This window comes from Grammomys surdaster, unplaced genomic scaffold, assembly GCF_004785775.1.
Source record: "Grammomys surdaster isolate TR1022 unplaced genomic scaffold, NIH_TR_1.0 126531, whole genome shotgun sequence".
Classification (NCBI taxonomy): domain Eukaryota; kingdom Metazoa; phylum Chordata; class Mammalia; order Rodentia; family Muridae; genus Grammomys; species Grammomys surdaster.
In genome coordinates, this window is record NW_021621323.1 from 7101925 (window position 1) to 7174013 (window position 72089).

Here is a 72089-nt window from a genome sequence, read left to right on the forward strand (position 1 = left end):
CTCTGGAGGCCACATGGCTAGGAACATAACTTGCATTTTCCTTGGTCCAGGCCTCTGTTCCCTCTTTCCCACATTTCTAGTGTCCTTGAATTTAAGGCTCAGTAAAGCACTAATAGATAAGCTTTGCTACATGCTCAGATTCCTAAGCTCAGGCTAAGATTCATCCAGCTAATATTTCTCAAACGAAAGTTATTGTTAGATAATTCTATTTTTAGATGGCTTAACTGTGCAGTGTTTAGAGCACTTGGGATGCATTGCTTAAAGAAGAGAAATACAAACCCCTGCCTTTGTACAACTTTGCAAGGAGAGAGATAAAGTGAATAATAAACACGATAAACAAATAGTACATTTTAGTGTATGAGATGAGCTATGGGCAAGAACTTAATCAGCTTCTCCTGGTTTCTATCCATCTTCCTTTTCTCCTGTTTCCTACACTACTGTCAATAACCTCCCCAAAGTAGAAACTTGATGTCTCATTATTTTTTGCTCCCTCCTTGTTTATACTCCAAGAGTATTAAGCTACTTAATTTTCTGTCCCTCAAGTCCACTCAGAATTACTTTTTCATGTCCATATCTTTGTTGAGTTTGCCACCTCATGACAACGCTGAGACAAAGGTCGAGTTGGAGCTTCTACATTGTCCTTCAGAAATCTAGTTGCAGTGAAGCTCTCAAATTCAAAATCAATCTTTGTATCATGTAGCTAGCAGAGAGAAAGGCTGTGTGAAGAAAGCTGTAGTTTTGAGTGCTGAAGACTGAACTCAGTTATAAAGAGAAATAATTAAAAGCCCCATTTTGTTTGATGCAAGGAGACATCATCATCGAGGCATGATCTTGCTATGTAGCCTGAACTGGCCTTACATTACTGCTACTACTGCCTTGGCCTTCAGAATGTTGGATAACAGATAGGTGTGTGCCACCAGTGCCAAGTTTAAGGAGACTTCAAACACATTTGTGTAGTAAGAAGAAAAATAAAATTGTTTGATGAACACAAGTGCTATTTCCATCAAGACTTTATCTTCAAACACTAATTACACATTAACACTGATTGCACATTTTTAAGCAACAATAAATTCTTCTAATATTGGCAATCCAATGTCCTAAAAAAAAATCAGTACCCTTACTCTGTTTTTTGAACAAAGTTATGTCTGAAAGGGCTTTGGTCTCTCAACTCTATTGTACTCTGGTTTCTGGAAGTGCTTGGGTTTTGTAGTTCTTAAAGGCCCCATAATTCTTGATGAATTATAGAATTCTCTCCTAAGTTTCTGGTTTCTTGTAATAAATAGTTGGTTCTTGTTGAATGGCAGCCATTACACTGATCCTTTTGTTCTCTGGAATCTCCATTATGTGCATGGCTCCTGGTATTCAGTCTCTGCCATGTGTCTGTTTACCAATGGTGTGGTTTAGCTGGACAAATAAAGACTTGTATTTTAGGATTCATTAAGGTAAAACCTCATCTCAATCAAGCATTGGGTGTGTAATTTCCCACCAAATTTCAGTTTGGCTAGATATTAGCTGAATGACGTACCTTGTTGAAACTCAAAGGTCTACTGTCCTGTTTCTTGTGGTCCCGCCATCTTCAAACTATGGTGTGTGTAGAATGATAGCCTGAGAGTACAAAATATACATTCACCATTTGTATATACAATACAATACAATACAGTACAGTACAGTACAGTACAATGCTTAACATGATCAATATTTTATTTCTTTCCCAAATATAGCTAAATGAGCTTTGAAAGTTCTTATTTTATTGTAACTAATATGTTATAATTGTAAATACTTATACGATACCAAGTGTTATAAATATGATTAAAGTTGAATGATTAAATAGACCTAATTAACATGTCACAATAATTATTTGTGGTGAGAACCTTTATGATTGATTCTTTTGGAAAATTTGAAATATATATTACTATTAACTATAGGTATGTTTTGTAAAATATTTAGAAAGGAATTGACTACCCTTTGTGAGTAGTTTTAGCTTTCTATTTACAAACATTTTGATGTTTTTAATTGAAATATACTTATATCACCTACCTACTCCTTCCCTTTTCTCCCTCTAGCATCTCCCAGATAGCCTACCTTGAATCCCTCTCATTCACTTATCCTCAAGTGAATAGCCTCTTTATATTACACTTATATTATATTTGTCATGTACATATATATGCATGTCTAAAAGATTTGTTTTTAATCTATGTGTGTGATTATTTTGCCTAGATGTGTGTAAATGTATCACATGTGTGTACTGCCCATGAAGACCAGAAGTGGGTATTAAGTTCCTTGGAACTGGAGTTTCATACAGAAGGTTGTGAGCCATCACACTGGTGCTGGGAACTGGATCTAGGTCCTTTTTAAAAGCACAGAGTACTCTTAAGTAACTGCTAAGTTATTGCTCCAGCCCAGTTTTTGATATCTTTTTACTCCTTCCCTATACTAATATTCATAGAAGTAACATCATATCAGTTTTGTATTTTTTTAAAAAACTGTTGCTTTGAACTTATGAGTATATTATAATGAAACACTGCTTTGAACTTACTATCAACATCCTTCTGCAACTCCCACTCTATGTGACATTTTATCTCTGAAGTTATTTTCTTTTTCTTAATCATTCCATTTGTTTACATCTCAGATATCCCACTTCCAAGTCACCCCTCCACAAACCCCCCTCCCACATCTGCCCTCTCTCTCCTTCCCTTTGCTTCTATGAGGGTGCTCTCCCCTCCCACCCACCGTCTCCCACCCCACTGCTCCAGCATCCCCATAACTTTTGCATTTTAAAAAAAAATATGATTTGAGTAACTTGTTTCAGAAAGGGAAGGATGAAGCTTACCATATGAATTAACCATTAAAACCTGAATTGGCTAGAATGATTCATGTGAAAAAAAAATCTTTTGACTACTCAGGTATTTGAAGAAAACAATATATAAATACACACACACACACACACACACACACACACACACACGAGATGCTTGCCTCAGACTGATCTCAGGCTTCACTGAATTGTTTTGAAGGAGAAAATTAGAAAACAGGAAGAGCATTAACACCTTCTATTACTGTGACTTTGAGCCCTGTGGATCAGGTGTTTGTAGTTTGCTGGATGTACGCTTAAGTCCTTTGTGTCTGTGTTTCCAAAAAAGAAATCTTCCACTCCATTCAATAAAGTGCTCACTTCAATAAATACTATTTAATGTTCACTGTGTGCTTGTCACAGGAGGGGTTAAAGTAAGAGCTTAATGCATGTATCTTAAAAGGTCTCACACAAAACAAATCCTATCATCTGTGAGTGGTTAAGGAAGGAAACCAAGTATGAAATTTCATAGCGGACAAATTAGCATTTAAATGAAAAGTCACAGGTGCAGGCAAATTCTTTTGTTTTATTTAGGATTTTAAGAAAGATGTTGTTAATTTCTTTTCTTCACTCTTTTTTTTTTCTTTCAAAAAATGGTTTTACCACCAATGTACAAACCTCACTTGATGACGCCAGGAGTCAGTTCACACTCTGGCAAGTACTGAACAAATGTTGTTGTTAGTATTGATCATCCTCTGTGGGGGATTATTCTTCTTTATAGGCAGGGTAGTTGAAGCAGGAATGGATCTGGCACATTTATTATATTTTTGTAGGACTATAGAAGATTCAAGAGTCCTTGAGTGTGTAGTTACGCTTCCAATTTTTGTTGTTGTTGTTGTTGTTGTTGTTGTACTTCTATGGAAACTGTGCTAGCCTTGTCAGCTGTGGGATGCACGTGGAGTTTTGAATCTTAAATCTTAACTGCTTAATAATGAGTCTATTTATCTATAAAAAGTCAGAGGAATCTCACAAATGAGAACCATCTATAGGATGTTAGGGTTATACTACTTAATAAATAATTTTGGTTCAAAATAAAGTATGACTGCTAACCCACATGTAGAATACTAAATTTAAGTGTCTCTTACTCTGTACAAAAATTAATTCAAAATGTGTTAAGTGCTTTGATATAAGATCTAAGACTTTGAAACTGTTAGAAGAAGATGCTGGAAAATAGTTTCACATATAGGCAACAACTTCTGAGCAGGACTTTAATAGCACCAGAAATAATGACAAGGATTGACAAATGGCATTACAAAAAATTAAAGGCTTTTACACAGCAAGGGCAACAATTTCCATAGTGAGGAGGAAGCCTACAGGATGGGGGAAATAGTTTTTAGTTATTATCCAATAGGGCATTCAAATCTAGAACATATAAAGAGCTAAAATTTAAACAGAAGAATGACAATCTAATCTGTGAATGAAAGAGTTAATGGGCACTCTTTAAAAAAAAGGATGGACAGATGTCTAACAAATACATGATAAATGTTCAACATCCTTAGACCTCAGGGAAATGAAGTTCAAATTACATGGTGATTTCATTTTACACTAGTTTGAATGGAAACCATCAAAAGTTGGTAAGAATTAAGCAGGACAGAATCCTAAAACACTGGTGGTTAGAATGGAAACTGGTCAAGCACCATTGCTGAGGTTTGTCAGAAACTAAAGATGGAGGAAACAAGTGACCCAGAAGTTCTCCTCCTATGTATATTTCGCCAAAGAATAAAAGACAGCATACAATAGGGACACCTGCAAAGCCATGTTTACTGTGCTACTATTCTCATGACAAATTGTATAACATCCTATGTACCTATTGAGAGGTGAATGGGTAAAGAAAATGTATATATACAGAACAGAATTGCATTCAACCAGGAAGAGTAATGAAGCCATTTTGTCTGCAGGAAAATGGCAGAACTGAAGATCATCATGTAAAGAGAAATGGACCAAACTCAGGAAAAAAGGATTCTGTCATATGTAGACTCTAAAAAGAAAACAAAGCAGACCCAAAAGTAGGGACACTTAAGGAACAGGAAGGGGACCAGCAGTGGGAGAAAAGGTTCTACCAGGAGGGATGAGAGGGCAGAAGGTGTTGAGTATGATCAAATACGCTCTATGTGAATATTGGGAGGAACAAGTGCCTTTGCCCAAATTCAAACAAATGTGCATGAAGACACAGGAATGCAGAGGGGGTCAGGCTTAAACACATTTTAAAATAAATTCTTGGAGAATTTTATACAATGTATTTTGATCATATTCAACCCCTAACTCCACCCATAGCTTCTCTTCCTACACAAATTTGAGTTTTCTTTTTTTCCCTTTTGGATCCAGTTGTGCTTCTCATTTAGTTTTAGGAGAGGAGTCTTCTCTGGCATGGGATTGACCTACCAGGAAAACTTGACTTTTCTTCCTCTGGCAACTATCAAATGCCAACAGTTGCTCAGGTAGGGATGGAATTTTGTGCCTGCCTTCTGTACTTTATGCTGGAATTTCTTTCTGTCTTGATCTTTTCCCAGCTCTGTGAATGCTGTCTCAATCACTGTGTGTTCATATGTGCAGCTGCCCTATTGTGTCTGATGTTATCTACCATTTCTCTCTGACAACCACCACATACTTTCTTCTGAGAAGATCTTTCCACTGGAAGAAGGGTGTGACCACTTAGGGTTGAACATTCCATAGTTTCTTGTTCTCTGCACATTGACCAGTTGAAGGTCTCTGTATACTGCTATCTACTACAATGAGATGCTATAACTCGGGATAAGTCATTAGGAGTCATTTTAATACTGTGTTTATTTAATGAGGTGATAGTATTGGGTCCTCCCTTAAGGCCTATTACCTCTCTGGCCACATGTTATTGGCCCTTTTAAAAGTGCCAGATATGGTTCCATCTCATGGAGTCAACCTTAGATCCAATCAGAAAATGGTTGGTCACTTCTAGGACATTCACACCACAATTTCATCAGTAGGTATATCTTACTAGAGCAGTTATTGCAGAGTTCACAGCTAGGTGAGAGTTATGGTTACCTTTCTTCTTTGGTGGCATGCATAGCACCTTCCAAGCATTATGAAAGCTAGTTAGTATAGATGAAACTTCCAGGTGAGTACCTGCCTAGTTTCTCTATGTTCTATGACTCAAGTATGTGGTGTGTTCAGCAAGAGTTACACTATCAGGAAGGTAGCTAAGAGTACAGGCAAGAGCATTTAATACTTAGGTTTTATGTGACTCCTTTGGCCAGAAAATTTAAAAGGAGATAACTTTATCAAGATATTGGTGTTTTAACTTGTTGCATGTTGTATCTAGCTGGAGAATTGTCCCCTCATTGTAAGGTAACTCCGTTAAACTTCTTTTTATTTATGTTTATATTTTAGGAAGCTTCTATAGTAGTATGCTTCCATGTTTTTTTTCAAAATGCTTTTAGTGTTAGTCAGCTTCTCCTATATTTTCTCTTTTGTGGGTTTCATTAAGAATGACCCCCATAGGCTCACATACATGAATACTTTGTAAACTGTTTAAAAGGACTAGAATAATTAGGAGATATAACCTTGTTGGTGTAAGTGTGGTCTTGTTGGAGGAATTGTGTCACTGGGCGTGCACTTTGATGTTTTAAAATCCCACGCCAGGCCCAGTCTCTCTCTCTTGTCCTGCAGGTCAGGATGTGGCTCTCAGTTGCTGCTCCAGCACCATGCATGCTACCATGCTCCTTGCCATGATGATAATGGACTAAATTTGAAACTATAAGCAAGCCTCCAGTTAAATGCTTTCATTTAGGATTTGTCTTGGTCAGGGTGTCTTTTCACAGCACTAGAACAGACAAAGATATTCCTCTAACTTTCCTTCTCTTCTTCCACCCCAATTTGACCCTCCCTGTTCCATTATTAATCCTTAACCCTCTGCACCACAGTGTTCTATCTTCTCTCCCTGGAAAGGCCCTCCCCGCTAACCCTTCATTAAGTCCTCAGCTTGTATGGGTATTCCAAACAGAACATACATATCTGAGGATTCAAAGCTAACATCCAGAAATGAGTGAAAACATGTGACATTTGTCTTTCTTGGGTCTGGGTTATCCTACTCAGAATGATTGTCTATATCTTCACAGATTGAGCTGTGAATTCCCTAATAGCTCAATAATATTCCCATGGTGTAAATGCACCGTATTTCCACTACCAATTCATAAATTGATGGGCATCAAGGTTGCTCCCATTTCTTGGCTCTCATGACTAGAGCAACAATGAACATGGATGAGCAGTTACCTCTGTAGTAAGATATAGAGTACTTCAGCTATATGTCTGAGAATGGTATAGTGATCATGTGGTAAATCTATTTCTAGCTTTTTGAGCAACTCCACACTAATTTCCATAGTGGGCACACCAATTCGCATGTCCATTAACATGGAATATGTGTTACCCCTTTCCCCACATACATGCCAGCATCTGTTGTCATCTGTTTCTTTGATCTTGGCCATTCTGACTGGGGTGAGATGAAATCTCAAATTAGTTTTCAGCCTAGTGGCTGAAAATGTTGAATATTTTAGTTTTGAGACAGGCTCTTATTGTGTGGCACTGATTGGCCTGAAACTCACTATGTAGATCACAGTGGCCTTGAACTCAAAGAGATTTATTAGCCTTTGCTTCTCAAGTGCTGGGAGTAAGGGTGTGCACCATCACACTTGGCTCTGGTGTTGAATGAACACACACACAAACACACACACACACACACACACACACACACACACACACACACACACACTAACCTAAACTGTTTCTCAGCCATTTCTTTCTCAAAAGATGAAAGAAGATAGCCCTAATAGGAACCTTTTTACAACACCAACTACCTAGATAAAAAAGAAATCTGGAGAAATTTCATAGTAAAAACTTACTGCTGTACCCAAAGTCTTTGGAAACAAAAGAACACAAACAACAGTAAAAAAGAAGTAGACAGGAAGATACAACAAAAGTGAACGCTAAAATTAGTCAAATAGAAAAGAAAAAAATATGCAAAGTCTATAAGCTAGGGGTGGTAGTGGCGGTGGTGCACACCTTTAATCCCAGCACTTGGAAAACAGGTAGGCAGATCTCTGAGTTCAAGGCCAACCTGGGTTGAACTCCATAGTGAGTTCCCAGGCAGTCAGGATTACACAGAGAAACTCTGTCTCAGAAGTCTATGAAATTAAGACTTGGTTGTTTGAAAGGATTAACAAGTTGATCCAAATTGACTAAAAGAAGAGAGAGGATACAAAATAGTAAAAGTAAAGATGAAAAGAAAAACATTACAGTGGATACTGAGGAAATTCAGAGGATCATAAAGTCATACTTTAAAAACCTATACTTTATTAAACTAGAGAAATCTAAAGGGAACAGATGAATCTATAGATACATATGACTTCCCATAATTAAATCAAGATTAAGTAAATAATTTAAATAGACCCATAACAACCAATGGCAAAGAAGCAACGATTCAAAAAAATCTAATAAAACAAAACAAAGTCAAATGTTCAGGTCCAGATGGACACATTACAATTCTATTAGACTTTCAAATTCTTCTTGTGGATCCTTGTTTGCTCTTATGCTAACTTGTCAGGTTGAGGACCAGCTGTGTTGATATGTGAATGGGATGTCAGAAATGGTCTGATCTTGGCTAAGGAGAGATATAGCTTATGAATCGAGGAGCCAACCTTCTATAGGCTGTAACATAACTTTAGCTATGATGACCAAATCAAACTTCTATCTATATTTATACAAAGCCTGCATTTATCATCATGAGACTGGAAACACCTGTCAACTCTGATCCTGACATCAGTTTCACAACAGGAGATCATCTATCCACGAGGCAAATTTAGGGTATCGATAGAATGCTAAGAATATTTCATCAAGTTATGCAGTACTTGCCTTTATTACAGTAATGAAAGTGTCTTCAATATATGTACTATGCATGCCGGGCGGTGGTGGCGCACGCCTTTAATCCCAGCACTTGGGAGGCAGAGGCAGGCAGATTTCTGAGTTCCAGGCCAGCTTGGTCTACAGAGTGAGTTCCAGGACAGCCAGGGCTACACAGAGAAACCCTGTCTCAAAAAAACATATATATGTATATATATATAATGCATTTGCATTTCAGAGATTAATACTGAGACTGTTTTTAGAAAAAAAAATCCTTTCGAGATCTGATGGAATCCTGGAAGTTTTTCCTCAAGAGTATACACAATTTCTTTTAGAGTCTTATCACTGAAATCCTTTTATAAACATCAGTTTAGGGAACTCTATTATCAGTCATTGTAATGAGATTATTATACATTCAAAGAAATTAAGTGCTGGGAAATGTTACTTGCCACCATGTCAATTTTTAGATGGTTTGGAGAAAGAGTCTTAAATGTTGTCCAGCTCTATTCATGATGTTATTGTCAGTGCAGTCCACAGCAGACAGGGTACTGTGGGAAGGAAGTGCCCAACTACTGAATTTGAAGCTGCAGTTACCCCTCTACTAATAGTAAAATTTTAATGACCATTTATTAAGTAACTATCATGTAGAAAACACATTTTTAAGCATTGGAGGAAATAAAAAGAACCAAATCCATTTTACTCAGATCATTAATTTCTTTCAAAACCAGATAGTCCAAAAACTGAAACATTAAAACTATGTCGGCAACACTGTACTGTTCTTGCAACACTGTTTCTAGTCTTCTTTGTTATCAGTAAGGAAGCCGTGGGATGTTAGTGCAGGAAAGAGAGCTGACAAACCCACAGAATCCTAACCAAACCAGATATGAAGCAGAAAAAGAAATTGTTTATAAATTATTGACTAAAAGATGTAATAAGCATTTTCTGCCCTAGAGTGTACATTGACATTTAGAGGACATTTTGTTCAAAATAAAGCTAGAGAGAACCAGATAGAACAAACAGTTGAAAAGCTGTAGCCTAACAGCATAAAATCACACTCTCACAGGGAAAGGATTTAGTAAAAAAACAAAAAAACAAAATAAAAAAAAACCATAATCATTGAGGGGAAAAAAGTCAAAGCTCTCAGAAACGTTCACACCCACAAATATGTCTGACGTTAGGTTTCCTAAGAATAGTATTAAAACCTAACCTCACAAGGAGACCAACAAAAGCACGTTCAGATTCATTACAGGAAGTACATGTTTTTTGTATGTAGCACTTCTCTAAGGTTGTCATAGCAAATCACTATACAGTTGATGGCTTAAAGTGACAGGAATGGGTTCTATTGCTCTAGAGAAGTGGTTCTTTAGCTGTGGGTTGAGACCTCATTGGAGGTTGAAGAATCCTTTCACAGGAGTCACATATCAGATATTCTGTATATCATTTACAGCGTGATTCATAATAGTAGCCCAATTACAGTTAGGAAGTAGAAGTGAAATAATTTTATGGTTGAGGTCACTACAACATGAGGAACGGTACAAAGAGTCACAGTCTTAGGAAGGTTGAGAACCACTGCTCTAGAGTTTTCTAGTCTGCAGCCAAAATGTGCATAAGGTTAAGGACCCTCAGAAGCCTCAAAGGAAGATTCTCAACGCCTCTTCCTTGGCCCTATGCTTCTCAGCAACTGCTGGTGGTCAGCAATCCTTGACTTACAGGCACATCACCCCGGTATCTGTCTATGGCTTCATGAGCTCTTATTCTTTGTGTGCTCCTGTTAATAAGGACACTCATCCTTGGACTTGGAACCATCCTAATCTAGGATGATTTTATCTCATATCGTGTTTCTGGAAAGATCTTTATGTTGAAGAAAGCAAAAGCTATATTCTGAAGTCTCTGTGTGAATACACCATTTTTGTTAGGGGAGGCAGTTGGAATTTACTACTCTATACTATTTCACTAATTTAAAATAATTTTGTATTATGTTTTAGATTATATCAACATAAGAGAGGACTGATAGTTTATTTATTTCCAAAGTTAAAAGAAAAGGGATTAAAAAACAATTCAGGATACTGCTCAGTTGGCAGAGTGCTTGCCTAGCATACATAAGGTCCTGTTCCTAGGCATCACATGAACTGGGCATGATAGTGCATGCCTGTATTCTCATTCCTGGAGAGATAGAGGCAGGAAGGTCAGAAATGTAACATCTTTCTTGAGTTTGTGAAACTGGACTTTTGGTTACTTTATTGGGTTCTTGTTCCTACCTCCCTACACCATTCCTGTCCCTTCTAACACCCTAACACTAGGTAGGAAAGAAAAAAGGTTAGAGGACAAAGCACGTGTTGATCTTGTTATACTACTTCCTGACTATTAAGGGTGTCAAGTTCTTTGGGGCAAGTTTGATCTTCATCTCTAGTCAGCAACCAACAAACATAGATCAAACAAACCAAAGCAGAAGCAGCAGCCTCTCTGGGCGCTGGCATTTTTATACTCTCTCAAGAGTTTCCAGAATTCCAAACATAAACTACCTTTAGCTAGCAAAATTACGCCCTTGACACAGCATGAGACAAATCAAAGTCAGCGGCTGTGAGCAATCTGAAGCAGCTCCATATCCCACACCTGGGATTAAAACAAAAACATATTCACATAACATTTCTTGTTTAAAACAAAACAACACAAAATTCTCACCACAAGCTTGAAGCTGCCATGTGCAATATGAGACTCTTTCTCAAACAACAACAACAGTGCTCCGAAATAAAGCATTGGAACTGTGTGTAGTGGTTTGAATGAGAATGATCCCTACAGACTTATATTTGAATACTTGTACCCCAGTTAATAGAACTGTTTGGGAAAGATTAGGAGATGTGGCCCTATTGATGGAGGTGTGTCAGTGATGGAGGTCTTTGAGGTTTCAAAAGACTTGTACCGTTCCCAGTATGCCTCTTTGTCATGACTTACCGATCAAGATGTGAAGTCTTAGCTGATCCTTCCATGATGCCTTTAATCTACCATGATAGACTCTAACCCTCTGAAACCGTAAGCCAGATTAAACACTTTCTAAGTTGCCTTGGTCATGCTGTTTATCACACCAACAGGAAAGTAACTCGGTGGAGGTACATGAAAGTGAAATCCTACATGTTCCTCTGATGTAATGTTTTATATTTGCTTTACAGTAACTTGTCTAAAAAGGCAAGAGATGCTTGGATAGATCATGGTAGTGAAAAAATATGTGCTTATTACAGGATTACATTACAATTTCCCAGTTAAATCTTATTGTTTAGATCTGTCTAGATCCTATGTTTGCTGCCAAGAGTGTCATATATCAATAGAGACTGAACCTTTAAAACAGTCTTGTGTAGTCCATATACATAGTAGAATTTCAGTCACAAAGAATAATTTTTTTTTTTGCAAAAATGGATGGAATAGGAAAATATACTTAGTGTGATAACACAGGCCTAGAAAGACAAATGATAAATATTCTCTTATGTGGATCCTAGATATGAATTTCTAGATTCATATACTTAACAGAGTGTGTCTATAGAGATCATAAAGGCAGAAAGGGCCCATCAGAAGTAGGAGGAGATTCCTTAATAGGGTCAGGGGATATGTAGAAAATGATGAGAGAAGAGAGGTAGACCACTGGGGGTTAAAAGCTTAAGTGAAAGACCTGGCCTTCAGTGAAGACACAGATGAGCCAGTCCCAATGGTGTGAGAGCCGGGGAGCTGGCCCACCTTCTTGCAGCCCAGCCCCACAGCATAGTGAAGTTGATTCTGGAGGGATAGATAGATAGATAGATAGATAGATAGATAGATAGATAGATATGGGTGAGCTGGCCCCGAAGGCATGAGGGCAGGAGATCTGACCCTGCCTCCTGCTGATAGCAGTATTGTGTGATGTAGCTGGGGCAGTGCTAGAAAGTTTACTCTAGTGGTGTGAATAAATGAGAGTGCAGGCTGACGAGTTCAGCTACCACCCAGACCCAGATCCAGGGCCCTGAGTTGGCCCATCCCAAAATCTCTATTATCTGGGAAGTGATTATGGCCAAAGCATCTCATCTGTACAGGACATTGTTTCTTAAAGAGCTTTGGTGTTCATGGCATTGAAAGGCACATTTTTTTTTGGCCTGTCTTCTTTTAGCAAACACGTTTTAGCACCAAGGTGATTCCCTTCTTAAAAAGCAATTATCATTAAGAAATGTCACAGTAAAAACTGTTGGGAGTAGGAAGACAGATCTGATTAATGGCTGACTTAGGGGAGAATGTTCTTTCCAAGTTTAGAAGATTGTCAGCAAGTAGTCATTAAACACACACCTATTGAGCAATGGAGTGGCTACTGGGATTCTCTAAAATTCTAGACACCCAGTTTAAAGAAAAACACTAAAATATCTTTGTTGAAAATAGTTAATACTTAGTATATTTTGTTTTCATATATATATATATATATATATATATATACTGAATCAATTAGTTAAAATATTTATTGAGTACTCACATGTTTTGATCATATCATGTCTCCCAACTTTTCCCAGATCTACCTCTCTTTCTCTCCCCACCTAACTTTGTATCCTCTTTTATTTTTTAATCCTGCAAAACCAATTTTTGCTGCCTCTGATATTCTTGCATGTGTGGTCTTCTACTGGAGCAGTCAACTGGCGCATGGGGTACACTCTTAGAAAGCCTGCAGCTTCCTCTCCCAGTAGCTAACAACTGCCCATAGCTCCATGACCACAGAAGTAACTGTGTGCCCAGCTCTCCTCTCCGTGCTGAGAGTGGGTCTGGCTTGGGTTTGCACATATCTTTTGTGTGCTATCAAAACCATGCCAGTGTGAGTGTCTGTGAATGTGGAGCTGTCCAGCTGTGCCCAGAAGACACTGTTTCTAGGTAGTCATCGATTGCCTCTGGCTCTTACTTGTCTTGAGTTTTTCTATGTAAGGCATTTAATGTTTCTATCATACCTTGACAGGCATCTCCCATACAAAAAAATAATGAGGCTTATTGATAAGAATCAAGTATAGAGATTATTACAAGAATAGAAATGCTTGTTGGAGAAAATGAGATCAGATCCACGGATGAAAAAGAGATGGAGATGAGTGTATGAAAGGCCTGTGACTGTGGCAGAAATTGAGCTAGTCACAAAAGTGGGAAAGGAAGTCATTGGATGCAGGGGTTGAGATAATCATTAGGTATCACCCGTGATCTTAACTTTCCAGAACCACAAGGCAGCGTCTTTGCTTTAGAAGCAAACATTTTCCCAGCATTGTGTTAGACTTCTGCACAATTCAGAGAATAGCTCCCTGCCCCAATCTCTAATTCTATATTCCGTTAAGAATAGCTCCTGCCAATGAGATGTTGGGGACAGATATTTAAAGACATACTCACTGAAAAATATTTCTAGTGATACCCTTAGATCATGATAGAGTTTGATACATACCCACCTGTGAACATATCCAAGGAAGGAAGGAAGGAAGGAAGGAAGGAAGGAAGGAAGGAAGGAAGAGGATCCAGAGAGAATGGCTCCATAGATATTAAAATAGTGAGAATATCAGATCTGCTTTATTTCTCGCTGCTCTCTCTGCTCTCTTCTTCCTTTCTCTCCTTCCCTCCCTCTTACTCCTCTATCTCCCCTGTCTCTCTGTCTTTGTCTTTCTTCCCCATTTCCCCCTCACTTTCTGCACATAAATAGCAACCTTAGATGAAATTTGAATTGTTCCATATCTCATTCACTGTTGCTTAAATTCCACATTTACTTCCACTGTGGCCCGGTGTAGAGGAGTTTGTTTTATCTTTTTTTTAATTTAATTAATTTATTTTTAAATTCACTTTACATCACTCCTCTTTTCCCGTCACAAATCCCACCACCCATTATCCCTTCCCCTTGGATACCACTCTGCCCTATGACATCTAATCCAAGCAGGACTAAGCACCTCCTCTCCCACTGAGGTCCAATCAGGCAGTCCAGTTAGAGAAAGGGGATCCAATGGCAGGTAACAGAATCAGAGACAGTTCTCCCACCAATTGTTAGAGGACTCACATGAAGACCAAGCTGCACATCTGTTCATATGTCAGAGGCCTAGGCCCAGCCTCTGCATGCTAGGTGAGCCCTCATGGGCCAGGTTAGTTGACTCTGTAGGTCCTCTTGTGTCCTTGATCCCTCTGCCTTGCTCAATCCTATCCCTCACTTCCACACGACTCCCTGAGCTCTGCCACTCCCTCATACTCTGCTCCATCTTTATCCTTGCACATCTTATAGGCAGGGCAAATTTTAGATCAAAGTTTTTTGTGGGAGGAGTCATGTCCCTCCATCCACTGGGAAGTCCTGCCTGACCACAGGAGATGGGCACTTCAGTCTTCATATCACTCCCTGCTGCTAGGAGTTTCAGCTAGTGTCACCCTTATGGACTCCCAGGAGCCTTTCCCATCCCAGATCTTCAGCTAGCCACAGATAATATGTCCCCTCCCACCAATATCTGCTCTCTTTCTCAGCCCTCTCCCCACACCTGATCTCCATCCCCTTTCCCCTCACCCCTAGTTTCCTCTCTCCATCCACCTCCAATGTCTGTTTTATTTCTGCTTCTGAGTGAAAGTCATGATTCCTCCCTTGGGCCTTCCTTATTTTTTTTTTTTTGGGGGGGGGTCTGTGGATTGTAACATGGTTATCCTGTACTTTTTTGCTAATATCCATTTATCAGTGAGTACAGACAATGCATGTCCTTCCGGTCTGGGTTACCTCCCTCAGGATGATATTTTTTACTTTCATCTGTTTGCTTGCAAAATTCATGATGTCTTTGTTTTTAATAGCTGAGTAGTAATCCATTGTGTAAATGAACCACATTTTCTGTATCTGTTCTTTGGTCGAGGGGCATCTGGGTTCTTGCCAGTTTCTGACTATTACAAGAAAAGCTGCTATGAACACAGCTGAGAAAGTGTCATTGTCATATGGTGAAGCATCGTTTTGGTATATGTTCAGCAATGGTATAGCTGTGTCTATTCCCAACTATCTGAAAAACTGACAAATTGATTTCCAAAGTGGTTGTACTAGTTTACAATCCCACCAGCAATGAAGAAGTCTTCCCCTTGCTACACATCCTCCCCAGCATCCTTACCTCAGTCCCTTGAGGTTTTGATCTTAGCCATTCTAATGGGTGTAAGATGGAATCTCAGGGTTGTTTTGATTTGTATTTCACTGATGGGTAAGGATGTCGAACATTTCTTTAAGTACTTCTCAGCCATTCAAGATTACTCTCTTGAGAATTCTGTTTAGCTTTGTATCCCTTTTCAAAAATTGGGTTGTTTGGGTTGTTGGTATTAATTTTCTTAAGTTCTTAATATATCTTGCATAACAACCCTCTGTCAGAGACAGGGTTGCGGAAGATATTTTTCGATTCTGTAGGCTGCTGTTTTGTCCTATTGATGGTGTCCTTTGCATTACAGAAGATTTTCAGTTCAGAAAGAACTCAAAGGGTGTTGCGGGAGATATTAAAACCAATCAGGAGTTCCTGTGCTACTGCTGTCACCAGTGGGCCACATGGCATCAGCGATCCAAAATCTCTCCACCCAGCTCACTAAGTTCCCTCTGGGGGGGTCTCTACCACACCAGCGCCTTGCTTCAAACACCACATGGCTTTTGTGGTGCACATCAGGCAAATCCACGCTTTGCCGCTGTTGTTGAGAAGCTGCGAAACGAAAAGCACCACACAAACTTAGTTTAGAAACAATGGTAACTCAATCTCTGGGCACAACAACTAGAATGCTAATCTTGTAAGCCATATTAATTCTAAATCCTCCAGTGGATTCGCCAAAAAGCAGGAAGACTCAATAGCTATAACTCGCCTTATGGTTGTCCCATCCAAAAAGGACCCTCTCTCCCTCCTGCCTCTGCTCTTCCTTCGTCCAAATCAGGAAATCCCACCTCCAGCTTGCCCAGTGATTGGCTCCTTTAGTCATTAGCGTATGGTTCACAAGAAGTTCTGAGTATGTGACTCGTTCCTTGTCCGCAGCCCTACTCAGAAGAGAGGAATTAACATCAGAATACAAAATACCAGGGCCATCCACAACAAAAGGGTAATCTTATTTAGCAGGAAACCTCTGAAATAACAATTATATCTAGCAAATAAAAATTATGTTTACAGATCTGTCCCTTGATGCTTCTCATGTTTGTGTGCACACTGAAGCTTTTTAGACCGAGCACATTCATCTTCTCACTCTCTGGATCCAGAGTTAATCTTTCCTCATGAGGCTTTATACTCTGGGTCTCCATAAATCAAAATATGATAACTTAATGATATTGCATACAACAAGAAAGATAATAAAATCAGTGTGCTATAAGTAAAAAGTTTCACAGGGTCTCCTATAATATACCACTGCATATAGTTTTGAAAACAAAGATTTTATAGGTATTAGTGATCAAATAATTGTTTTTATAACCCTCAAATCATCATAACTCTACCAACCAAACACATTAATCATTTAAATGATCATTACTTATTCTTGAACTTTCTTACAAGACGTTGCTTAAAGGGGAAGCACTGAAATTCACTTTGGCAAAGACAGAGCAGCAGTAATTATAATTTACACCAGTGAATAATTTCTTTAAATGAATGACACAAGAATTCCAAGTCCTTAGGAGCAAGGGAACAGTAAGTGCTTAAGGCAACAGAAGTGCTGATTTGATCATCAGACATTGTATACACACATTTAATCCTTATCCTATGATGGTATGTGGTCATTATATCAGTTAAACACAAAAGGTTCAAAAGAAACCTGGAGTATTTCTTGTGCATCTTCAGAAAAACAGAACCAGCCAAAAATCTGTCACCCAGGAGCTCAAGGGTGTGAAAGTCATGGATATGACCCCGGATGCTTCTGAATCAGTATTTCCTTTACTGGGATAAGGAGGACACATCTAAAGAAGCATTGCTTAGGATTTTGTTTGTTTGTTTGTTTGTTTGTTTGTTTTGCCTTTAAGCAATGTAAAATTGAAACAAAATCACTGAAAAGACCAGCACAGTAATGGATGGGCTCTTTGAGTGAAATTTGCTGTTTGGACAGAAATGTTGTGTAAGGGCAGACATATGTCACATGTTCTGTACAGCAAGTCTTCTTGGCTGAGAGACTCCATGTGGAGTAGAAACTAGGCAAGAAGTCAAGGGAGACAGCTAGAAACCCTTGTTACACTAGGTAATAACTAAGGTCCTCGATGACTCCAGGTTTAATTTGCTTTTTGATTTTTTCCCTATTAATTTCATTGATATCCTTCTTATTCAACTTATGCATCACTAAAGTGATGTACATTTTACTGAACTTTTTGCCTTTTAAAGAAAATAAAATACTTTGAAATCAAGCTCTCTTTGTTCCAACACAAAGCTGAACTTGAGAAAAGGGAAACAGCCTCTTTAAGGAAAAGTTTTTTCTTTTCTTTTTTTCTGGTTTAATTTCACAGGAAGAAAAGTTGATGTATACCAAACTTCTTGACTACTCTAATGGTTTCTTATTTAGTCTGTGCAATTCAGTATAGATTTCCCCTTTATAGTTCTCATACAGCAGACCAAAAAATCCATTAAAATATAAATTATATAGATATGATATTACGTTAGCTGTGACCCACTCTTCTTGGCTGAGACTGTTAGCTGACAACCAGGATAGAGACAAAATTCTCCACATGGATATCCTATTACCTAAGGTTGCTATAACATGATACCATAGATGTGTGTCATCTTATTATACTCCAGAGGGTAGAAGTCAAAGGATCAAGGTGTCAGGCAACTTTGTTTCTTCTTCAGCCTGTTCTTGGCTTGTCAAGGGTGGGCTCTCCTCTCTCTCTCTCTCTCTCTCTCTCTCTCTCTGATTTGTGTTCCTCTTCTTTTTTTTTTTTTTCGAGACAGGGTTTCTCTGTGTAGCCCTGGCTGTCCTGGAACTCACTCTGTAGACCAGGCTGCCCTTGGACTCAGAGATCCATCTGCCTCTGCCTCCCAAGTGCTGGGATTAAAGGCATGCACCAACACTGCCCAGTGATTCGTGTTCTTTTTGCAAGGACATCAGTCAGGGGTGGTTCTCAATATATCTTTGTAATTCCCTCCTTAATGGCCCTAGCTCCTAAAACAATTGCATTATGAAGTAAGGCCATTAAAGCTTCAATAAATGATTTACGAGACACAGAATTCAATCCAGAAAGGTGATGACCTGTAGTGCTTGATTTATGCTTCTCTGTGTTGATAAGCGTTTGAAGTTTCCCTGCTAAAAAGAACAGAAAAACTTACCACAGACACTTTCAGGGCCAGGGAAATCCTATCTTGACAGCTTCAATGATTCTTCTAAAGGAAAGATATAAAAACCTGTTAATATTTGCAAAATGGCAGGGGATTCATTAATTTCTGTTCTTTTCCTTTCATTTTCCTGTTCTTGGAGTTATACACATTGTTCTCATTGGTGGTTACTGTGTTTCAGTATTCTGTTTCTTTTCTTTTTTTTTTTACCTTTTTAAAAATTGGATATTTTATTTACATTTCAGATGTGATCCCCTTCCCCATTTCCCACCCACCCAGGAACCCCCTATCCCACCCCCCCTCCTGCTTCTATGAAGATATGTCCCCATCCATCCATCCACCCATCCACCCACCCACCCTCGAATTCCCCCACACTGGAGCATCCATCCAGTCTTCATGGGACCAAGGACCTCCTCTCCCACCTATATCCCACAAGGCCATCCTCTCCTACAAATACAGCTGGAGCCATGGGTCCCTCCTTGAGTGCTCCCAGGAGGGTGGTTTAGACCCTGGGAGTCTGATTGGTAGCTATTGTTGATCTCCCCATGGGGCCTCAAACTCTCTCAGTTCCTTCAGTCTTCTCTCTCACTTCTCCATTGGGAACCCATGATCAGTTCAATGGTTAGCTGTGAGCATCCACCTCTGTATATGTCAGGCTCTGGCAGACCTCTAAGGAGACAGCTATATCAGGCTCCTGTCAGGATGCACGGCCTGGCATCCACATCAGCTTCTACCTATGGTGACTGAACATGGGATGGATACCCAAGTGGAACAGTCTCCAGACGACCCTTCCTTCCATTTCTGTCCCACACTTTTTCTCCATATTTGCTACCATGAGTATTTTGTTACTCATTCTAAGAAGGACTGAAGCACCCACACTTTGGTCTTCCTTGTTCATGAGCTTCATGTGGTCTTTGAGTTATATCTTGGGTATTGCAGGCTTTTGGGCTAATATCCAATTATCAGTGAGTGCATACCCTGTGTGTTCCTTTGTGATTGTGTTACCTCACTCAGGATGATATTTTCCAGTTCTATCCATTTGTCTACGAATTTCATGAAGTCATTGTCTTTAATAGCTGAATAATACTCTATTGTGTAAATGTACCACATTTTCTGTATCCATTCCTCTGTTGAAGGACATCTGGGTACTTTTCAGCTTCTGGCTATTATAAATAAGGCTGCTATGAACATAGTGGAGCATGTGTCCTTGTTATATATTGGAGCATCTTCTGGGTATATGCCCAGGAATGATATAGCTGGGTCCTCAGGTAATACTAAGTCCAATTTTCTGAGGAACTGCCAAACTGATTTCCAGAGTGGCTGTACCAGCTTACAATCCCATCAATAATGGAGGAATGTTCCTCTTTCTCCACATCCTAACCAGCATCTGCTATCACCTGAGTTTTTGATCTTAGCCATTCTGACTGGTGTGAGATGGAATCTCAGGGTTGTTTTGATTTGCATTTCCCTGATGATGAAGGAAGCTGAACATTTCTTTAGGTGCTTCTTGGCCATTTCAGTTTCTTCAGTTGAAAATTCTTTGTTAAGCTCTATACCCCATTTTTTAATAGGGTAATTTGGTTGTCTGGAGTCTAATTTCTTGAGCTCTTTGTATATATTGGATATTAGCCCTCTATGGTTGTCGGATTGCTAAAGATCTTTCCCAATCTGTTGGTTGCTGTTTTGTCCTATTGACAGTGTCGTAGCTTTACAGAAACTTTGCAGTTTTATGAGGTCCCATTTGTCAATTCTTGATCTTAGAGCATAAGCCATTGGTGTTCTGTTCAGGAACTTTCCCCCTGTGCCTAGGTATTCAAGAGTCTTCCCCACCTTCTCTTCTATTAGTTTCAGTGTATCTGGTTTTATGTGAAGGTCATTTATCCACTTGGTCTTCAGGTTTGTACAAGGAGATAAGAATGGATTTGCATTCTTCTACATGCTGACCTCCAGCTGAACCAGCATCATTTGTTGAAAATGCTGTCTCTTTTCCACAGCTTTAGCTCCTTTGTCAAAGATCAAATGACCATAGGTGTGTGGGTTCATATCTGTGTCTTTAATTCAATGTCACTGATCTTCCTGCCTCTCTGTGTACTGATCACTACTTGCAGTTTTAATCACTACTACTCTGTAGTACAGCTTGAGGTCAGGGATGGTAATAAAAGAACTCAGAAGTTCTTTTATTGTTTAGAATAGTTTTTGCTATTCTGGGTTTTTTGTTATACCAAATGAATTTGAGAATTGCTATTTCTATCTCTATGAAGAATTGAGTTGGAATTTTGATGGGGATTGCATTGAATCTGTAGATTGCTTTTGGCAAGATGGCCATTTTTATTATATTAATCCTGCCAATCCATGAGCATGGGAGATCTTTCCATCTTCTGAGATCTTCTTTGATTTCTTTCTTCAGAAACTTGAAGTTTTTGTCTTTCACTTGCTTGGTTAGATTCACACCAAGGTATTTTATATTATTTGTGACTTTTGTGAAGGGTGTCATTTCCCTAATTTCTTTTTCAGTCTGTTTATCCTTCCAGTAGAGGAAGGCTACTGATTTTTTTTTTTTGAGTTGATTTTATATTCAGCCACTTTGCTGAAGTTGTTTATCAGGTTTAGGAGTTCTATGGTGAAAGTTTTGGAGTCACTTAAGTATACTATCATATCATTTGCAAATAGTGACATTTTGATTTCTTCCTTTCCTATTTGTATTCCTTTGACTTCCTTTTGTTGTCTAATTGCTCTGGCTAGGACTTCCAGTACTATATTGAATAGGTAGGGGGAGAGTGGGCAGCCTTGTCTAGTCCCTGATCTTAGTGGGATTGCTTCAAGTTTCTCTCCATTTAGTTTGATGTTTGCTACTGGCTTGCTGTATATTGCTTTTACTGTGTTTAGTTATGGGCCTTGAATTCCTGATCTTTCCAAGACTTTTACCATGAAGGAATATTGAATTTTGTCAAATGCTTTCTCAGGATCTAGTGAGATGATTATGTGGTTTTTTTTTCTTTGAGTTTGTTTATATAGTGGATTACATTGATGGATTTCCAAATATTGAATCATCCCTGCATTCCTGGGACAAAGCCCACTTGATCATGATGGATGATTGTTTTTATGTATTCTTGGATTTGGTTTGTGAGAATTTTATTGAGTATTTTCACATTGATATTCATAAATGAGATTGGTCTGAGGTTCTCTTTCATTGTTGGGTCTTTGGTTTAGGTATAAGCCTAATTGTGGCTTGATAGAATGATTGGGTAGTGTTCCTTCTGTTTCTATTTTGTGGAATAGTTTGAAGAGAATTGGTATTAGCTCTTCATTGAAGATTTGATAGAATTTTGCACTGAAACCATCTGGTTCTAATGCTTTTTTTTGGTGGGAAGACTTTTAATGACTGCTTCTATTTCTTTAGGAGTTGCAGGACTGCTTAGATGATGTATTTGCTCCTAATTTAACTTTGGTACCTGGTATCTGTCTAGAAAATTGTCTATTTCATCCAGATTTTCCAGTTTTGTTGAGTATAGGCTTTTGTAGTAGGATCTGATGATTTTTTGAATTTCCTCAGATTCTGTTGTTATGTCTCCTTTTACAGTTCTGAGTTTATTAATTTGGATACTATCTCTGTGCCCTCTGGTTAGTCTGGCTAAGGATTTATGTATCTTGTTGATTTTCTCAAAGAACCAGCTCCTGGTTTTGTTGATACTTTGTATAGTTCATTTTGTCTCTACTTGGTTGATTTCAGCCCTGAGTTTGATTATTTCCTGCAGTCTACTCCTCTTGGGTGTATTTGCTTATTTTGTTCTAGAGCTTTCAGGTGTGCTGTCAAGTTGCTAGTGTATGCTCTCTCCAGTTTCTATTTGTAGGTACTTAGAACTATGAATTTTCCTCTTAGCACTGCTTTCATTGTGTCCCATACATTTTTGTATGACGAGTCTTCATTTCATCTTTATTAAATTCTAAAAAGTCATTAATTCCATTCTTTATTTCTTCCTTGACCAAGTCATCATTGAGTAGAGCATTGTTCAGTTTCCACGTGTATGTGGGCTTTCCATTTTTTTTTTGTTATTATTGAAGACGAGCCTTAGTCCATGGTGATCTGATAGAATGCAAGGGATTATTTCAATCTTTTTGCATCTGTTGAGGCCTGTTTTGTGACCAATTAGATGGTCTATTTTGGAGAAGGTAACGTGAGATGCTGAGAAAAAGGTATATATTTTTTTGTTTTAGGATGAAATATTCTATAGATATCTGTTAAATTCATTTGGTTCAAAACTTCTGTTAGTTTCACTGTGTCTCTGTTTAGTTTCTGTTTCCATGATCTGTCAATTGCTGAGAGTGGGGTGTTGAAATCCCCTACTATTATTGTGTGACATGTAATGTGTGCTTTGAACTTTAGTAGTTTCTTTTATGAATGTGGGTGTCCTTGCATTTGGAGCATAGCTGTTCAGAACTAAGAGTTCATCTTGGTAGATTTTTCTTTTGACAAGTATGAAGTGTCCTTCCTTATCTTTTTTGATAATTTTTGGTTGAAAGTTGATCTTATTTGGTATAGGAATGGCTAATCCAGCTTGTTTCTTGGGATCATTTGCTTGGAAAATTGTTTTCCATCCTTTTACTCTGAGGTCGTGTCTGTCTTTTGTCACTAAGGTGCGTTTCCTGTGTGCAGAAAAATGCTGAGTCCTGTTTATGTATCCAGTCTGTTAGTCTGTGTCTTTTTATTGGGCAATTAAGTTCATTGATGTTAAGAGATATTAAGGAAAAATTATTGTTGCTTCCTGTTATTTTTGTTATTAGAGGTGGAATTATGTTTGTGTAGCTCTCTTCTTATGGGTTTGTTCGAAGATTACTTTCTAGCTTTTTCTAGGTTGCAGTTTCCCTTCTTGTGTTGGAGTTTTCCATCTTTTATCTTTTGAAGTGCTGGATTTGTGGGAAGATATTGTGTAAATGTCGTTTTGTCATGGAATATCTTGGTTTCTAGTGATTGAGAGTTTTGCTGGATACAGTAGTCTGGGCTGGCATTTGTGTTCTCTTAGGGTCTATATAATATCAGTCCAGGATCTTCTGGCTTTTATAGTCTCTGTTTAGAAGTCTGGTGTAATTCTTATAGGTCATATCTTTATATGTTACTTGACCTTTTCCCCTTACTCCTTTTCAGTACTTTTTCTTTGTTTTGTGCTTTTGATGTTTTGATTATTATGTGACTGGAGGAATTTCGTTTCTGGTCTAGTCTATTTGGCATTCTATAGGCTTCTTGTATGTTCATGGGCATCTCTTTAGGTTAGAAAAGTTTTCCTTTATAATTTTGTTGAAGATATTTACTGACCCTTTAAGTTGGAAATCTTCACTCTCATCTACACCTATTATCCTTAGGTTTGGTCTTCTCATTGTGTCCAGGGTTTCCTGTATGTTTTGGGTTAGGAGCTTTTTGCATTTTGTATTTTGCATTTTCTTTGACAGTTATATCAATGTTTTCCATGGTATCTTCTGCACATGAAATACTTCTCTCTTCTATCTCTTTTATTCTGTTGGTGATGCTTGTGTATATGACTCTTGATCTCTTTCCTAGGCTTTCTATCTCCATAGTAGTCTCCCTTTGAGATTTTTTTATTGTTTCTACTTTCATTTTTAGATACTGGATGGTTTTGTCTAATTCCTTCACCTGTTTGGTTGTGTTTTCTTGCACTTCTTTAAGGGATTTTTGTGTTTCCTCTATAAGGGCTTCTACCTGTTTAACCTGTGTTCTCCTTTATTTCTTTAAGGGAGTTATTTATGTACTTCTTAAAGTCCTCTATCATCATCATGAGAAGTGATTTAAATTCTGAATCATGCTTTTCCAGTGTGATGGGATGTCCAGGACTTGCTATGGTGGGAGAATTGGGTTCTGATGATGTCATGTAACTTTGGTTTCTATTGCTTATGTTCTTGTTCTTGCCTTTCGCCATCTGGTTATCTCTAGTGTTACCTGCACTCACTGTCTCTGACTGGAGCCTGTCTTTCCAGTTATCTTGCTTGTGTCAGAACTCCTCAGAGTTCAAATGTTTCTGTGATCCTGTGATCCTGAGCTCCTGTGTGGAAGAGCTCCTGGGACTCAGGCTGCCTCTGGGATCCCGAAATCCTGCTGCTCTGAGTGCAGTGGCTCCTCTAGGATGGCTCAGGATATGATGTCTTCAAGGAAGCAGACCAGCTAGGTGTCTGCCTCAGCCCAATACCAAGTAAGGACCAGAAGGGGAGTGGTATTCCAAAGGGTCAGGTTTTGGGTGGGTGATGGGTCTTGAGTGCCCCAGGCTCCCAGTTGCAGCTCTGGGGCATAGGGTTATGGGAGAGGGTGCTTACCCACTGCTCTAAGTGCAGTGGATCCTCTAGGATGGCTCAGGATATGGTATCTTCAGGGGAGCAGACCAGCTAGGTGTCTGCTCCAGCCAAAAGGCCTTCTGTTTATTTCTTAGTGCTTCTTTTCTACTGATAGTCCTTTTATTAGCTGTAATGAAGGAAAGTCCGGTATCTTTTTGATATTTATTGGCCCATCTCTGTGTTGCTTTTCAACACGTTGTAGATAATTTTGTTACTCATTGATGTCAGGTCAAATTTTTCTCCTGATTTGGTGAAAATAATCATGTAAAATGAATTTATAATTGTAGCTAGCCTATATAGAAGACATTCACAATTCAGTATTTTATTTACAAGCTGTAAGCATAGATTGGGCAGGTTTGAGTTCATTCTAACTTACTCCCCAGCTATAAAGTCCCTTGTCACTTGCTGCTTCTCCTCACCATGTGATCATGGTCCATCTCCTCTCCTGACAGCCTCTCCATCTCTGTCTCCTTTCTTCTTCTCCTCCCCTTACCTGCAACCCCCTCACTTGACCCTCACGTCTCACCTTTCTCCCTCCACTGCCCAATCACTAGCCCTTTATTAAACAGTTAGATTGGGCAGCAATGTTTACATAGCATCATTTTGTGTATGTGAGGATCTGCTAGTCTGGGGGAATCATATCTTGAGAGCATTAGAATACAAGCAGCTTCAGACCAACCTACTACATAATCACAGTGGTGGTATAGTCACCTTCTACTTGAGCATTTCCAGTAGAGTCTGAATAAACACTATGAAGCCATGATTATAGAATTTCAAGTTCAGATCACGAACATGTATTTCATAATTCAAATGTAGCCCCCATATGTAAAAGTAGATTCCCCACTTAATTTTGACATTGATGTTCAACTTTCATGGAATCTGAAGGTTTATCCTGAGCCTAGTGATTGTCAAAGACATTGACTACCATGACTGAAGCTAGAGGTGTCAAATGAAATCTTACGCTTTTAAGCAATTAGGAAGGGAAAAAGGTAGCAAAGAAACAGATCTAGCTTCATCACACATTTGCTACAGACTGGATAATTCACTTTCCCTCTTGTGTGAGGGAATCCCATTTTTTCCCCTAATCTGAGATTGACAGTACCTTCACTAAAAATATTTCTAGTATAAATGAACAAGGAAGTGAGTAAAATTCTGTTCTAAAGCTACAGCTAATACTGAAAGGGAGAATAGGACTAGTGAATGTTTTATATTCTGATAAAATTTGCCCCAGAGTCACTCTGCATATTCAGCACCCAAGATACATACAGAAAGGTCTTTGGAAGAATGGGTAGGTGTTAGAACAGGAACTTCAGCAGCAAATGTTGTGCTTGTGGTAGGACATTCTCTTTTCTTTTGGAAGCAAGGAGGATGAGCTGAAGACAAAAGAGAAAGAATAGATTCAAAGTAGGGTTGAGTGCAAGAAAAAGCCTGGTCTTAAAGGCTAAGAGAGTGACCTCAACTGACCCACCCTTATTTATTTATTTTTAACAGATCAGGATAAACAAATATTACAGTAGAAAGGGAAAGAATTGAGTAAATTTGTGAAGATGTCTAGGGCTCCCATAGATCTGTCAGTGACGACTTAACTCACGTTTACTGATTCTACACATCTAAGAGGGTGGATGGCCAGATTATGCAAAGTTGGTTGGGTGCAGGGCTGAGAGATGTTGAAAAAAATGTATCTATCGTTAGATTATTTCATTTCATTTGCTGTGGAGAATCTACATGTGTGTGTGTGTGGGGGGGCTTTGAACTACTCTTGTGTAACATGTGGGAGAGTCTGGGTGTGGAAAGCTGTCATTTGGGAAAGAAAAATAAGAGTACTGTGGTCCCAGGACAAACATTTTATAAGCAGTTTTAGGGCCTCATCCAGCTAAGTACAGAACATTTGAAATTTCCCAGGATTTTTTTTTAACCTTTTAAAGTAATGAGTACATGAGAAACCAGAGGGGAGGAGGGGGAGACAGATGCTAAAAAAGGGTCTGCTCTTTCCTTTCCAAATAGCCAGGTATCATCAAAGCTGTCTTATCAGTAGGAAAGGGAGGCTTTGGATTTGCACATGATGTTTTATTTTAAAATGAACTAAACTAAGTTCCCAAAGGTGTGTGTGAGGGTATTAAATGCTTAAAGTTTAGTGAAGGAATAGGAGGGAGCTGTTAAAAGAGTATTTGATCAGAAATGAGGAAGTAGTTAAAGGCATTTCCTTTTTATGCACCAGAAACAAGTATCAATGTACTTTGGCAACCCCCTCCATGTGTTGGACAGTGGAGTCAGCCTATACGTCCCTCTCAGCACTCTGTGCTGCCGGCCTGCCTCACAATAGAAGCTGACAGGGTTCATCTGCCTTTTTGCACTTAGCTTAAGGCATGGTATCGTTTCTACCTGTATGAGCTGGGTGTGACCCTCAGAAGGGTGACCTGAGTCTACCTCAGCTCTTTACAGAAACCCATTTTATCTGACCACTACAGTGATGCTCTGCTATTTTCCGAATTTCATCTTGTGCTCTCTTCTGTCTTGGCAACCATAAACATCTGTGCACACCTGTGTCTCCTCAGTGGCACAGAGGTGTGCTATACATGTAATATGGTAAAATGAGAAAGATTGTGTGATATCGTCTTTCAGTTGTCTCAGTCCTGAAAAAAAAAAACAGAAAAGGAGAATTATTTCAGGGAGCTCAGTAATTCCATGCATTAATTCCTGGCATTGGTTTCTGTGTGCCAGTAGCTTCGTATCCTCGGCTTTGTGTGTTTCTTATTGACAGAGTATAAGCCTGGAACACGGACAGATTTTGCTTTCCCATCCATCTGCCAGCAGAATGTCATTTGTCCTCTGAACAGAATTCTTCCTCTCTTCCATCCCCATTTTGGAGTCTTAAGCAGCTTTGTTTTGTGGCTTTGAGGTAACTTTTCCATCAATTTCTAATGACTTCAAGTTTCTGGTCATTATTTTTATACTGTGATATGCTTTAATATTTATCTCTTGACATTAACCCTCTTTATTTTTATAAATATAATATAAGGATCTTCTCTTTAAAACATTGGATTAGGAATGGTTATTGTACAGCTATGTTTTGTTTCTGTTCTTCTGTGTTTAATGACCACTTTGTCATTAAGGTTTCCTGTTAGTTTCCTGATGGCGTGCAACACTGCCCTCCTAGCCTAGTGGCCATTAGTGCTGTAACTAGAACAGCTGTGGTTTACCCATGAGAGACTCTCCACATGATTGGGCCTGTTGACATTCTTCCATAGCAGGAGTGGGAGAGGAGGGTCGTTAGAACCCCACTCAGGTCTCTGATCACTTCCTCCTGCAGCTGCAGCCCACCTTATGTAACTGATCCAGCTGCACACGGTCTCCAGAGATGTTAACGTACACAGAGGGTGAAATGTTAACTGAATGGAAACTCAATCTACGCAGCTGTGGGACATCATCATCCATGCTGGGAAGAGACTTCTCAGTGCTGCAGCTATTTGGGGGGTAACTCATACTCCTATAAGGAAGCCACCCCAAATCTCCTAATTAGTGAGGTGGGATTATTGGATGATCTTTCACTGGTACCCTATGTAGGGTGAATATATATTTGTTCAGGAAAAGCTTACTAAACATCTGGGAAAAGCTGTGTGTTTTATCGTGAAGTCATTCAAAAAGTGAAGCTGCTTCAAAAACTAATTTTTATTACAGTGCATTATATATTTAAAAAGTCCATCCATTTTATGAACTGTAAAATTATTTTAAATGACATTTTAGTCATTTTTCAACAGAATTAATGTAGAAGCTCAAGGGGTGCTTATTAGATACACGATCGTTACTTTTTGTCAAACATGATTGGACTGAGAAATACATAGAAGATTAATTAGTAAATGATGCCTCGGGTGTATTTTCTGGAGTTTAGCTCAGGATGACAGAACCACACTGAGGGAGGGTGGTGCCATCCTGTAGGCTTGTGATCATATGAAATAAAAGAGAGGAAAGAAGAATCCTGCTAGCACAGGCTACCTCTCTCTGATTCATGTTTGCCATGACCTGATCCTCTCTGCACTGTTCTGCTCCACCTCACCCTTCCCACTGTGATAGCCTGAGACCTCTGAAGCAGCGAGTGTAAATAAATACTTTGCTCTTGGAATTTGTCTTCTCTAGGATCTGTCACAGCAGTGAAGAGTCTAGGTGCCTGATCACTTTGGTCTTCCTTTTAAAGTCTCAGATTCACCCTGCCTATTTCTCATGAACAGAAGAGTTCTTACTACTTTCTGTCAAGCTAGTTGTGCTGATTTGAGGTATAGATTTTAACAAATAAACATGCATCATTCAGCTTCGCAAACACATTTGAATGCAACAGATTTATAGCAACATGCCAAGGTCCTTCTTCCCAAGTGTTCTAGTCTCTACCTCACGGTCTTTGCCTTTACTACATATGATGGATACACCCTGGAGATAGCATGGGTGGTACAGGTAGATCCATGCAGGAAGGAAGGAAAGTTGTCAAAGTTAAGTGATAGAGAATGAGCTAGAAACAGTGAGGCAGGTTAATCATGCTGCAAAGATTGTTTTGGACAAAGTTCCTGTTAGAAGTACAATGACACCTGTAAGAGGTCATGACAGGTAGGAGTATGTGGGGTGAAGGGACACAGGATGAGGTGACATAATTAGGAAGGCGTGTTTATTTAAAGAAAATAAAGAGGATTGTTTAGTTTTACAAGTCAACAAATCATGTTTATAGTGTACCTGCTTGGGTATATGTCACAGAAGAGTCCCTAGTGTCAATACCTCTTATTTTATTCACACTACCCTTAATATCAAGAAATACTCCATCCATCTGCACCATGTGGAAAGCACGTCTACATTCTTTTTATGATAAGTACCTTCTAATCATAAATTAATAGTTCAACTCACTAATATCACATAGCAGATCATGCACAAGAAATAAAAAGGGCTAAGACGAACCAAATAAAGAAATCAAAAGCAAAATGATGTGTATTTACAAGTCTGATTTCTTGAAGTAAAAGAAGATTGAAGAAGACCACACTCTACTGCTGTTATGATAACCTAAGTTGTGATTTTTTTCATTGCTCTGGTGATATAATCTTTATGGGAAAGAGATTTTAGAAGAGATTAATAGCTTTAATTGAATGTTTAAAATTACTAAAATTTGCATTTAATGTCTATTTTATACAACTGGCAATGAATCGGTAATGATCAATAAAGATCATACAGGTCATTAAATAAAAAAGGTTATGATGTAATATAAATTCTCTTAGAATCTGTATTTTAGATAACATTTTGGACTGATAATTTAAGCTATGAAAATCTCTATGCCAAACATAATATCTTTTCTATAATATATGATTTTATTGACTAAAAAAACTTCTAAATTCTACATTCTTTTTCTACAGCTCATAAATCAACTGACAGAGAACTTGGATGAACAGAAATTGGAAGATCTTTCTGCACTTTAGAACAATTGTTCAAATTCTGGGTCTCACTCCACCAAAAGGTGAGTTTTGCCACAGATTACCTGAGTCAGAATTTTGAATTTGAGGGTGACAATCTACCTTATATCTTTCTTAAGTGCTTTACATAAATATTGAAGAACCTATGTGCTAGATATTTCCAGTCTAAACTGAACCACAAATCAACATATTGGAGCCAGCCATACACTAGTGAATAAAAACACCGCATAGACTGTAACTATTTCTAAAACTTATAATTATAGCCCAGCCCACAGATCAACCTGTGGGAGATGCTGAACATTGATAGCCAATTAGTTTATTATGAGAATATTAAATTGTCATAGCAACCTAAACACTTGACTTTCTCACTCAGAAGTTTTAGAGGAACATATATTTTGGTATCAAAAAAAGGAAGGAGTTTTGGGGAATGAAGGTTGAACATTTAGCTCAGGGTCTCATAAATTAAGGATACATTCTATGACTCGATAGCTGAACTGCTCCCTTATGCACATGCTGCCAATTTCTACTTATTTTTTTTTTTAATTTTTTTATTGGATGTTTTATTTACATTTCATATGTTGTCCCCTTATCCCATCCCCCACCCACCCAGGAACCCCCAATCCCCTCACACCTCCTCCTTCTTCTTTGTGGATGTAACCTCTATCTACCCCCCCACTCCCACCTCCCCACCCTCAAAACTCCCACCCCCTGGGGCGTCCAGCCTTCATGAGGTCAAGGATCTCATCTTCCACCTGTGCCCAGCAGGGCCCTCCACTCTTATATATTCAGCTAAGGCCCTGGATCCCTCCATAAGTGCTCCCAGGCTGGTGGTTTAGACCCTGGGAGCTGTGGTTGGTTGGTATTGTTGCTCTCCTCATGGGGCCACAAATCCTTTCAGCTCCTTCAGTCTTCACTCTAACTCCTCCATTGAGAACCCCATAATCACTTCAATGGCTAGTTGTGAGCATCTGCCTCTGAATATGTCAGACTCTTGAAGACCTCTGAGGAGACATCCATATCAGGCTCTTATCAGCATGCACTTCCTGACTTCCACATCAGCATCTACCTTTGGTGACTGCACATGGGATGGATACTCAGGTGGAAAGGTCTTCAGACGGCCCCTCCTTCAGTTTTTGTCCCTCGCTTTGTCTCCATATTTGCTCCCTTGAGTATTTTGTTGCTCCTTCTAAGAAGGACCGAATCACCCCCACTTGGTCTTCCTTCTTTATGGACTTCATGTGGCCTGTGAGTTGCATCTTGGGCATTTTAAGGTTCTGGGCTAATATCCAATAATCAGTGAGTGAATACCATGTGTGTTCTTTTGTGATTGGCTTACCTCACTCAGTATGATAATTTCTAGTTCCATCCATTTACCTAGGAACCTCTCAAATTCATTGTTTTTAATAGCTGAGTAATACTCCATTGTGTAAATATACCACATTTTTTTAATCCATTCCTCAGTTGAAGGACATCTGGGTTCTTTCCAGCTCCTGGCTATTATAAATAAGGCTGCTATGAACATAGTTGAGCATATGTCCTTATTATATGTTCGAGCACCTTCTGGGTATATGCCTAGGAGTGGTATAGCTGGATCCTCGGGTAATGCTATGTTCAATTTTCTGAGGAACCGCCACACTGATTTCCAAAGTGGTTGCACCATCTTGCAGTCCCACCAACAATGGAGGAGTGTTCCTCTTTCTCCACACCCTCGCCAGCATCTACTATCACCTGAGTTTTTAATCTTAGCCATTCTGACTGGTGTGAGATGGAATCTCAGGGTTGTTTTGATTTGCATTTCCCTGACGACTAAGGATGCCGAGCATTTCTTTAGGTGCTTCTCGGCCATTCGAGTTTCTTCTGTTGAAAATTCTTTGTTAAGCTCTATACCCCATTTTTTAATAGGGTAATTTGGTTGCCTGGAGTCTAATTTCTTGAGTTCTTTGTATATATTGGATATTAGCCCTCTATCAGATGAAGGATTGGTAAAGATCTTTTCCCAATTTGTTGGTTGTCGTTTTGTCCTATTGACAGTGTCCTTTGCCTTACAGAAACTTTGCAATTTTATGAAGTCCCATTTGTCAATTCTCGATCTTAGAGCATATGCCATTGGAGTTCTGTTCAGGAACTTTTCCCCTGTGCCCAAGTATTCGAGGCTTTTCCCCACCTTCTCTTCTATTAGTTTCAGTGTATCTGGTTTTATGTGGAGGTCCTTTATCCACTTAGATTTGAGCTTTGTACAAGGGGATAAGAATGGATCAATTTTCATTCTTCTACATGTTGTCCTCCAGTTGAACCAGCACCATTTGTTGAAAATGCTGTCCTTTTTCCACTGGACAGTTTTAGCTCCTTTGTCAAAGATCAAGTGACCATAGGAGTGTGGGTTCATTTCTGGGTCTTCAATTCTATTCCATTGATCTTCCTGCCTGTCTCTGTACCAATACCAGGTAGTTTTTATCACTATTGCTCTGTAGTACAGCTTGAGGTCAGGGATGGTGATTCCTCCAGAAGTTCTTTTATTGTTGAGAATAGTTTTCGCTATCCTGGGTTTTTTGTTATTCCATATGAATTTGAGAATTTCCTTTTCTAACTCTGTGAAGAATTGAGTTGGGATTTTAATGGGGATTGCATTGAATCTGTAGATTGCTTTTGGCAAGATGGCCATTTTTATTATATTAATCCTGCCAATCCATGAGCATGGGAGATCTTTCCATCTTCTGAGATCTTCTTCAATTTCTTTCTTCAGAGACTTGAAGTTCTTGTCATACAGGTCTTTCACTTGCTTGGTTAGATTCACACCAAGGTATTTTATATTATTTGCAACTATTGTGAAGGGTGTCATTTCCCTAATTTCTTTTTCAGTCTGTTTATCTTTCATGTAGAGGAAGGCTACTGATTTGTTTGAGTTGATTTTATAACCAGCCACTTTGCTGAAGTTGTTTATCAGGTTTAGGAGTTCTCTGGTGGAAGTTTGGGGGTCACTTAAGTATACTATCATATCATCTGCAAATAGCGATATTTTGACTTCTTCCTTTCCTATTTGTATCCCTTTGACTTCTTTTTGTTGTCTAAGTGCTCTGGCTAAGACTTCCAGTACTATATTGAATAGGTAGGGGGAGAGTGGGCAGCCTTGTCTAGTCCCTGATCTTAGTGGGATTGCTTCAAGTTTCTCTCCATTTAGCTTGATGTTGGCTACTGGTTTGCTGTAAATTGCTTTTACTATGTTTAGGTAGGGGCCTTGAATTCCTGATCTTTCCAAGACTTTTATCATGAAGGGATGTTGAATTTTGTCAAATGCTTTCTCAGCATCTAGTGAGATAATCATATGGTTTTTTTCTTTAAGTTTGTTTATATAGTGGATTACATTGATGGATTTCCGAATATTGAACCATCCCTGCATTCCTGGGATAAAACCTACTTGATCATGATGGATGATTGTTTTGATGTGGTCTTGGATTCGGTTTGCTAGAATTTTATTGAGTATTTTTGCATCGATGTTCATAAGGGAGATTGGTCTGAAGTTCTCTTTCTTTGTTGGGTCCTTGTGGGGTTTGGGAATGAGTGTAATTGTAGCTTCATAGAACGAATTGGGTAGTGTTCCTTCTGTCTCTATTTTGTGGAATAGTTTGAAGAGAATTGGTATTAGGTCTTCCTTGAAGGTCTGATAGAATTCAGCACTAAAACCATCTGGTCCTGGGCTTTTTTTAGTGGGGAGACTTTTAATGACTGCTGCTATTTCCTGAGGGGTTATGGGACTATTTAGATGGTTTATCTGCTCCTGGTTTAATTTTGGTACCTGGTATCTGTCTAGGAAATTGTCCATTTCATCCAGGTTTTCCAGTTTTGTTGAGTATAGACCTTTGTAGTAGGATCTGATGATTTTTTGAATTTCTTCAGTTTCTGTTGTTATGTCTCCCTTTTCAGTTCTGATTTTATTAATTTGGATACTCTCTCTGTGCCCTCTGGTTAATCTGGCTAACGGTTTATCTATCTTGTTGATTTTCTCAAAGAACCAACTCCTGGTTTTATTGATATTTTGTATTGTTCTTTCAGTTTCTATTTGGTTGATTTCAGCCCTGAGTTTGATTATTTCCTGCCTTCTACTCCTCCTGGGTGTATTTGCTTCTTTTTGTTCTAGGGCTTTTAGTCGTGCAGTCAACTTGTTAGTGTGTGCTCTTTCCAGTTTCTTTTTGTAGGCACTTAGAGCTATGAGTTTTCCTCTTAGCACTGCCTTCATGGAGTCCCACAAGTTTTGGTATGATGTGTCCTCATTTTCATTGAAATCTAAAAAGTCTTTAATTTCTTTCTTTATTTCTTCCTTGACCAAGTCATCATTGAGTAGAGAGTTGTTCAGTTTCCATGTGCACATGGGTTTTCCATTGGTTTTGTCATTATTAAAGACCAGTCTTATTCCATGGTGATCTGATAAGAGGCAAGGGATTATTTCAATCTTTTTGTATCTGTAGAGGCTTGTTTTGTGACCAATTATATGGTCTATTTTGGAGAAGGTACCATGAGGTGCTGAGAAAAAGGTATATTCTTTTGTTTTAGGATGAAATGTTCTATAGATGTCTGTTAAGTCCATTCGGTTCATAACTTCTGTTAATGTCAAAGTGTCTCGGTTTAGTTTCTGTTTCCATGATCTGTCCATTGCTGAGAGTGGGGTGTTGAAATCCCCCACTATTATTGTGTGAGGTGTAATGTGTGTTTTGAGCTTTAGTAAAGTTTCTTTTATGTATGTAGGTGCCCTTGCATTTGGGGCATAGATGTTCAGAATTGAGAGTTCACCTTGGTAGCTTTTTCCTTTGATGAGTATGAAGTGTCCTTCCTTATCTTTTTTGATTAATTTTGGATGGAAGTCGATTTTATTTGATATTAGAATGGCTACTCCAGCTTGTTTCTTGGGACCATTGGCTTGGAAAATTGTTTTCCACCCTTTTATTCTGAGGTAGTGTCTGTCTTTGTCACTGAGGTGTGTTTCTTGTATGCAGCAAAATTCTCGGTCTTGTTTGTGTATCCAGTCTGCTAGTCTGCGTCTTTTTATTGGGGAATTGAGACCATTGATGTTAAGAGATATTAAGGAAAAATGATTGTGGCTTCCTGTTATTTTTGTTATTAGAGGTAAAGTTATGTTTGTATAGTTATCTTCTTTTGGGGTTGTTGGAAGATTACTTCCTTGCTTTTTCTAGGTTGTAGTTTCCCTCCTTGTGTTGGCGTTTTCCATCCATTATCCTTTGAAGTGCTGGGTTTGTGGGAAGATATTGTGCAAATTTGGTTTTGTCATGGAATATCTTGGTTTCACCATCTATATTGATTGAGAGTTTTGCTGGGTATAGTAATCTGGGCTGGCAATTGTGTTCTCTTAGGGTCTGTATGATGTCCGTCCAGGCTCTTCTGGCTTTTATAGTCTCTGGTGAGAAGTCTGGTGTAATTCTTATAGGTCTGCCTTTATATGTTACTTGACCTTTTTCCCTTACTGCTTTTAGTATTTTTTCTTTGTTTTGTGCATCTGATGTTTTGATTATTATGTGACGGGAGGTATTTCTTTTCTGGTCTAGTCTATTTGGTGTTCTGTAGGCTTCTTGTATGTTTATGGGCATCTTGTTCTTTAGGTTAGGGAAATTTTCCTCAATGATTTTGTTGAAGATATTTACTGGCCCTTTAAGTTGGGAATCTTCATTCTCATCTATACCTATTATCCTTAGGTTTGGTCTTCTCATTGTGTCCTGGATTTCCTGGATGTTTTGAGTTAGGAGTTTTTTGCTTTTTTCATTTTCTTTGACAACTGTGTCAATATTTTCCACCGTATCTTCTGCATTTGAGATTCTCTCTTCTATCTCTTGTATTCGGTTGGTGATGCTTGCGTCTGTGACTCCTGATCTCTTTCTTAGGTTTTCTATCTCCATGGTTGTCTCCCTTTGAACTTTCTTTATTGTTTCTATTTCCAGTTTCAGATCCTGAATGTTTTTGTTTAATTCCTTCTTTGTGTTTTCTTGCATTTCTTTAAGGGATTTCTGTGATTCCTCTTTAAGGGCTTCTATCTGTTTACTTGTACTCTCCTGTATTTCTTTAAGGGAGTTACTTAATTCCTTCTTATAATCCTCTATCATCATCATGAGAAGTGATTTTAATTCTGAATCCTGCTTTTCAGGTGTGAAGGGGTGTTCAGGGCTTGCTATATTGGGAGAACTGGGCACTGATGATGCCAAGAAACTTTGGTTTCTGTTGCTTATGTTCTTGCGCTTGCCTTTCGCCATCTGGGTAACTCTAGTGGTACCTGCCCTCTCTGTGTAAGATTGGAATCTGTATTTCCAGTTATCTTGCTTATTGCAGAGCTCCTCGGAGTCCAGAGGTCTCTGTGGTCTTATGCCCCTAATCTCCCGGGTGGAAGAACTCCTGGGACTCAGGCCACCTCTTGGATCTGGTAATCCTTCTGTTCTGAGTGCAGTGGCTCCTCGGCTGCTCTGAGTGCAGTGGGTTCTCGATGACTCAGGATTCAGTTTCAGCTGCTCTGAGTGCAGTGGCTCCTAGATGACTCAGGATTCAGTTTCTCCACAGGACAGGAGCAGACCAACTCTGTGTCAGCTGCTCTGAGTGCAGTGGCTCCAGCTGCTCTGAGTGCAGTGGGTCCCTGATGACTCAGAATTCAGTTTCAGCTGCTCTGAGTGTAGTGACTTCTCGATGACTCAGGATTCAGTTTCTCCACAGGACAGGAGCAGACCTACTCTGTGTCTGCTCCAGTCCCAGGGACCAGGCAGGGGCCGAAGGGAAGTGGAATTCCGGAGGGGCAGGGTTTGGGTAGCTGCTGTGCCCTAGATGTCCCTGGCTCCCAGATGTATTTCTGGGGCCTAGGGAGTGAGATGGAGTTCTTACCAGCTGCTCTGAGTGCAGTGGCTCCTGGATGACTCAGGATTCAGTTTCTCCACAGGACAGGAGCAGACCAACTCTGTGTCTGCTCCAGTCCCAGGGACCAGGCAGGGGCCGAAGGGCCCAATTTCTACTTTTTATTCTTGAGTATTAGTATAAGTCTATTTGTTTTTCATAAGCTTAAAATGGCAAAAATAAGACACTGGGAGACCATGCAAGAAGAAATACAAATACATCCTAGAGCATGTGCGAGACTGATTTGTAGAAAAAGGCAGGAGTCTGTAATCTACTTACTGGGCTCACAGATGTTTCCATAAACTCACAAAATGTTTTATAATGTGGAAAGAATAAGATACGGACAGTGGCTACGATGAATTATTATGAATTGTTGAGTTGAAACTGATTATTTTCCTTGGAAGCAATGAAATAAAAATTGATGCAACTCGTTCTGGCTTCCTGCTTGTAAGAATATGTGGAGCTGAAGACAGAGACTCAACCAAGCAGGGTGTATGTCCTCTTGTGACTCATCTCTAGGTAGATGAAGGCTGTGTTGTGTCGCCTTTTCTTGGGTGTCCTCTGGATCTATATCCTCCCTACATTTTTCTTTCCTCAATAATTTTTAATATTTCAGATTTATGATCTCTTGCCTCAGGGTCCTGCTTTAATTCCTGGTTTTCAGCTCATGTTCAAGGCAGGAAGAAGGAAAAAAAAGTGGATGGAGTTCTCTATTGTTCTTTTTATTTTTTATTTTTTATTTTTTATTATTTTTTTAATAATTTATTTTTTCTCAAATCGTAATTCATTCACACAGGGGTTATAAACACAGAAAGGCAGGATGTGGGGAAGGGAATGACAGTGGAGTGTGGGTGTTCAGGGGGAATACAGATATCTTCAGAACTGGGTATCGGCTGGGTAAAGGTTCAGGGGACAAGTCACTATGACTCTGCCTGTGACTCGATTGTCCTTATCTAAGTTGGTATTGTCTGCCAAGGCTACCTATTTACAAGGTCTATGACTACTCAGGCTTGTAAATTTCCACAAAAGCTGCCTGTTTACATTAGCTTATAGCCATCTGTTTCAATGTTTTTCCACTGAGACCCAAGACTTGGTGTTAGTATACATGTATGACAGGACTATTGCTAATTTTAGGCCTATGGCTGATTTTAGGCCTTCAGTGTGTTATCAGGGCTGCCCCTGACATCTCCTCCCTTCTCTAAGTATAGAAGGGCTGTGGCAATTCTAAACTTTCGAAGGTGGGGATAGAGGTCTGACTTCCAGTATTTGAAGGGGATCTTGTATTGGCTCCAGTCCCCCTGTCGTTGTCCAGGGAGGCATGAGGGCCATACCCATCCCGATGTCTTTTTCCTGGAGAGGGGATACTTTTGACATCAACCCCTATGCAGTCAGGCTTGTCCCTCAGGGAACCCAGATAGATATTTTTATCTTTTATTTATATTCCCTTGCAGTGCTTAGCCTCGCAGTCTAAGCAAGAATTCAGATCGCCAGTCAGAGGGGGTTCTGGGTGGCCTCTCTCTGCTTGGTCTAGGGGCAGAAGTCCCCCCTTTTAGGTTGGGTGGAGATGGGTTTTGGGAACACCCTGTATAAAGTAACAACCTCATCTTGAGTCTCGTGGTCCTCCATAGCTACCTTATGATAATGTATCTGAGTAGGTTTTGCTACCAAATTATTTATCTGTTGTATCACAGAGTTAGTCCGCCTATTTGAGGGCCAGGGACCAGCAGAGAAAAGCAAAAAGAACCCAAATAATGGTCCCAAGATGGGAGGAAATAGGGTTGACAACATTGGAGAGGCTGAAAACCAGTTCTTGTACCAGGCTTTATCTGTCTCTCTCTTTGATTTTTTCTTAGGGCCTTCACTACCTATTTCATGGTCTCTTTAACCCTCCTTGTCTTGTCTATGTAAAGGCAACCTTCTTCTTTAAGGGCTGTACACAGTCAAGAGCTGTACACAACCTTTTCTATTGTAATAGAGTAAATCAAGTCCAATAAGGATCTTTGCGATTTTAGGAGGTCTCTTCAGACGGCGAAACGAGGAATTTCTTCAGATTAGTGATGTCAATCTCTAGCTGTTTGATGTTCTTGTCGGTGGCCCTTCAAAGGTCTGAGTAGTATAAGTTTGGAGGCCAGCATCTGGATTAGAACTTCTAACAGCAGACATCATGGGTGATTCATTTTTACCTGGGATGCTGCCTGAGTTCAAGTTCCTGGGAGTCCCTCTTTCTCTCAGTTTTCTGGGGTACAGAGCTGCTGCCTGTGACCTGCTCTATGCTCCGGCCCAGACCGGAAGTCTCTATTGTTCTTTTTAAAATGTCAACAAATCCAACCTTTCCCCAAAACTTCCTCCTGGAGTTCTTTTTGACTTCCTTTTGATGTGAGTCTAGGGAAGTTAATCTTCTGGCAGAGATAGAAGGCTCAGCCTAGAAATGACTTTCTGGTTAGTCAAAGAACAATGTCACGATCTCTGTTACTGCGATGTCATTCACTATTACTCAGGACTCCGGAAGGACCACTAAAACATAAGTCAGCTGTGATGCCCAGCATCACAGTGGAGATTCTCTTAGAACCCGCTCTGTATTTATTATGGTTTACTTTGCCTGTTTTCTGGATTCACTGCTTCTTGCTGTTGCTTGATTTCCAGGAGGCAGTTTGGTTCAGTTGTGGAGCACATAGGCCTGTTTGCATTGCCGCTGCATCTGCATCGTATCCACTAGGTATGTGAACCAGGTAGCTTGCTCCTGTAAGTCTTCATGGCAACGTCTGTCAGGTGCTGTAAACAAAATGACCAAATTCCTAAAGATGCATCTTTAGTCACTACTAAGGCTGGTTAAGTGTTTCAAGAGTGCTGATTTTTATTACTTATGATTTATCATTTTGAATTACCAATTTTACCTTGGTAAATACTTGGCAATAATAATACTCAGTACATAGAAGGACTCACACTTAGAGCTCTTGTCTAGATTTCTTTTTTCATTTTTGTGCTCGAGTAAAAGATTTTAATGTGATGGTAATGACACACACCATACAGCATATGCAGAGCTCAGACAACAACTTTGTGACATCAGTTTTGTCTACCTTTATTTGAGTTCTGGGGATCAAATTCAAAATTTCAAAAAAAAACCACCCATGTATTTGTTTTTGTTTAAGTCTGTGTTTATGTCTGTGAGTGGTATGTGCACATGAGTGTGAGTGTCCACAGGGGACACAGGCGTCAGAGCCCCTGGAGTTGGAGTTACCGGCAACCTAACATGGATACTGGGAGTCCAACTCCTCTAGTCCTCTGAAAGAGTAGCAAATGCTCTTCATCACTGAACCATTTTTCCAGGCACACACCACAGACACACACACACACACACACACACACACACACACACACACACACACACTCCCCCCACCCCCAACTTTCAGAAGAATGAAAATCAAGGGCTAGAAAGAAATCTAATATGGTTTAGGGATGGGACGAAGACTACTTGGGGTAATCATACATCAATAAGAATGAGGATATCAAGGAGAAATAATCTGAGACCAGCTGTGACCTTTGTTACAGTTTTGCTCCTGTTCAGTCTGGTTTCGTCTTCCAATTAAAACATCCACTTTTGAATGTAATGAACATTCCTTATTGCCTTTCATATTTAAGTAATTGAAGTTAATCTTGTTGAGGGAGATCTCAGTTGGATTGATATAAGCTTGAAAAATTCATTAAGGAAAAAACTAATAAAAGAAACTCTCCAGTGAGCAATGTGGGTATTATGGTCTTAGCTCTTGAAATACAACAGAGCTTCTGTCCTGGCCAAATGCTTAGCTTCTGACACGCAAAGCAGGATTATACAACAGTGCAAAGAAGGCAAGGTTATTGTTTTAGGAGAGTTTTATCTACTTGTTGTGCTGGTAAGCCAGCTGGGAGAACTCAGCACACACCTGTCTCCTAAGCCTTTGTAAAAAGGTAGCCTGAGATTGGAACTTAAAAAGGATAAAGAAACAGTAGAGAAGAGGAGGAAGGACTGCATGGCATTTGATTAAATCATTCCCCTGGCCAGTGATGCAAATGAACTGTCTTCTCTGAACAGCTACAACAGCCTTCTCTTAATTCTTAGTTACTTAAGTCTGTAGATTGAATTCAGAGTTTCATAGGCAGGCCAGTGGTCCAGCTCCCACTGTCTGTGGGGTCATATTTATGTTTCTTCTGGACATCACTCATCCTTTCACATGTCTGCTTTTGCAAAACCTCCTTTCACCTGTGTGCCCCAGCAAACCATCATTTGAGATAGCTGACTTCCCAAAGAAGCTAGATGATTCCACTTCAGGTAACAGACGACAAGCACACAGTGTTCTTTTCAGATCCTGTTTTTGATATTAACTCATTGAAGTGATCTTCACTTGTTGGAAGTGTTTGATGTTCCTCTTCCTAGGATTGATCTGGGAAGTGTGTTTAAATCCATCTTTGGGTAATGTAATTCTTTATTTCTTGAGGTTGTATTTCATTTTTGGAAATACTTAGAAGTTAAAAAGAAGTGTCTGGAACAAGGTAGATATCAGAGCACTTAAAAAAAAACCAAAATGCATAAATATACAACAATGTGAGATGTTTTCTATAACTATTCATGAGCTGAACGTTAAGATAATGCCTTAAGTGAAGTATAAAGCTATCTGATAAAAAAAAATAAAGCTTCATTGGAATTCACTGGAATAATTTATTCTTTCCCAGGTTGCTTTAAAAAGAAGTTGATATGCAGTGTTGCTCTTGCTCACCTCTCCTTACCATCTCATTAAAATCCATGTCCTGTGCATTTGCAATAGGTGCTTTTGATCAAGAGTTTGTTCTTGATTAAAAAGAGTAAAAGATCTCTTCCTATTATTTTTAATAATTACATTGATGCTGAACAGAGTTGTCTCAATATATACTTTAGTTATCTTACAAGAACGGGGGCTGGGGGTAACCCAATTTTCCTGGTAGGGATCTGTGGATAATGGTTCGATTCTTTTATTAGGAGCCTAATGAAAATCTGTTGCAGTACTCCCCCACTGTCTCTGTCTTCCAAATACCTACTGATTACAGAAGATAGCTCTCTGTAGATTTTCCTCTGTATAATGTTCAGAATTTCTTCATTGTACACTCCGTATTTATGTCTGAGCACTGTGATCTAGTTTCTGATAAAGTGACAATTCTGTCCCAGAAGAAAGTGAAATTAAGGAGAAGTTACATAAAGGATACAATGAGTCAGACAGTTCCCAAACTGAAAGGTCTCTTTGCTTCATGGTGTGCCTGAGATAAATGACAATTTATAAGTGAGTGTGTGTTTCTGAGAGTATGCATATCGTATGTGCAGACCGTGCTGAGAGGAAATAAATAGTTCAAGGAACTTAGTGCAATGAGGCCTAAAATGGGTAAAGAGAGAGAAAGTTGATTGGATATCACACAAGAAAATATGGGAGAGCGACAAGACTGGGTATGAAGAACATCAGACCATGGTGCAGATGTGACAGTCTAGGACAAATTCACAGAGAGACCTATGTGAGACTCCTGATAGTGGCAGCTAGTGCCAGGCATAAATGACTATGTGTGCACCACATTCGTGGCTAAGAGCTATAGAGGAAAAGTGTGGCCTCTGCTGGAAAGCTAAAGTGTGGACAGAAGTCATTAGAAGCTGGACATTATCAGCAGCTCCACTACTTAGAGACAGAGATGAGTATCACATCTAGATGACTGCCACAGTCTCTCTCTCTCTCTCTCTCTCTCTCTCTCTCTCTCTCTCTCTCTGTTACTGTCTTGCACAGATTAAAGTTCAAACAGGAAAGTGGTCTATGATCAAAGTCTCCCAGTCTGTAAGATGTTATGCCATTATAGAACATATGAATAGATTAACCACATGTACTTGGCTTAATTTGGATCATTTGATTAAGATACTTGTTTTGGATAGCACCAGCCTTGTATTTTGATACTAATTCCCCTTTCCTGTGAAGGGCTGCAGAGGAGGAGTCATTACACAGGTGAATTCTAGTGAACCTTCTGCCCATCTTAATTTGTAAAATAAAGGCAGGAGCCAGTGATTGGTCAGAAGAAGGGGAGGTGGAGAAATAAAGGTTGGTGGGAAGAAAACAGAGAGAGAGAGAAGAGAGAGAAGACGATGGAGGATGACGGACGGAGGAAGATGACTGGCAAGCAGGAGGTAGAAGGACAAACACAGGGTCTGGAAAAGCCTCAAGTTATAAGGGTCTCACAGCTGGGGAATAGAGTAGTGAAGTGGTGAATCTGCCCAATCTAGGCGTGCAGAATATATTCATAATTACTGAGTTGTGTTTTCATTGACTGGTCTTATTTGGGTTGGAGATTTAAATATCTCCCACAACAGATTCTCTTCCCTTCTGTGTGACCAATACAACTGGGCACCAAAGGAAGTCTGAGAGTGGGACTCCTGGAATCAAAGGTTGTACCAGAGAGCTGTCAAACTCCTGTTCACTTCATTTCCATATTTGGAGAAGTCACATGGGAGAAAAATGAGAGGTAGTTAGCAAAGAATATTCTGGAAACCATATTTGTTCTTGTTCAGGATCAGGAAAATAAAAAGAAGGGCTCTCCAGAAAGAACTGGGTGTGATGCTGTTTATTTTCCTGATCATGGCGGCCCTCACTGAGTCTGTGGGTCAAGGAAGTGGAACGGATAGGTAAGCCTGCAAGAACCAGAAGTGCCACATACTCATTAACAATTTATTGATCGTTTTTATTTTATTAACATTTTAACATGCTTTCTGTGGTACCAGGAGCAAGAGCATGCTAATTTCAGCTCAGCACAATAAATAGACAAGGCTACAGCTTGTGGAATTTTATGCCAGAAAAGATTTTTTGGAAACTGATTTTCACACACCTTTGTAGCATTTATTTTTGACCATGGGGGAAAAAAAGCAAAAGGTATATGTAACACATTTTGAACAAAAGCACAAAAATATGTTGGATTTACAGTTTTTTCTTCAGAAAACAGTATTTGTACACCTCTTAGTCTCATCAAAAGTGCCAATATGATTTTATGCATAAATTTCCAAAACAAATAGCTGGTGTTACAGGAAAACAGATACTCTGTGTGGTCTAACGTGGTTATAAACTCACAGTGCTTGCAGTATCTTCTCCATATCACATTAATCAACAGATAGTTATCTGGCACCCACTATATATGACTTATGATTTAGAATTTCATAGTACAGTATATAAACACAGATAATATATAGTCTCTAGCTTATTTGGACAGAACGAAAATAGACCGATGTAAAGCAGTGTATATTCAAGGGATGAACTGTGCACAGCTTTAATGCCAAGCAAGGGGTGGAGTTGAGGGTGGGAAGCTAGACAGATCCCCGACAGCAGGCAGACAGGGAAAGGATCTACAAACAGATAAAAAAAAGATGGCAAACTTCTGGCTTTGCCCTCTGTGTAACCAATTGGAGTTGATTAAAGAAAATGTGGGGAAAGTTGGAAATAAATTCAAACGTTGGATATCAGTTGGGTAGGTCCTGAATAGACAGAACCACAGAACAGTAAGCGGCAACGTTGCGGAACACAGACATTAACATTGGTCTGATCTGGTTGGGTGGGGAGAAGACGGGAAGTAATCTGAAAGAATCATTTGACTCTTGAGTCTAGAAGATTGAAGCTGTGGGGTTAGATATGGTATCAAAGGCAATAAGAAATCTTTATAACAGTGAAATGTAATTGGGGTATTATGTGAGCAACTTCTCCTGGGGAGACAGAACACACACACACACATACACACACACACACACTCACACACACACATGCTTCTATACTTCTACTCACCCCAGAAGGGAAGCCATTACAGACCATCCACCTTGGTGAACTGTGAGTTTTTCTGGGATTACTAACAGAAGTGCGGGTGAGGAGTTACTTACAGGAGCAGGGATAACTCAAACGCAGCTGCATCACTCAAAACCCCACCCGACTTGGGTGATGACTTGACTCACAAAAGCTTATTTTGCTATGGAGGTCTCTGCACATCCTGTGGGCAGCTTGAGAGATCGGAACATCTGGGCCAGCCAGACTGCCCCCTCCAGTTGTTTACTCCTATCAAGCTGAGCAGAGGCCTTTCAAGATCTCCCAAGCTTCCACTTTCCCAGCCTTGTGAGCTTTTGTTTCCTTCCTTCCTCTCATGAGCAACCCTGCTGGCCCCACAGCGGGTACTGTCAGCTCTTATGTAGCTGTCGAGGCTTTCCTTGTATCCTGACTGTCCTCTGAGGATCAGAACTTTTTGTTTTGGGTTGTTTGTTTTGGGTTGTTTGGGTTTGTTTGGGTTGTTGGAAAAGATTAGTTTCCATGGGTGAGTTTAGATAAGCCTCAAAAATTACTAGGTGGGTGGGTGTGGTTTCTGTCGTGTTCTAAGGAGACATAGGGACTTCTATCTATGAAGATTTCCCACAGGGCAGCTGCTACTGTGCACATAACAGGACTGAAGGGGCTCTGGCCAGCTCCAGTGTGGAAAATATGGCTCTAGCAGAGTTTGCCCTTCTCCCATAGTCCCTCTTCTTTGCTAAAAATCATTAGGTTATATTTCTGAAGCTTACCACCAGGGCCTATATCATTATTTGGCCACTTGCCCCTCTCCTCCTACTTCTTTGTTGACCTCTTCCAGAGGCTGACTACCAAGATCTAGTTACCAAAGTCCACCAATCAGAAGCCCCCCTTTGGCTCACCTAATTAACATGTCCATTTAAAATTAAACACCCCATAGCCAGGCAGTGGTGGCACACACCTTTGATCTCAGCATTCGGAGAAACAGAAGTAGGCAGATCTTGAGGCTAGCTTGGTCTCAAAGCAAGTTCCAGGACAATCAGGGCTATATAGAGAAACCTTGTCTTAAAAAAATCTAAAGAAACAAACAGACAGACAGACAGACAGACAAAACCAACAATCTACGCACCTGTCCTAACATGGGTTTCATCTTTGTACCTTTATAAACTCCATGTTCCCATGTGCCATGTCTGTCTCCTCTCTATCCAGAGTCAGTTCTTTGTCCTATGTCCCTCCAGAACAAATACCCCTTACCTCTCTCATCCTTGTCCATTTTCTTCCCTCTCCTTGTTCTGCTCCCCTTCTCCTTTGACCTCTATTTTCTGTCTTTGTCTCTAATTCTATGCCCTCTGTCCATCTGGGGCAAATAAATCTCCTTTGTGCTGAGCACTTGGTCTTGAGGATGCTGAGGCAATTCTTTTCCTTTTAAGGACTCTTTCAGGCAGGAACAGGCTGAGGACCTGCCTTGCCTCCCTTCCTTCTGACTCTGTTGATAGCATGGACAACACTGCAAAGTTTTGATGCAATTCCACTATTTCCTAGAGACATAAGGTTTGTTTTTTTTAAATCCATTTCAGGTTCCACAAGTAACCCACAAATTCTGGTCTCATCAATTTTTTTGTCCTCTGCTGTCTGGCTAATCTTACCTGGGCCTGCCTAAGTAGAACCATCAGATTTCCTTTGTCTGACTTAGTTCTGTGACATGTGAGCTCTGCTCCTCTTCTTTCTGGATCTTCCTTTTTGACTCTCAGGTCCTTTCTTCCCTCAACCATCTTGGTTCCTGCCATTTAGGAACATTGTTTTCTGGTTTGAAATGTCTTCAATATCCCAATCTAAGTAAATAGTAACAAGAACGATAACTGAACAATGAAGTCTGTCTGTGTCTGGTGCTCCTCTCTCCCGTGGGTCCTGTGCTGTGCAGATGTGTGGGTGATATTGAAAGGAAAAGTATTGGTTGAGTGGGTAGAAAGTTGGGGGGAAGATCTGGGGAGGTCAGGGAAGGGAAGGAATAGGATCAGATATATTGTATGAAAAAAATTGTTAAAGAAATAAAAACATTGAAGAATGATGATTTCCTCTCATTTGCCTATCTATTCTATAGTTTAATCTCAGGGAAAACAGATGCCTCTAAATGACTGAGGAATCACATAGGAAATAAGATAAAAAGAAGAATATGTTGAGCTCTTTGTTTATTCTATAATGATAACTAACAGTGTGGCAGACCTGTCAGTCTGAGTGTTAGCATTCACAGATGGTCTCAGTTAAGCCTAGAAGAGTTTTCAGTGGTGTGCATTTGACAGGTAAAGGAGTTTAGAGAGTTAGTTGGTCAGTGGGGAAACCAAGGCTCAAACACAGGAAGCCCATTGGGGTGTTTCTTGCTGGCTAGGGTCTCCAAATACTTTCTTTATCAAGAGATTAGCATAATTAATGAAGTGTTTTTCAAAGATTACTGTTACATCTGCTGGAGAGCCCAGGGAAGGGATTAGTCTGAGGGTTATTTCAGTCTGAAAATGTCAAGTGTTTGAAGCAGACGCTAAATCAGAACACTTGTGTTCAGCCCAGGGAAGTGTGAGTAACAGGCAGAGGCAGAGAATGGAAAAGTGGCAATCAGGAAATTAACAAGAGTCTCATGTTCTACCAAATGAGCGAGACAGGTTTTTTTCTTGTGGTGGTTGTTGTTTTGAGACAGGGTCTCTCTTCATAGATAGCCCTGGCTGTCTCGAGGCAGGAGGATCTCTTAAAGTTTATTAAAGGTAATTGCTTTTCACTGGGCAGGTTAAGAGCCAGTAGGGTCTTATACCACAGAAATAATACTTGAGTACCTCCAGGATCTATACACTGGAAGTTTGACCTCCAAGTGTCATCAGGCTTGACAGCAAGTCCTTTACTTATTGGGCCATCTCACTGGCCCTGTCCTTTGTTTGCATGGCATCATACATTTTGACTGTGGTGAGATGGATTCAGAGTAGTTTTACTTTTTGTTTCCTTGATGGTTAAGAATGTGAACACCTTCATGAGCTTCATGTGGCCTGGGAGTTGAATCTAGGGCATTTCAAGGTTCTGGGCTAATATCCAATAATCAGCGAGTGAATACCATGTGTGTTCTTTTGTGACTGGCTTACTTCACTCAGGATGATAATTTCTAGTTCCATCCATTTACCTAGGAAATTCTTGAATTCATTGTTTTTAATAGCTGAGTAATACTCCATTGTGTAAATGTACCACATTTTTTGAATCCATTCCTCAGATGAAGGACATCTGGGGTTCTTTCCAGCTCCTGGCTATTATAAGTAAGGCTGCTATGAACGTAGTTGAGCATACGTCCTTGTTATATGTTCGAGCATCTTCTGGATAAATGCCCAAGATTCAACTCGCAGGCCACATGAAGCTCATGAAGAAGGAAGACCAAGTGGGGGTGATTCGGTCCTTATTAGAAAGAGCAACAAAATACTCAAGGGAGCAAATATGGAGACAAAGTGAGGGACAGAAACTGAAGGAGGGGCCGTTTGAAGACCATTCCACCTGAGTATCCATCCCATGTGCAGTCACCAAAGGTAGATGCTTATGTGGAACTCAGGAAGTGCATGCTGATAAGAGCCTGATATAGATGTCTCCTTAGAGGTCTGCAAGAGTCTGATATATTCAGAGGCAGATGCTCACAGCTAGCCATTGAACTGATCATGGGGTTCCCAATGGAGGAGTTAGAGTGAAGACCATTGGAGCTGAAAGCGTTTGTGACCCCATGAGGAGAGCAGGAATACCAACCAACCACAGCTTCCAGGGTCTAAACCACCATCCTGGGAGCACTTAGGGAGAGATCCATGGCTTCAGCTGTATATGTAAGAGCGGAGGGCCCTGCTGGGCATAGGTGGCAGAAGAGATCCTTGGCCTCATGAAGGCTGGACGCCCCAGGGGGTGGGAATTGGAGGGTGGGGAGGTCGGAGTGGGGGGGTAGGTAGGGTTACATCCGCAGAGAAGCAGGAGGAGGGGTGAGGGGATAGGGGGTTCCTGGGTGGGTGGGGGATGGGATAAGGGGACAACATAGGAAATGTAAATAAAACATCCAATAAAAAAAATAAAATAAAATCACAACTTTCAAGGTGAAAAAAAATGAACACCTTTTTACATAACAATGAACACTGTGCTTTTTTCAAGAACTATCCAGAGAACTAGCCCATTGTTTGTTGAAGTTTTATTATTTGTGCTTGATTTTCTTAAACTTCTTTTTGTATTCAAGACATTAACCTCCTTTCTGCAGGGTAGCTGTTAAAGGTCATCTCCAGCGTTTTAGGCTGCTTCTTGACTATGCTGATGGTTTCTGCTAAGGTTTATGGTTTTATGGAATCCCACTTGTCAATTCTTTATTTCTTGTGTTATTACATTTCTTTTCAGAAAGGTTTTGTCCATGTCTCTGTCTTGGGTTCTTCCTAAAGATGTTTCAGTGGTTTATATTTTTATGTTTAAATCTGATTAATTTTGAATTGATATCACGCAGGGTGAAAAATATGACTTTAATTTAATTTTGCATGTAGATTGTTTAGTTTTTCCAGGAGCATTTGTCCAGTGTGTGTTTTTGACACAGGTGGCTATATTTCTGTGGATTCATTGCTGGGTCCTCTATTCTACTCCATTGGTCTACATGTCTGATTTGTCATGTATCATGTTGTCTTTGTCATTCTGGCTCTGGCAGAATAACTTGAGATCAGTAACTGTGGTGAAAGTGCACTGTGCCAAGAGGCATAAGAACTGGTAAGGTTGAGTGAGTACAACTATAGGACCCCGAAGGGCTGCTATGCCCTGGCTGAGCCTTTCCATATGCTGTTGTCTACTAAGTAACATTCTGAGGTTCCTCTAGGATCAAAACATCCTGACTAAGGCATGGTGCCCCAGGAAGGGAATTTACACTTGACATCCTATTGCCCCCCAGTTGAGTTTCTGCTTTTTCCTGAGTTTGTGTTTTTCCTTCCCTGGCTTGGTGTGTATATATTGAACCTGCTGAGTAAAAGCTCTGGCATTCTCTCATAATGGATGACCTGAGTCTGAGTATTTCTTTAATCCCCCAGGCCTACGCCCAAGCGGGCAGTGCCAGAGCTGTCACCAACTCCCTTGTAAACCCACTGAGAGGACTGTGGCAATCAAGAGGATCAAGTTTCATAGCATCCCCCCCAACCCCCGTTCTCCATGCTAATGAGGTATCTAGATAGTGTCCAGTCAATGAGTTTCCCTTTCTACACATTACTTTCGGCAAAAGGTATTTAATCCCTGGTTCACCCTGAGTAAGGTGTGTGCATTTACATTTGCTATCACATAAAATAGTTTGGACAGAGAAAGACTGAGGAAGACCGTTGATGTGTTTATAAAAAGATAAAGAGAGAGAATATGTTTTGGTGGATGTGTGGAGAGGTGTGGGGGAGGGGGTGCCTTTCTGGGCCCATGCTGAGGATTTCCCCCCCACCAGGGACCAGCCATGTGGTATAGTATAGAGTTTATTATAGAGAAAGAGAGAGAGGGAGAGAGAGAGAGAAAGAGAGAGAGGGAGAGAGAGAGAAAGAGAGAGGGGGGAGGGAGAGGAAGAGGGGGAGGAGGGAAAGGTGGGAATGGGGAGAGAGGGGGAAAGGGCAAGAAGAGAGAAGACAGAGCGGGAGCAAGAAGGCAAGAGCGAGAGACAGGAGGGGCAAACAGCCCCTTTTATAGTGAGTCAGGCATACCTGGCTGTTGCCAGGTAACTGTGGGGCGGAGCTTCGACAAAATGCCAACAACCTTCTCTTCATCAAGCATTGCCAATGGGGAGGGGGGAGGGCTTCAAGTAAACAGCTGGCCCTAAGGAGAAGGCTTTCTCTTTCCCAGACCCTCTGTACTCACTCAGAACCAAAGGGGTTCCACTCCCAGTCCTGGGCTCTGCCTTCCCCTTTCTGCCTAGTGTACAGTCAGCCTGAGAGCAAGCCCGGACCTGAGACCCCTGTTCCCAACTCCCACAGGGACACCAGCAGCTCCTGGGTACACAGGAGACATAAACCACAGCAATCATCACAGACCCAGGTGTTTTCCACCCGAGTAAACACGGATTGAGGACCCCCCATTACAGACTGTGTTCTGCGTCCCCTGAGCAGTGTGCAGTGCTCCTGGCATCCCAGTGGTGAGGCACACACACACACAGCCCAGCAAGCAATTGTGTCCAGCATTGTTCTTTCTAGTTAGAATAGCTTCAGCTATTTGGGGTCTTTTCTGTTTCTATATGAATTATGATAGTCTTAAGGCAATTCAGGATGATCTCCTCCCTCACGGCTGGCTTTGGAGCCCACTTCTGCTTTCTTTGATTGGATATCACAGCTAGCCCTTCTTAAGATTTACAATATCATGAAATGTTAGACATATTAAGGATTCACTGAGGCCCTTTAAGGTTTTATCCCTGGCTCTGGGTAAAGACGTATCATTTTGATCTGTCCCCAAAATTAGAATAATACTTATTATTGTCTTTTCCCAAAAGAGTTGATCCAGCTGGGTCTGTCAATCACCTAGCTAAGAGATTACTCCCTTGGAAGGCTGACTCACTATACGTCCTGCTTAGAGATGAGAGTAATAATTGACCCTTAATGAGATAATATAGTTACCCTTCCCAAACCCACCCGCCCCATGACACAATTATTTACAGAAATTTGAATTCTAGCAAAAACTGTATAGTTTTTCCTTCTTTCCATATTGATCAAAGCATGTTTTCTCTGACACTCTGGGCTATATCCCTGTTCCTCTGAAGAACCCTGCCCCTCTTCCCCCATGCAGCTACTTCCTGACTTCTACTGCTGAACACGCTGCTTTTTTTGCTCCCTGATTCAACAGATGTGGCTTTACCGCTTCTCCAGAAGGAAGGCCATGCTGGATGTTATGTAACTCAGACCTTAGTGTGATTTATTTATATTTTAATATTTTTACTTGAAAATGTCTTCTTAACCTTGGTCAGAATGGTTATCACTAGGAAAAAAATGGCAACAAATGTTGCCAATGAGGTGGCAAAGGGAAGCATTTTCCACTGTTGGAGGAATCATAGCATGTGCATCCACTCTGGGAACCAGAATGGAGGTGTCACAAGAAGTTAGAAATAGAATGACACATAGTAGTCATATTCTCATGTACATATCCTCATGACACTGCACATATTCACAATACTGTATATTCTCATGATACTGCATATCCCGATGGCATTGCACATCCTCATGACACTGCATGTATTCATGTTACTGCATATCCTCATGACACCACACATCCTCATGACACTGCACATATTCATAATAGAGCACACCCTCATGACACTGCATATCTTCATGACACTGTACATCTTTATGACACTGTACACCCTTATGACACTGCATGTATTCATAGCACAGCATATCCTCATAACACTGCACATATTTATAATATGGTATATTCTTATGATACTACATATCCTCATGACACTGCATATCCTCATGATGCTGTACGTATTCATGATATTACATATACTCATGACACTGCACATATTAATGATACTACATGTACTCATAACAATGTGAATTCCTCTTTGGAGATACCTCCACATCCCTATGGTATCAGCTTCAATTTCCATCAAGTGATGAGTGGATACGGCAAGTGTGGAACATAGGAAAAATGAAATTTTACTGATCTATAAAAAATAAAATTTGTAAGTAAAGGATGGATCTGGAAATCATTACATTAAGGGAGATAAGCCAGGTCCAAGAAGACAAACTGACATATTCTCTTCATATATTGATTCTAGCTTCTTGTTTTTAGATTTGTGTGTTTGAACTGGAGTATCTGTAGAGGTGAGGAACCTAGAAAGGGCCTAAGAGAGGAGAAGGGGAAGGAAGTCTTCCCTTGTCGAAAGGAAAGAAGCCTCAAGGGAAAGGGGAAAATAAAACACATGCCAGCACATGTAGGGGAGTGGGAACACTAGAAGTTAAAGGTTTAAGCAGAGATGGGGTAGGAGCATATGTGCCAGTTAACCAAAACTAGGAAAATCTCTCTCTCTCTCTTTCTCTCTCTCTCTCTCTCCCTTCCTCCCTCCCTCCCTCCCTCCTTCCTTCCCTCCCTCCCTCCCCCCCTCTCACACACACACACACACACAAACACACACACCCCCCCCCACAGAGGCACACACACATCCTACAAACAAACAAACAAACTTCCCAACAATTTTGTAGCTTTCATTTATCACTTGTTATCACTTGTCAATTTTTTATTAGAGATTTATTACCAGGAGCCATCTAGGATAGGCTAAAGGCTAGAAAGTGACATTCCTGAGGCTGGCCCACTGTTCTTTTGCATGAACTGCAATGGGTAAGCTCGAAGAGGCAAGGCCCAGAGAGACTTCATCTCAGGATTGATTCTTTCAGCTGATATGCCTTTCTTGTCATCATTAAATTAATATAATAATCTCTTGTCATTAGCCCACCCTATTGAGCAGATTTCCTGCAGATCAGTGAAGATGTACTGTCTTGTAGTGATGCTATGTAGACAAATGGATGATTTTTTAATTTCTCATAATGATTCTATAGAGTTCCTAGATTTATACAAGTAATTTTGGGCCCTCTTTCATATGAAAACTGCAATTAGGACTCTGTAGAAAGCAGGTTTGTAATGGATTTATGATGAAACATTCCTTTCAGATGAACTGTGAAACCATTATCTGATAACTACAGATCATAAAAGGGGATGAATTCTTTATTGTAAGTGCAAGGACAGAAGATAAAATATTGACCGGGTTTATCTAAACAAAACTTCAATACTAATGAGACACGGGGCAGATGATTTGCCCCTTGACAGATCTGTGCTAACATTTTAATCTTTTAATGAACCTGTGGAGCTAGTGGCAAATGATGAACGTTTAGTTAGATAACCAGTCTGAATGGAAAGTCAAGTAAACATCTGCTTTGTAATTCCTTATTCAATTTATATTTGAATCTATGTTTGAACTTGTTATGATTTTTCGACAAAAGATGCTTGAAATACCATTGATTATATATCCCCAGAAAATACAAGAACCAGGAACAATGACAATAAGATAGAACAGACAGAGCAGAACACAGAGAGAAGGATCTGCAGAGATAGCAGAGAGAGCAGGTTCTTTCTTGACAGCAGGACTTCTTCTTACTGACAAGGACAGGGCTTTCTTCTTACAGAGTTGGGTTTCTTTCACTTAGCAATTCAAAGGTAGAAGCTTTTTCTTTCTGTATGCAATGAAGATTGGAGCTTATTTTTCATCCAGAATGAGTGAATTCTTTCTGTGCTGGCACTTGGGCTTTTGTTTCAACCACCACCATATATATATGTGTGTGTGTGTGTGTGTGTGTGTGTGTGTGTGTGTGTGAATATAGGGGTGTGTGTGTGTGTGTAAGTTTGTGAAACAGGTGGTTGGGCCTGGCCAAAGTATATATGGTATGAATTTGTGTATATTAATGTGTGTGTGAATGTATGTGTGTCTATGCATATTTGCTTGAGTGAAAGTTTTTCTTTCTGCCAGCATGACTCTCTTTTCCTAGTTCAATATAAGTTAATTGCTCTAAGCCTCCCTCTCACCTGGCCAGTGAAAGGTGAGGCTTCTGGGCAAGAGAGAAAGGAGCCTTTGCAATAAATTCTCTGCTGAATTCCCTGTTGCTGTACAGCATATGCTAATTGCCAGAGAATTATAAAGTAAATTTATAAAGCAAGCACAAGTTAAGTTTTCTAGTGCTTATTCAAACACAGAGAATTATAAAGTAAGAGTTAAGTTTTTCAGTGCTTATTCAAGCAGAGAGAATTATAAAGTAAATAATAACAGAGATAAAGAGTTAAGTTTCCTTAGTGCTTAATGAAGCATAGAATGATCATAGAGTTAAGTTTTTAGCACAGAGCAATGAGAGAGAGTTAAGTCTTCAGCGCTCAATGAAGCACAGAACAGTAATAGAGTAGGTTTTTAGCATAGAACAGTAAGAGTTAAGTCTCAAGTGTTTAATAAAACACAGAAATTAATAAAGTAAAATAAAGCATAGAGAGTTAATACCTAAAAGAAGTTATCAGTTTCAGTCACAGAATAAGCAAGAAAGTGTTTAGATTTTCAGAAGCCATCAGTTTCAACATCCAGCACTGTTAAAGAGTTAAAAGGCCAGAGGTCATCAGTCTTTTGACCTGTGGCTGACACTGTGTCCTGCTTCCGTACCCATTACCCTCAAACCAGGCAAGCTCATGGCAGTTTATTTTATTTTTAAAAATATGGGTACCTGTGGGTACGGGCACATGTGAGTACAGATGCCTGCAGAATCCACAAGAGGGCGATAGGTCCCCTGGAGCAGAAGCAGGCAGTGGTGAGCAGCCTAATGTGGGTAGTGGGACTAGAACACAGGTCTCTTCAGGAGCAGAGCATGTTCTTAGTGCAGAGTCACCCTCTATCCCCAGTTGCCAGTTGTTGACTCTCTGGTTACATCCTATATAGCACTGAACATTTTTAATCCTAATTATGCACTTCTAAATGCGTGAGTGAAATAAAGGTCAATACTGAGTCTTGTAGTACAGACTTAAAGGTAATATCTCCTCATATTAATAATTAATCAGCACAGAAAGATGCCCTTGAAAATGGGAATTACTCTCAGTGTCATTTTAGGCCAAATGTTTTTCTCCCTTTCTTATATATACCAGGGCAAATTGTTCCATGTACTTACTTGTGTATCTTAAGGACAAAGGGAAGAAGGAAGGAAGAAATTAAAACTGGGATACTTATACTTAATGCCTTGCTGGGCCATTCATGTTAGTTCTGATCCATATTGTCTCAAGCAGTCTTGGATGCGCTCTCTGAGTAGTAGGCAAACCATGTTGTGTCTCTTCACAATTGTTTTTCTTAAAAGCAGTTTAGATACACACAGCAGCTGCGGTTTTAAACTTACATAAAATGAGAATCCGTGGAGCCCAAGGCCATGCATTCTGGTCTTAGAAAGTTCTGGATGTCTCTTCCCCAAAGTGTTTAGTGGAAATAAAGAAATATCTATGTGAATCAAAGTGTTAGCAAGGTAGCCAAACAGAATTGAGGCTTGAGTAGATAAGGCTCCTCAACTGAGAGACTAGTAGTGTTATAGAAAGCAATTAAAGTACAGAAACTTTCAGGGTCAGGAGCAACGGCTTCTGCATATGACACCTATAGAAACACCATTCCTTATTGCTATTGTTAGGTAGGTAGTTAGATATTAGCAGGCTTGTAGGTTACCGAGGAAAGACTTTTACCTCATAGCCAGAAGTTTATAAAACCAGGAATTAAAACTGTAGGACTTGAATTCTGGTTGAAAGAATGGCTTCATATCTATGATTGAACTCACTCAATTGAGGATACCACCTCCTTAGGTCATCTTCTCAATGACTGGGAGAACTAAAACACCTTTGAATAAACAAGTCCAGTGCATCCATATCCAGAATTCTTTAATACTGTTGCTATTGTACCTGTTCATATAATTCTTTTTCTAAGAACTTATTCAGGGAATCAGAAGCATTAATGTCAAACAATTTATCTTTATGTAAGACTTTAAATAAATCAAGAGGATTTGGGCAGTTTCTCAGACAGTGGGAAATCCACAGAGAAAGTAGAATTATAGACTTCCTTGGAAAGTTGTCAATGTTATTTTGGATTAGGCCTTAACAGACTCAGAGAACTGGACTGGTTCAAGGGACTAGATAGTATGCATGGAGATCGAACACAGTAGCTCCTGTGTATCTAATAGGACCTGGAACAGTCTTGGTAGATTACCCAGGGTAGAACTATAACAGCCAACATAATTTGTGGAAATGTTAGCATATTGTGGTTCATATGCTTGAGTGAGTCACAATTGTCCAAGCCATCTGAGGAAAACCTACTACTTTTAAGGTGTCTTAAAGAGTCTATACAAATATACACTTTAACTGATCTCTTTTTCTGGGAAGGCACAATCTGTCTTTGGAACAGATTCCTTACCAGTGTGCTCCAGAGGAAGGGGCCCTTTAGTTTACAAAGGCTCATCATTTACATCATTAAGGCTTACCCTGTGGCTTGCATGTGAAATATCACCCACAACCTCATGTGTTTGAATACTTGGTCCATAGCAGGTGATGCTGATTGTAATGGTTGTAGAATCTTTTAGAGGTGGGACCTCACTTGAAGAGGTGACACTGGGGACCAGCCTTGAAACTTTTTGGCCTGACTCTACTTCCTGTTCATGTTTTGCTTCCTGAGTGCAGACACAATGTAACCAGACAGCTTCCTGCTCTTGCCACCATGATGGTCTGTATCCATCTGGAACTGTAAGCCCAAACAAACTCCTTGCTTAAGTTGCCTTCTCCCTTAGGGTTTTATCATGATTATTCAATCCCATTTGTTACTCACGTCTGGGCTTTCTGGACCTTTGTGACCAGCGCTGCTTGGCCATTGTTTTGTCAGCGCTGTTGATTCTGACACAGTGCCATTATGGTTGTCTACTAAATAGCACTGGCATTGCTTTTTCTCACTGTTCTTTCTCATTATGTTGCATTACATAAAGCAGAGAGGCTGAGTTTGTGTTTGGACAAATCTGTGTTCTTACCCAGCTCAGCAAACACTACTGTGCATTTGTGCCACAGCCTCAACCCCATGGCTCTCGGAACTCTGATCTATGTTATAGGTTTGGCGTTTTGAACTCTCAGCAAAACATTGAAGTGAAATATTTTAGAGAGTGTTTGCGACAGTTTTAGGTGATAAGATATGATTTCTCCACTCATAAACCCGGGCAGCCATCTGCTCGCATCCCGTCTTCATGTCTCTGTTGCTCGGCTCCATCTCTCTGCAGCTGCTGTAGAAAGGAGCTTATTCACAGATACTGCTTTCTTGAGCAGTTTTATAACATCTGTGCCGAGTTTTCAGATCCTCGTCATTAATCATAATATAAATCTCTAAAAGATAATCTTTGGTTCATGTTGAGTGTCTGGGAACCTGCCAATTAGTTCCTTGAATACAGAGTCATTGAACTACAGGGTGGAAAGAAATCTTTGCAGTTATTATTGCTGCTGATCACTTTAGAGTCGAGGAAATTAAATTCTCATTGCAGTGACTTTTCAAAGCCTTGTGGATAGTTACAGCAGAACAGGCGGTACATATTAAGATAGCTAAATCTGTCTGCTTTTAAGATAATCTTGATGTCATCATTCTTAATAGCTTTACAGTATTCTATTGTGTAAATGGACCACATTTTCTGTATCCATTCTTTCATTGTAGGACACTTGGTGCATGATGAGAGCATGATGGCAGAGTGATGGAACATGATGGGTGCAAAAAAAAAAAGATAATTTTGAAGGTTGGTATTACAGAGTCTTTGTGTCTTAGCCTCTCTCTTTACCAGGTATATGATCCTTGGTATGTCTGTGATCTCAGTTACAAATATCTCTCAGAAAGAGTTATTTATTCAAAATTGCTTTAGAATAAATGAGATAAGGTATGTAACAAATTTACCAGACCAGAGTGATTGCAATTGCTGAGTCCCCAGAGTTCTATGATGTTGATCAAATGAGCCCAATGCTGTTGATGTGTTTGTATCTGTTGACTCACTCATTCTGGGAATTAGAAAATGGGTTCCCTATTTTAAAGACTATGTATTTTCTAATCTCTGGCTCTTCAAGACAAAAGCTTTCAGTTTATATAAGTTTTCTCAAAATATACCATTTCTAAGTCTGTAATTATTTGTAGTGATTTCCTATAATTTTTGTTTTGATATTTTTGGGGTCTTTTAGGTTCAAGGTTATACTTTCTTATTCTTTAATGTGAACCAGACAATATTTAAGTACAATTCAGAATTAATGCCCTATTTTCTAATTCACCATTTATAATGATTATTTTAATTATACCTCCATCAATTTGATTTGTAATTCTCATATGAATTCGGACTCTTTATTAGCTGACCATTTAGCTGATGAGATATTAAGTCACCATTAGCCTGTATCCTCACTTAAAAATGTTGGAAGTAATATAGAAGGCATAAACATTTCTTAATACTCTTAGTACTAAAGATGGTTTAAGTCAAATATATCAGAAGGTTCAGAAAGCTGGACACAGAGCTGAATGAGCCAGTGAAACACACAATGTCATTCAGAATACAGATCCACTCAGCTCAATAGCATCTTCTTGGCTACATAAATATTGTGAGGGAAACAATTCATCAGCAGCCTCAGGCATGTACTTTTTGTATAAAACACTGGGGACCTTGAAGATAGGAATGACAGGTTATATTTTTCCATTCCATCCTTCCTGATGTGATTCTCTGATTTTCTTTTTATGCTCATCCCTTAATAATTCCTACCATTTCATCCTAGCTCTCAAAGATCCTCAGTGAATGAATGTTTGTTGAATAATGGTACAGTGAAGAATACACGGTATTCTCACAAGTTTCACTATGCACTCAACTCTTTTCCTATCATACATATAAAATAAATTTTTTCATTTTGCTACTGTGTGGAATCTTGGTATTGTTTGGTTAATGAACACCTGCACTAATTATTTTTAATTATAATCTATTGAGGTAATTAAGAAGATACGACTTTTCTGGAGTAGGCTTTTGTGTAAAATGTCTATTAGCTGTATATCCCAAGTCTAGCATATTTTGAGCAGAAGAGTATATTCAAGTCAATAATAAGTCAAATCTACAAAGCACAATTTGAAGGCTGCCCTTGTTTATGTCTTGCTGGCAGAGAATGGCGTAGGAAATTAAAACCTGGCATTTTGACACAAAGTAGAAGTAGAAGAGATTATTTCAGCAGAGAAGCCCAGAGAAGATAGAAATTAAAGTGATTAAGGATGTGGACTTAGAATATAATTTAAAACACTTAGGAACAAATGTATGAATCTCTACTCTATCACTATTTGGCAATGACTTGACTATGTGAAAACTTTGTTTTAATTTCTTAATCAATATGGAGAAGCCAACATGTATTTGTGAAGATTAAAGAGGGTTATTATAAAGCACATAATATAGCAGCACCTGGTAGATGCTGTTTTTATTTCTTGCAGGAACCATATATCAGAACATTCCTGGGGTTGTGGTACTTTAGAGTTTTTTCCTTGTAAACTCACATCTATCAGGCAGATCACTGAGCGCATCTTTGCATAGAATGGTATCTGATGAATTTGTTTTGAGTGCAGTTTTTCAGGTCACAAAGTTATCAAGAAATGGCTGAAGTATTTCTCGTTTTTCCCTTTCTTCTCCCTTTTTCTTCCTACCTTTCCTTACTGTTACCATCTGAGTCCCCGCCCTGGTCCCACTTGGGTTCCATTGCCCCTTTCCCCTCTTCTGCTTCTGAATCCTAGTTGCTGTTCGTGTCCTCCAAACTTGTGAGTCTTTAGAGTCTTTTTTTTTTTTTTTGTGGATAACAGGTCAAAGAAATCATTTGTGTGATCCCAACTAGATTAATGTGTAACCCATAGTTGTTGATATAGTCAGTGCCTCCTCTGTCCTTGCTGGAACAAACTCTTGGAGGAAGAGGATGGGGAGTTGCTTGGTCTGGAAATTTCTTTTGGTTCTAAATCCATTTAAGCTTGTTCTTTAGAGGAAGTCTGAATCTCAATGCTCAATTACCTTATTATGTAATTCATGTGACCAATAAGTTAAAGAGAGCAGAATAAAAAAAAAAGTACGGATGAGGAAATTAAAAGAATATGCCAGCTGAACCTTGAAGAGGTTGAAATGTTACATAAATTAGGACAAAGAGAGTATAGAGCTCACGTTTGGTCTGGACATTTGTTTTAGAAAGGAGATATCAGGTGATATCCATCAAATTAGGGTCACGACTCATGCCCCAGTGCATGTGGGTCACAGCATTAGACTTCTGAGCCAGTATTCTACTCACAGAAGAATTCTAGCCTGTGGCCAACATGAGAGCTGAATAACAATATCCCTCCCCATCTCAGGTATGTGACAACTGTTAAGTGGAGATATAGCCTCAGACACCCAAACAGTCACGGGCCCAAGGGACTAATGCACAGCTTCTCAACCTCTGTAGGGTTGCAACCCTCTAATACAGTCCCTCATGTTGTGGTGCCCCCCAACCATAACATTATTATGTTGCTACTTCATAACTGTAATTTTGCTCCTGCTATGAATCATGATGTAAATATCTGATATGCAAGGATTTCTGATATGTGATTCCTGAAAGGGGTTGTGACCTACAGGCTGACAACTGCTGTCATGATTGTTTATAACATTATAGTTGGGAATATAGCCCCAGGGTCAGAGTTGTCTGATTTCAAATATCAGTTATACTATTTACAGTGTGACTGAGTATAACTTTTGAAGTTCTTTGGCTTCAATGATCTCATTTGTAAAATGACATCATGATGATACCCACATTATCGGATGCTAATAACTATAAAGAATGCTCTGTGTATGCTTGTATTCAGTCATAAGCTGTATTGGGAAGTCGAGTTAAAAAAGGTCCTAAAGATGAGGTTAGTAGATTTGTGAAGGGGATAAAGCAGAGAAATTTGCAGCCCACCGGCGACCTACAAGGACATCTGTCTGCTTCAGTGACAGTCATATCAGACTATTGGGCACCTGGTTGTCATTGTCCTTCAGTTTCTGACTGGGGAACTGGGAAGACCTAATCTAATAGGAAGACACTCAGCGTCTCAGGCTGAAAGGCTGGGGCAGGAAGTTTCTATCCTTACGAGTTCTAACTATCACCCTGCAGGCCTTCTGTGACACAGGAACTGCATTTGCACATATCTTCCTGTGACTGTGCCTCACATCAGACCCTCATCCAGCTTTCTTTGGATGTATTTGGATATAATTTGGTTTATTAAGCTGCCTACACTTTGTAATATTTTTAGCCTGTGTTTAAATGAGAAGTAAACAGTTTTTTCTCAGATGGGTTCACAGTACTTTATTCCTTAGAAGTATTTTTAGATTGGACATCAAGCATACTTTAAGTTCTTCATAAAAACATAATGATAAAGAGTAAAAATTAGGTTATACAAGTAAACAGTCACAGTATGATCTCGACACAGAAATAATATGTAAATCAAATTTTTATTGTTGTGAGCACATTGGAGATTATGGAGTTTCTGAGCTGCAGAGGTATCACACTGGTGTAGAATCTCCTTCCTAGGTGACTTGACTAGTGAAATCCTGTTTCAGATTACAAGATAGGAAATATAATATACATTATTAAAATATTTAATATTTTCCAACTGACATGGAGGACTAGTGAAATGTGATTCTAGACACAGCACATACGATTTAATTTTGATTGTTTTTGTTACAGTCATTTAGCTAGTTTTTGGTAGTATTCTTCTCATTTTGATTTTTCTGAGTTCATCTGTTTCATTTTATATTTAGCTAATTGCTTTCATTTTAAAAATTACCCTTTTCCATTAATTAATTAATTAATTAATTAATTAATTTATTCATTTTACATCCCAACCGCTGCCCCTCTCTCCTCCCCTCACAGAATTTCTTCCCCATACCTTCTCACCTTCTGCTCTGAGAGGATGCATCAAGGCTCGGCAGGGTTAGGTGCATCCTCTCCAACTGAGACCAGACAAGGCAGCCCAGTTGGGGAATGGATTCTACAGTCAGGCAACAGCGTTAAGGACAGCCCTCGTTCCAGTTGTTGGGGAACAGTTGTTGGAAGACTGAGCTGCACATCTGCTACATATGTGTGGGGAGGCCTTGGTCCAGCCTGTGTATTCTCTTTGGTTGGTGATTCAGTCTCTGAGAGCCCCTAAGGTCCAGGTTAGTTGACTCTGTTAGTTGACTCCACTTCCTGTGAAGTTCGTATCCCCCTTGAGACCCTCAATCCTTCCCGCAATTCTTCCATAAGAGTCCCAAGTTCTGTCCAATGTTTGGCTATGGGTCTCTGTACCTGTTTTAGTCAGCTACTGGGAGGAGCCTCTCAGAGGGCAGTTATGCTAGGCTTCTGTCTGCAAGCGTAGCAGAGTATCATTAACAGTGTTAGGGATTGGTGCTTGCCCACGGGATGGGTCTCAAGTTGGGTTGATTATTGGTTGGCTATTTCCTCAATATCTGCTCCATTTAAAGATTACCTTTTAGGGTTATCATACAAAATAATGTTTAATTATTACACATTCACATATTTTTATCATTCTACTTTTAAAAAGTAGAATTTGTTTCGTGAGTATGGATGTAGGTTTACAAGTATGTACGTATACCACACATATGCCTGTGCCTGCAGAGACCAGAAAAGGGTGTTAGATCTCCTGGAACTGAAGTTACAGATGTTTGTGAGCTAACACATGTGGGGTGGGAATTGAACCAGAATCCTTTGCAAGAACAGCAAGTACTTTTAACCATAGAGCCTTCTCAGCAACTCTCTACTTTAAAAAAACAAAACAAAACAAAAATCCTGGTTAACTTTAACTCTTCAACTGTCCTGCCTGTCTTCTTTGTCATTCTCTTGCTCCTTTCTTTCCTTTTTGCAAGATGTCTTCTCTGCTTTCATGCTACATGCATTCCATTCCTTCTCTTTTCCTTCTTTTCTAGTTGTCACCTGTGTCAAGGGTATGTTTTTTGGCAGTACACCTGCTTTTTGGAGTCATCCTTGTCCCCATTCATATTTCTGTTAGTAACCCCAATAAAAATCCATTGGTTCATCAATTGGACTTTGGTATGATCATTACTTTGGTTTGTCATTGGTTCTCTTTCTGGGATAGGCCTGTGTGTGTGTCCAAAGAAGTCTGTTGTGGAGCACAACAGTAAGGTGACTGAACTTTGCTCAGGGTGGGAGCTGCTGCAGACCCAGTACCTCTGTGTTTTCAGGTCTAGTTTCTCCATTTTTATTTCTGTGAAAAATGATGAGGGTGGTCCGGCAAGGGTTCCAAAGTAGACGTAAATATGTTTAATCATGTCTCATTATTTCTAGCTTGAGAAAGAATGCTCAGCTCTAGCCATGATTAACACTTAATCCTGAGGCTCATGATGGAAGAATAGAGGAATAATTTGACTCAACTTTTTTCATCTTGTTTACCTGCTTGTCAAGATTACATTTTTTGGGGGGTTATTTCTTTCAATATCAGTTATTTCCTGCCTCTCATTATTAACTTAACTTTCTATTTGTCAAAATCATTGTAGAGAATGGGAATATGTACATAAAAAGAAACCAATAACGACAAAAATGTACCTAGCAGAGGAAGATAAACTCAGAAAATATATAATTTTTATAAATACATAATTTAGTCTAGTAGAATATTATGTTTTAAAGTTTGGAAATTTTTGTTCTGTAGTTGTTTTAGTTTCCATTCCTGTTGCTGTGAGAAAGTACCCTGACAAAAGCAACTCAAGGGAGAAAGGTTTATTCAATTCACAAGACAAGGGAACAGCACAACAGGGCAAGGAAGTGACATCAAGAGCTTAAAACTACTGGTCACATTGTATTCAAAGGCAAGGAGCAGAGAACATGAACACATGGGTGATCAAGGCTTGCTGCTGCTCTACTTCATTTACACAGTCCAGGATCCCAGCCAGGGAACAGTGCCACCCAGAGTGGCTGGCACCTTCCCACCTCATTAAATGCAATCCAAATTATCATCCACTGGCATGTTCAGAGACCTGACTCTCAGGTGATTTTAGATTCTGTCAAGTTGATGCTTGATACTAAGCATCAGAATGGTGTTAAGTATTTGTCTGAGACAATTATCATTATGAAATTAAAAGCACTAAAAATGAGTGCCCCTCGAAAACCTTGGAACAGACTAAGAAGTACCAAAAAGCAAAAGTAGGTTTTTGATATTTATAAGAAGATACATTAAACCTCGGAAACTGAATTCAGTAAACATTTCTCTGAGGACTACTATTTCTGTGCTCATTGTTCCATTAATATTGCTTGAGAGTCTCTTGGGCACTGGAATAAATCAGTAAACAAATTATGTGAGGTTCCGGTTATGGTAAAATTTATATCTAGTGAAGAAGACAGATTAATAAATGTACAAAGACACACACACACACACACACACACACACACACACACATCTCCTTCATATCTATTATTTCTGAGTCTCAACGGTTTCTCTCCCTCATCACCTCAATACAATCTTTCCTACAATGCCTTGTCACGGACTATTTTCAAGCATGAATTCTTGACTTCCAACTGTTCCCCATTCCACCATTCACATTCCCACAGTGATTTCTGAACTACAGAGTTAATTGTATTCTTCTGATTATAAAACTTTTTATGTTTTCTATCACTGTCTCACTAATATCTGATTTAATTTTTGGCCTTTGTCTACTCTCCCAACCTATTTATTGCCTGATAACTTGAGTCATCTCTCCCCTCAGCTATCACCCAAATTACAACTGAAGAATTACTCATTCTTTGGTAGAGAAAACAGCAACTTTTAGGAGCAAGTGTTTCCCCTCCTTATTGCTATAGTGATAAGCCAACATGCACCATATTAATTTTCTTTCTTTAAAGCAGTGGTTCTCAACCTGTGGGTTGTGACCCCTTTAATGACTGCATATCAGATATCCTGCATATCAGATATTTACGTTATGATTCACAACAGCAGCACAATTACAATTATGATGTAGCAACAAAGTAATTTTATGGTTGAGGGTCACCACAACATGAGGAACTGTATTAAAGAGCCACAGCTCTAGAAAGGGTGAGAACCAATGCTCTAAAGTCTGTGAATGGCCCTGACTTCCCACTTCTGCTTCGGATTCCAGATCCTTGCAATTTTCTATGTATTTGTTATTCTCACCTGTATTTGATAGGTTCTAATACCAGTCATTTAATATATATTTATTCCTGGATCTGTGTTTAGTGACTCAGTGAGAAGAGGTACCTGTCACTAAACCTGTAAACCCACATTCAATACCCAGGACTTATGTGACTGGAGTGAAAAACTGAGTCCTACAGGATGTTCTCTGAATTCAGTGTGAGCACTGTGGCATGTCCCTTCACCAATAAATTTAAAAACTACTCCATCTTTGTAATTCCCTAAATGTATTGTATCATATTATATAAAATCGTCCTAACACACATTCCCCATTTTTCTCCTACCACTTGCCCCGCAGCTTACTCCAATTGGCTTGTGTGACATCTAATGGAAACGTAAACCTTCCCATCATTCTCCTTTTATTCCCTTATTTTTCAAGACACCAATGACAGCGACTGATAAATCTTCATCTTACAACTCAGGAGTGTTCAGCATGAGTCACCCAGGCTGTCCTTCAGAATGGGCTCACCCTCCTGGGTACTTGTTTTCTTCAGTCTCCCTGTGCTCAGTGGTCACTTTTTAACCTGAATCTGTCAATGTCTACGCTCTTGCCCTGGGTTATTGTATGTAGTTACAGTGACTCAGTGATGGTAATTTTACAGTTAAAGGTCTCTGTCCTTTTCTACTGTATGAGAGTCAGGACAATGTACCCAAGTGTTTGCTGGATATATTGATTTAGATGATTACTATGTATCTCAAGCTTAAAACTCATGAACTAAACTTTCAATTTATTTAAGTTAATAAAGTAAAAGGTTTCACTGTGTCATTTTCATATGTATATGTCAATATGATTTAAAAAAATGTATCCCCTCCCCCAATACCATTCTTCACCATGCCATCCCCAACCTTCCCTTTTCGGGTTACTTCCTCATTCCCAAATACCCTTTGCTCCTATTTTTATGTCCCATGTATTTCATTGCCATCTTTCCCCCTTTCCTAACCTTCTTTAAGATTTTCCTCTTGTTTTTTGATGTCCTTTATATTTCTACAACACACAAACACACATATACACACAGAGAAACACATAATTAAACCTAGAGTCTGTTTATGAGAGAAACCATCATATTTGTATCACTGAGAATGGCTTGTTTGGGTCAGTGTAACAATTCTTGGTCTCTTCATTTTCCTACAAGTATATTACTTATTTTTCTTTGTAGCTGAGTGAAATTCTATTGTGCACCTGCTCCACATTTTTCTTAATCTATTCATCTGTCATGGCACATCTAGGTTGACTTCATTTCTTAGCCATTGTAAATACTAGACAACAAACATGGGTATGCATGTATCTCCATGACATGGTGACTTGGAATCCTTCAGGTATCAAGCCAGGAGTGCTATAGTTGGGTCATGTCATAGGAACATTTTGAGGGATTTGAGTACCCTCCAAATGGAGTTCAGAGAGTACTGGTTTACATTCCTACTGTGTAAGTGCATGTACAAAAATTCCTTTTATCTGAATGTTCAATAGCATGTTTTGTTGTCTATCTTCCATATGTTACAGCCTGGGGTGAGTGAAATTTCCAAAGAAGTTTTAGTTTCTCTGTGGTTGAATTATTATTTTTTTAAGATTTAAAAAAATACACGGGGTTGGGGATTTAGCTCAGTGGTAGAGCGCTTGCCTAGCAAGCGCAAGGCCCTGGGTTCGGTCCTCAGCTCTGAAAAAAAAAAAAAAAGACAAAATAAAAAAATACACATATGTATATGGCTAGTTGTGGGTATAAGCAGAAGAGTACAGGTGCCAGGGCAGATCAGGGTTGTTAGATCCACCTGGAGAGGGAGTTATAGGCAGCCACAAGCTGCTTGATATGGATTTTGGGAACTGAACTCAGGTCTTTGGCTGGAGCAGCAAGGACTCTCAATCACTGAGCCACTTCAGTCCCCAAAGCAATTTTAATTTCATTTTCCTGATGCCTAAATATGTTGAACCCTTTTAACATCATTTATTGACAATTTCTAGTTTTTTTTTTGTGAACTCTATTCAATTTGTTAGGCCATGTATAGATTGGATTTTTTTTTGCGGGGGGAACTAGTTTTTATTCTTTATATTTTCTAGATGTTAATTCCTTATCTGTTGCCAAATGGTCCCCCCTCAATTCTATAGGTTGTTTCTTCATTTTTCAGATAGTTTGTCAGTTCTTGGGATTGTTTCCACATGCTATTGGAGTCTTTTCCAGGAGGTCCTTGTCTATATCTTAAAGTGCTTTATCTGTGTTTTCCTATCGGAGGTTCAAGAAATCAGATCATAGGTTTCGGTCTTTGACTTACTTGAATTGACTTTTTGTGTAGGGTGAGCGATGAGGATCAAATCTCATTTTCTACATGTTGATATTCAGTTTCTCCAGGATTATTGTTGAGGAAGTATCCTGTCTTCCACACATTACACTATTGTATATTGTTGACACCTCTGTTAAAACTTAGGTAGGTGGCTCTGAGTTTGTGGTTTTGTTTTTGAGTTTTCTATTCCATACCATTGGTTTACATGTCCAAGTATTAAAACAAAACTAAACAAAACAAAATGATACTATGCTGTGTTTTTTATTATGACTCTGTAGTGTAGTTTGAGATCAAGTATTATGATGCCTCTAAACGACCTTTTCTGTTTAGAATGTCTTTCTCTGAGTTCTTCTGTGACTCTATGCAAGGTTTACAGTAATTTTTCCCTAGCACTATGAAAAATGGGATTGAGGTTTTTATGAGTGTTTTTATTAAATCTACAGAGTACTTTTGATAAAGTAGCTTTTTAAAATACTGATCATGCCAATTCATAAGCAGCATGAAAAGCCTTTACATATTCTAGTGTCTTTTTCATTTTATGTATTTCTTTTCTTTCTTTCTTTCTTTCTTTCTTTCTTTCTTTCTTTCTTTCTTTCTTTTTTCTTTTTTTTTTGGTTTTTCAAGACAGGGTTTCTCTGTGTAGCCCTGGCTGTCCTGGAACTCACTTTGTAGACCAGGTTGGCATCAAACTCAGAAATCTGCCTGCTTCTGCCTCCCAAGTGCTGCAATTAAAGGCGTGCGCCACCACCGCCCAGCATTTATTTATTTTATGTATGTGAGTACCCTGTAGCTGTCTTCAAACACACCAGAAGAGGGCATTGGATCCCATTAAAGATGGTTGTGAGCCACCATGTAGTTGCTGGAAACTGAACTCAGGACCTCTAGAAGAGCAGTCAGTGATCTTAACCATTGAACCATCTCTCTAGCCCCCCTATCTTTTCAAAGTGCCATGGTTCATTTTTATTGGTTCTATATATTGTTTTTATGTTCTAATTTGATGAATTTCTATCCTTGCCTTTACTACTTCTTGCCATAAGTACTTTTGGATTTGCTGTGCTGTTTTCTGAGACATCAAGGTGCCTCCTTAGATGATTTGTTTGGGATATCTCAGATTTTTCAATGGAAACAGTTATAGCTATACACCTCCATCTTAGGCCTACATTAGCTTTATGGCAAATATTCTATAAGCTGTGCTTTCATTTTCATTTTATTCTAGGAATTTTGAAATAGCTTCACTAATTTCTTTAGTGATCCAGGGGCCATTCAAGAATGCTTTCTTCAGTCTCCAAATATTTGTGTCATTTCTGTAGGTTTTACTTCTAGTTTGAGTCATTTATGATCTGATCAGATATAGAAAGTAATTGTAATTCTTCTTTATGACCTTCTGTGTCATATAATTTTGAGAAGGCTCAATGGGTTCCTGAATAGAATGTGAAATTCATTGTTATTGGATAGACTACCGTGTGACTATGTTATATCTTTCTATCTAGGTTATAGTTTAATTCTGAAATTGTGGGTGTTTAGGTTGAATGACCAGCCACTATTATTATAAGAATGTTGTGACCTCAGTTGTCCATTTGGGCTAACTTTTTGACAGCAGAAACCCTCGACACTTACTGTGCTTGTATGTATAATCATTTTATTTTCTTGATAAATTGTTACCTTTATCAGTTCATTTTAGGGTACTTTATCTGACTGATTTTGTTTTCAAGTCTACTTTTTCAGAGTAGTTTCTCTAGCTGGTTTCTGGCTTCCATTCACTTTATTTATTGACTTCCATCTTTTGACTCAGTCTGCAGTTGTATCTATCAATGTTATTTGGTTCATGGAAACCACAGATAATTAGATTTAGTTTTTAGAACCAGCTATCTAGTCTGTAACTCTTTGTTGATAAGTTGGGGATAATATTTTTATTTATGGCTGTTGTTGAGAGTTGTTTACTGGTTCTGATGTTTTTTTAATTGTTTGTTTTTTGATGGTTTGTATTATTGTTTGGTCTTTTCTTTTTCCTATTAATATGGAAGAACCTCAGTGTTTGACTTACTGGGCTCCTCCTCACTCTCTTTTGTTAGTCTACTCTTTGCGTGGAAGACGTATCAGGCCTCTTGGTGGCTTTCCATATATATCTTTATGTACACCTACTCCACTAGGTGGGGCCATCATCCATTCACTAACTCAAGTGTCAGACATAAAAATCAGTTGTGATCTTTCCATTTTGCCTCACTGTACTATAGAGAATCCAAAAGTCACTCTTCCCATGTTTATAGTCAGTGCCTCGGTCTAAACGTTGATCATAGCTTGCCAGGACAAGGTGGTGGTTCCAATTCTGCTCTCACTTGTAGCACATCATAGCTAGAATATCTTTTAGTCAAATGGACAGCAAGTTATGGCTCTGATGAAAATATTAGGATATTAACCCATCTAACTTAAAATAAAATTCAAGGTCTTTTATACCAACCTTCTTCATGAGTCAGAAACTAGAATTTTTTTTTTTAAAAAATGTCATTTCTGATAGCTACCTCTTCTTCTATCATATTTCATACTACATATTCAAATTTAATAAAATATTCAATATCATCTAATTTGGTTACCATTATTTTTATTTGTTGTCTTTGGTGAGTATTACTATAAATTAGGTATACAGACAAGCTGCTCAAGTGTCACATTTTCTAGGTAGGAAACTGACTGTCCCTATCATCAAAACTTGTATAATCTATTTTTTAAGGTGTAGATCATCACTTAAGTTTCTAGGAAAGCACACCTGAGATGGCTCCTGTCCAGTGCCCTTCCCAATGCCTTCGCCCTGCTGCCTTCAGCAGGCTGGAGAGATGACCACACCCATAGCATATGAACCATGGGAGAGCTGGCCCGGAGGTCATGAGAGCAGGAGAGCTGGCCCTGCCTCTTTCCCACTGCAGCAGTAGGTAAGCTGGCAGAGGCAATGTTAGAGATTTTGCCCTGGTGCTGTGGGTGCCTGAGGACTGGTGGGCTGACCAGCTCAAGGAAACCCTTAGGCCTAGATCAAGGGCTTTGAGTTGGCTCACCTCAACAGTTATCCCATCTATGAACTGCTGGAGAATGTGAAGAGGCCAGTTCTATATATCTAAAGCTGTTGGATCTTCAGAACACAGGGCAACAGTGAGATATCCAAGAGGAGTCCCAGTGAAGATCCAGTATTGATAGTGTAGCAGAAGCCAGAGGCCTCAAACCATACCATAGCAATGAATGTGTGTACCAGAGGATATACTATGTAACACAGTGTGACACAACAGTTTCTATGATGGGATATCTTTTGAGGGCAGAGGGATGATATGAAGGGATGGAGAGATGAGTGGGATTGTTGTGCGTGATGTGAAATGCACAAAGAACCAATTAAATACTCCTTATAAAGATTCTGGGAAGGATTACCAAATGAAGGAAACTTAGATAGTTTCTATGGAACTTAGATGTCTACTCCATAAAACGATGTATGTGCTTTATGGAAGGAGAATGGGAGGCATACAGACCATAATTTCTTGAAGTGTCTTCCATAGGCGATCAGTTTCTTGAGTTCCCTATTCTGTAGTCGAATAGACTTGGGAAGGGCCAGAACTTGCTTTGTTGATGTTGTTCCTTTCCTGTGTGATTCACAGACCATAT